This window comes from Lactuca saligna, chromosome 5 (genome assembly GCF_052625555.1).
Source record: "Lactuca saligna cultivar CGN05327 chromosome 5, ASM5262555v1, whole genome shotgun sequence".
Classification (NCBI taxonomy): Eukaryota; Viridiplantae; Streptophyta; class Magnoliopsida; order Asterales; family Asteraceae; genus Lactuca; species Lactuca saligna.
In genome coordinates, this window is record NC_136421.1 from 168,595,315 (window position 1) to 168,667,403 (window position 72,089).

The following is a 72,089-nucleotide window of genomic DNA, read 5'->3' on the forward strand; positions in this document are numbered from 1 at the left end:
AGCCCAATCTAAAGAATCAAGGATCATAAGTCCACTATATAAGAATGGATGATTTACCAAATCAATCCCCATATATTTAATTAGTCTCTGTTGATCACTAAATTAATTCCAAATTAATTCTTGATCAATAATAATTAACTAATTTGATTTCATATTAATACTTTAGAGCTTATAATATATTAACAAACCATAAGTGTCATTTTTCTCATTTTGTCTATCCGATTGTTATGATGCCATTCAACCCAAATGGACCATGCTAAATCAGGTCAAGTACATACCAAATATAGTTATGGACTTAGCACCTTATCCAACAGTCTCATGTCTAAATTATATCTTACAGAATGGAGGATTATATGATCACTTATCTTAGGACACGTAAGTGACTGGCTCAGAGTTTGACATCGGCTTTTGGAAGCTACAACTTGTTGAATGATTCGTAAGTTATACTGGTAATCATAGTTATAGACTTATCCAAGTGGGAGATTATTGGATTAGGTGTCTAAGCCCATAACTATAATTGGTATAAACTTGACTTTATAATAGCATAGTCCTTTTGGGATGCCCTCAAATCTAACAGTTGGACATGATAATTTTTGGAGAGAGAGGTTGATTTATTATTTGATTAATAAATTGAAATAAATAATTTATTAATATATTATGAGAATAATATATTAATTAGAAATAGTAAATTTTAATTCACAATTAATCAAAAATTAATTGTAATTAGTTTCGGGATTAACGGAATTAATTAAAAGTGTAGGGTCTAAAGTGCAATTGTTCAATAGTTGAACAAAAGGCTCCAGATGTAACGCTTTTTTTCTGGTCTAATTTTTTTTTTCTCAAAAATATTGGAATTTTGTGGGATCTCGACAAGTTGGGGAGCTCCAACTCATGGTGTTGAGAATTTTGTGGCCGCGGGTTTTATTGGCCCAACTCAACGAGTTGGCGGCTGAAGATGAAACCCTAATTTTAGGATGTTGTACCTTATATAAAGGACTTAAACCCTTGGATGGCCTCCTTAAGAGCCTCCTTTTTTCCAGAAACCCTAAGTTCGTTTATCCTTTGTAGATTGAGTGTGTGAGAGCATTGAGAGTTGATTTTGGTGGTTCTTTGGAAGGAGCTTGGAAGTTGGATACATCTAGCTTAGAAGGAGTATATTGTTGGAATAGTGTCTAAGACTATAACTATATTCGGTGGTGCATGGTCCTTTTGGGTTGCCTTCACCATAGAAACTTGAAGGATGATTTGTTAAGAGAGAGTGAATATTATAAGAAATAATATTTAGCTATTTGATTAATATAAGTCATAAATTAATTGGTATTAATTTGGTGACTTAAAGGGATTAATTAAATAAGAGGGTATAAACTGTCAATTGTTTGATAGTTAGACTTTAGACTAGAAATCCATTAGGATACACCTTGTACGGATTCTAAGAGCTTTAGGATAGCTCAAAATCGTCCATAGGGTTATCTATGGAATGGATTTGGATAGCCTTAAGAGAAGATTATCCAATTAGGGTTTAGGGTGAAGCCCTTAATGAGTCTAAAGGTATAAATAGGCCCTTGGGATGGGGAATTCGTGTAAAACATGGTACAACCTTGTAGAACCTGAAGAAAGGAACCTCTGGTCGAATTCCATCCCCTCTCCTCTCTCCTAAATCATCTTGCTTGCTATTGGTGTTTGTAAGCCATTAGAGGAGTGACAATTGTGACTCTAGAAGCTCCAAGACAAACAAGATCAACAAGGGATTCAAAGGTATGATTCTAGATCTGTTTTAATATTGTTGTTTAACCTAATTAGCCATTAGAAGTCTTGGATTCAAAAGCATGTTTATTAGAAAGCCTAGATCCAAGCAATAGGGTTTTGCATGCGCACATAGGAAAGTTCTTATGGCTAAAACCCAACAGTGGTATCAGAGCCTAGATTGGTTTTCTTTAAATTGTTGCTTAATTAACTGAAACAAACCTGCAAGATTCGATTTTTTGGGTTTTGAGTCACTGACTCGTCGAGTTCCAAGGTGGACTCGTCGAGTAGGCCTGACTCGGCGAGTCCCCTTGTGCACTCGGCGAGTCTAGGCGTCAGGAATGGCCAGATTCAGGATTTCTTTGTGTTTATCTTATCCAAACTTTCCATAAACTAATTAGATGAATATAAATCCAATTTTTTGATAAATATAAGTGTTATCTTGATCTAGTTAAAGGTAATTATCAACTAATTAAATATTTAATTTCCTTATATGATAATTAATTAATTATTTTGATTATTTTGGTAATTATCTTCAAAGAAATCAAAGATAAATCAAATAAAGATAATTAAGATATTAATTGTTAATTGAAATTATTTGTTATTTGATCCTCCATGTTTTAAATGTTTAAAACCTACCCTAAGGTTTTGAAATTTATATTTGTGATTAAAAGTTTTAATTTAGACAACTTAAATTTCAATCCCTAGATTTTAAAAGGTTTAAAATACAACCCTATACTAATATGATATTAATAGTATAATATATATATATGTATAACTAAATGCTAGTCTTACCGTTAGTAGGCCTCATTCACGAAGCCAATCTATAAGGTGGGTATAAGGTTGCGGCCTATAAAATGGCGCTTAATGGGTGTACACTCACACCCACTGCTTGCTTGATTGGTGGAGGGTCGTTAGCCGAACGGGTAGGATAGGGCAACCTCATCCTCTCATTAAAAGTATAATAAGAAATACGAAGTAACTAAACATTTTTTAAAATTTCCCAATCTTAGTTACTTTAGGAAAAGTGAATTGATGCAATCCCATGAAATTACACTTTGCACCTTGCTAAGATGTTAGTGGAGCGTGTGTGGTTTACCGGCACACTAATTGGTTCTAAGCGAAGGTGGCAAAGGGTGATTCATTGTTTATCGTAGTTCAATGGAGCGTGTGTGGTTTACCGGCACATCGAATAGGTGATCGTTACAATGAAGGCACCATGTGAATTTGCATGGTAATTCACACCCGCTTTGTGATCCTCGGCATCCCAGTCACAAACAAGAGGGGCATATCGAGATTTAAACATGTCATTGAATAGTTCAATGAATCTCATCCGAACCTAGGAATTCTCAAAAACACTTAGGACTAAAAGTTTAAGTTTTGTGATGGAGAATTAGTGAATCGTCATTCACTTACCTTCAATTTATTTGCATAATAGATTACGGCATCCCTTTTCTAGTATGTAAATGTTATTGTTGGATCCTAGCGCTAATTTTTCTTATTGGGTCATAATTAGGGATTCTTATTCTAATCTATCTTTGTCCTTTCTATAGATGTCAAACGCAAACAACGCTGCTGCTAGTTCTTTCACGTTGATGAGCCTTTGCCAAAAGGTCACCTTCGATGGAACGAACTTTGGCGAATGGATAAGATACATTCGCACCATTGCTCGCTATGAGGATAAAGAGTATGTCCTCGACGAGAAGCTCGAGAAAATCAACCCCAAAGTTGCTACTCCCGCTGAAATCACCGCCTTTGAAACTCATGAGCGAGATGCAACGAAAGTACATTGCATCATGATCGCCACCATGAACTCCGAATTCCAAATGTCCTACGAGGACATGTATCAAGACTTGTTGGAGAGGTACCACCAAAACGCGAGACAAGAGCGTTACGAGATCTTCACTAACATGATTTCCGCCAAGATGGGTCATGGAGAATCTCTTACCGTGCACTTGCAAAAGATGCAAAGGTATGTCGACCGCCTTCGCAAGTTAAATGTTGACTTCGGCGAAGACTTGGCGATCGACATGGTGCTTCACTCTTTGCCTCCGATGTATAATCAATTTAGGATGACCTACCACATGAACAAAGAGGAGGTCACTCTAAGTAAACTCCAAGGTCTCTTGAGGGTTGCTGAGAGTAATTTCAAGGACAAGTCTGTTGCACCAACTCCCAATCCATCCGCTGCTCCTGTCTTGGCTATTGGTCAAGGGAAGGGAAAGAAGAGGAAAGCTTCTTCAAATAACTATCGAAAGGTGAAAGCCCGAGATGGTTCCTCTTCTAGTGGGACCAAAGTTGATCCCTCTAAGCCCTGCTCTAACCCGAAGGAGGCAGAGTGCCACCACTGCCACAAGATAGGACATTGGAAGAGAAGCTGCCCGGATTACCTGCAAGCCATCAAGGAAGGAAAGATCAAGCCATCTTTCGCAGGTATATATGCAATCAAATCTAACGATTCTAATCATGCTATTTCTTGGGTTCTTGACACCGGTTGTGGTTATCACATTTGTTCTAATGTGCAGGGACTAAGAAGAAGTAGGGATGTGGAGCAAGGAAGGATCAATCTAATCATGGGGAACAGAAGATCGTCGCCTGTGACCAAGATTGGAGTGTATTCTTTAGTGCTTAAGAATAGTTTAGTTTTAGATTTGAACAATTGTTGCTATTCGCCAGAAATGACTAGAAACATCATTTCATTTCATGGTTTATATAGACAAGGATTTAGATTTTCTTTTAATAATGAGAATGGTTCTATTTTGGCTTATCTAAATGGTGTCTTTTACTTTGAAGCTATACCATGTAATGGAATATATGAAACTGTTATGATTGTTGATAACTTAGGAAATGATGTTTTGAATATTGATTCTTCCACTAGTATGGATAAAGCATCCTTGTGGCATTGTCGTCTTGGACATGTCAACAAGAAACGCATAGCCCAACTCCAAAAGGATGGAGTGTTGGAGTCATTCGACCTTAGGGAAGATGACACATGCGAGTCTTGTTTACTTGGAAAGATGACTAAGTCACCCTTCACGAGTACTTGTGAAAGGGGTGAGGGACTATTAGACCTAATACATACCGATGTATGTGGACCTTTTAGATCAACCACGAAGGATGGGAACCGCTTCTATGTGACTTTTACCGATGATTATAGTAGATATGGGTATATCTATTTAATCAAGCAAAAGTCAGAAACCTTTGAAAATTTCAAAGAGTTCAAGAATGAAGTGGAGAATCAATTGGGCAGGAAAATCAAGATGCTTCGATCCGATCGAGGAGGAGAGTACCTAAGTCTTGAATTCCACGATTATCTCAAGGAGTGTGGAATAGTTTCGCAATTGACGCCTCCTAGGACACCGCAGTTAAATGGTGTGGCAGAAAGGCGTAATCAAACCTTATTGGATATGGTTCGCTCTATGATGAGTCGTGCTTCACTACCTATCTTCTTTTGGGGGTATGCCTTAGAGACTGCCGCCCATATCCTTAACCGAGTCCCTACTAAGAAGGTTGCCAAAACACCTCACGAGATGTGGACGGGGAAAGCTCCCTCGTTGGCACATATCAAGGTTTGGGGTTGCGAGGCTTTCGTAAGACGAGATACTCACGACAAGCTTGAACCTTGAAGTGAGCGATGTATTTTCATCGGCTACCCGCAAACTTCCTTTGGATATCTCTTCTATAGACCAAAAGATAATGTTATCTTTGTTGCGAGGAGAGGAGTTTTCCGAGAGCGAGAACTCATAAGCCAAGGAGACAGTGGGAGGCAAATCGAACTTGAAGAGATTCAAGAATCGATAGATGAAGGAACCTCTACCGCTGGCATTCAACCCGAGGAGGAAACTCCGGTTGAACCGATTGACGAATCCTTACCTCTTAGACGTTCTGATAGAGTTAGAGTTCATCCCCAGTTTTATGGTTTTCATATTACTACCGAAGGGGACACATATATTAGTGATGGTACACTAGTAAATCTTGATGAACCTAATAGCTATGAGGAAGCCATGGCAGGCCCGGAGTCTGTGAAATGGAAAGAGGCGATGGATAGCGAGATCCAATCCATGTACAATAACCAAGTTTGGAATTTGGTTGATTACGTGCCCGAACGTAAGACCGTAGGGTGCAAGTGGATCTTCAAGAAGAAGACCGACGTGGATGGGAACGTACACACATATAAGGCGCGATTGGTTGCGAAGGGCTTTACTCAAACTCCCGGAGTTGACTATGATGAGACCTTCTCACTAGTTGCGAAGATTAAATCTATTAGAGTGATGCTAGCAATTGCCGCATTTCATGATTATGAGATTTGGCAAATGGATGTCAAGACCGCTTTCCTTAACGGAAAGTTGGCTGAGGATGTTTACATGGCTCAGCCAGAGGGGTTTGTGGATCCGAAGCATCCGAATAGAGTGTGTAAGCTTGAGAAGTCCATTTATGGACTTAAGCAAGCGTCTCGCAGATGGAATCTTTGCTTCGATGAGAAAGTCAAAGAGTTTGGATTTGTACGAAGCGAAGACGAATCTTGTGTATATGTCAAAGCCAGTGGGAGTATAGTAAGCTTCCTCGTTCTATATGTCGATGACATATTACTCATAGGAAACGACATCCCGACTCTGCAGGAGGTTAAGTCCTATCTCGGGAAGTGCTTCGCTATGAAGGACCTCGGAGAGGCTTCTTACATTTTGGGAATAAGGATAGTAAGAGAAAGAAGTAAGAGACTAATTGGACTTAGTCAGAATACTTACTTGGAGAAGGTACTAAAACGTTTTAGTATGGAAAACTCAAAGAAGGGAGAACTACCGATACAAGGAAATGCCAAGTTGAGTAAGACTCAACGTCCGAGTACCGAAGCTGAGATAGCAGAAATGAGCGGAGTACCATACGCTTCCGCAGTTGGCTCAATCATGTACGCTATGACTTGTACTCGCCCTGATATAGCCTTCGCTTTGAGCATGGTTAGCAGATATCAAGGGAACCCTGGCAAAGCACATCGGATTGCGGTGAAGAACATCCTTAAGTACCTTCGGAGGACGAAAGAATGGTTCTTAGTCCTTGGAGGGAGAGATGACTTGAAGGTGCGAGGGTATAGTGACGCCAGCTTTCAGACCGACAGGGACAACTATCGTTCGCAGTCGGGCTGGGTTTTTACCCTAAATGGAGGAATAGTGACATGGAAAGTTCCAAGCAAGAAACCGTAGCTGATTCAACGTGCGAATCAGAGTACATCGCAGCGAGTGAAGCGTCGAAGGAGGCAATATGACTGAAGAACTTCATCGGTGATCTTGGAGTTGTGCCGGCCATAAAGGAGCCCATGGAGATTTTCTGTGATAACGAAGGTGCGGTTGCCTTGACCAAGGAACCGAGGGATCATGGTAGATCTCGACATATCGACAGAAAATATCACTTCATTAGACATCGTGTAGAAGAAGGACAACTCGTAGTGAAGAGGATATCATCAGAAGATAACCCAGCAGATCCGCTTACGAAGGGACTGAGTAGGGTTAAGCACTTGCAGCATGCTAGGAGTATTGGGCTGAAGGATGATATTAGTATAGATTAGATAGTATTAGAAATGTATAATAGATAAATGTAATTAACATTTGATGATTAAATAAAGGAGTTTTATTTATGAGTAAAGTTACTGTCACATGTTAGTTGTTTAACTATTGTTTCACTTTGCATGTTTTGAGTTCTAGAATAATTGAGTTTATTAGGAATAATCGAATTATTCAAATGGTCCACAATCGTTCATATGTTAGGAGTAGATATGAATGAAGATTGTCATGAATTGGTGTGTAGAATGTCTAAATGGTGTTAGACATGGCAAGGGTTGCTGCAACGTTCATGAGTGCTTATGAACTGGTTTTGAGCATTGGAATAAACCCGCGCTTGCTGGAATCACCTTATGGAATAGGATATAAAAGGTGATCGCAAGACGATAATATCATATGTTCTTAAAACCTAGATATATGGTTTATTATTTGTTAATTGATTGTGCATTGATAATGCGAAAACGCATCAGTAACTTGATGTTATAAAACGCATTGTTGTGTATAGTTGGTTAATGAATAAGTAAATGCATATAAGTCGAAGTTTATCTGTAAATTTTATCCTAAGAGGATAGAAGAGATATCTTGGCCACTCGATAATTTGATTTGACTTATTTGCCGGGCCCTGTCAGAACTGAATTGATGTGTTCGATTAAGTTCTATGTCAAATGAATCGAAGATCGAGAAATCTAAATGCTAGACTAACCATTCCATAGGATTGTCAGCATGATATCTAACAGAGGACTGTATGATCCCTTATCTAAAGGACAAGATTGATTAGATCAGAGTTGACAGCGTCTTTGAGAGCTACGATTGCAAACCGTATTGTACTTGTATAGTTACTAGACTTATCCAAGTGGGAGACTGTTGGAATAGTGTCTAAGGCTATAACTATATTCGGTGGTGCATGGTCCTTTTGGGTTGCCTTCACCATAGCAACTTGAAGGATGATTTGTTAAGAGAGAGTGAATATTATAAGGAATAATATTTAGCTATTTGATTAATATAAGTCATAAATTAATTGGTATTAATTTGGTGACTTAAAGGGATTAATTAAATAAGAGGGTATAAACTGTCAATTGTTTGATAGTTAGACTTTAGACTAGAAATCCATTAGGATACACCTTGGACGGATTCTAAGAGCTTTAGGATAGCTCAAAATCGTCCATAGGGTTATCTATGGAATGGATTTGGATAGCCTTAAGAGAAGATTATCCAATTAGGGTTTAGGGTGAAGCCCTTAATGAGTCTAAAGGTATAAATAGGCCCTTGGGATGGGGAATTCGTGTAAAACCTGGTACAACCTTGTAGAACCTGAAGAAAGGAACCTCTGGTCGAATTCCATCCCCTCTCCTCTCTCCTAAATCATCTTGCTTGCTATTGGTGTTTGTAAGCCATTAGAGGAGTGACAATTGTGACTCTAGAAGCTCCAAGACAAACAAGATCAACAAGGGATTCAAAGGTATGATTCTAGATCTGTTTTAATATTGTTGTTTAACCTAATTAGCCATTAGAAGTCTTGGATTCAAAAGCATGTTTATTAGAAAGCCTAGATCCAAGCAATAGGGTTTTGCATGCGCACATAGGAAAGTTCTTATGGCTAAAACCCAACATATATATCCATAAATTCTTCATCAATAGCAGTCTTCTTGAGGTATAAAGTCGACATCTTGCTTTGTTATCATCCAGATGTCGTTAATGGAAGTTTTACCATGATTTTGGATGTGGGTCGGGCCAGCCAAGATATTGAAGGTTCCAGGGGTTGTTATGCTAGATCTAACCCCTTCATGACCTTTCATGGCTGAAAGTTGCAAACTTTATTAGTTCCAAGCTCCATTCATGAAATAAGTCCCTTAATAAGTCCTTATTAAGCTATAGAGTGTATTTTTAGCTTGCATGGACGTAAATTTGGAAACTTTATGTGATTAACCGATCTTTGGAGTCTAGATCTGTGTTTTGGGACTACATTGGGAGAGTTCAAGGTATTAATCGATTAAGACTCACTCAAAAGAGCCTAGGTTTTGGGTTTACTTATTATTGGATGGTTCTTAAGGGTAACGTCAAAAACTTTATCCTTCTGATATCATTTTGGAAGAGATTTGAGTTCTGGAGTTCCCGGTTTAGATGGATTCAGATTAATGCATTAAGAGGTTGGTTTTCTGGATAACTTGACGAGTTCAATAGTGAACTCTATGAGTTGATGGGATTTTTCACGAATTGTGCGGGTAATAGAGGAACTCGAGGAGTTGAGGGAAACTCGGCGAGTTAGGTCAACTATGGATGTTGACTTTGACCTTTGACCATAGTCTTTAACCAAGTTTGACCTTTGAGGGGTTTTGGGGAATATTGAGTTGTATTTAAGAAATTTTTTCTATTATAGGGTTATGTAGAGCGGATATTGGAGTCCCAACCTAGTCAGCTTCCGTGCAATATTGAGGTGAATCTTCTCACCACACTCATGGGTCGAAGGCACCAAGGTCGGCCCATTAATTGATATGTGATTATTAGTATTGGAATGTGTAATGGTTTATTCTTTGATTTATGTATGGTCTTATGTAAAGACCATGAGAGGAGCCCATGGAATTTGGCAAGACCATGGGGGGAGCCCATGGCATGAGGATTTAAGACCATGGGGGTAGCCCATCACATTCCATTGAAGACCATGGAGGGAATCCATGGAAACCATGTATGTATATGTATGAGCATGACATTATGTGATTATATTATTTCTGTAATTGGGAAACTCACTAAGCTTGTCCTTACAATTTTATTGGATGTTACAGGTAGTTATGTTGATAAGGGCAAGGGCCCGACTTGATGACGTGATGTGCATTATCTAGTGTTTTCACAATTAGCTTTTTGCACTCTGAATTCAAAAATAATATGGATATGTATTGGGATTTTTGTACTTCTTATGGATGATGTTTGTGAAACTAAAAGTTTAAATTTTTTCAAAAAATTTGGACATTACACCAGAACCTTCCACACTTAGGGTGAATGGTTTCTAGAGGCCTTTAGGGTGTCTAGAATTATCCTTAGACGATAATTAGAAAGCTAGATGATTACCAATTCAAGGTAATATTATTATATCGGTTTTGGGATTATCTAAGGTTTCCAAGTAACACTATATAAGGAGCCTTACCCCTAGCATTTTCGGTCACTCTATTATTCCAAGGAATACCCGAAATTTTGCTCTCTCCTGCCTCCTATCTCTTCTCTCCATAATATCCTTCTTGCTAGGTTGGGTGTGAACCACTAGAGGCGCGAAATTTGTAGTGCTTGCTTCCAAAGCTTCTACAAGTCAAGGATTAATTATTATTTGCTACAATAACAATAAGTTATAAGTTAAAGTGATTGAAGACCGACATTAGAGAAGACTGTTAAATTGCAGTAAGGACCAATGGCTAATCCTAGACCAACACAGGTGACCAGAGACGGTAGGATCACCTAAGAAAGAAATAAAGGGCTGAAGATTCGTATCAAGACCGGTGTAGAAACTCGAAAGTTTTGCAAGAAATGACAGGAAATGCAGTTGCATCAACTATCCGTGTGCAATGGAGTGTCTCACTCCAGTGTCCTAAATTAATGGAAACAAACTACACTTCATGGTCAATCTTGGTTGAAACTATGTTGAGAACACATTGCCTTTGGAAGACGGTACTCGGAGAAGATGAGGATGAGAAACAAAATTATTCTACAAAAGCTATAATTTATCCCACTCTTCTAGAAGATGTTCTTTTGTAGGTTACTGAATACAAGGATGCACAAGATGTTTGGGACTCCATTAAGATTCAGTACTTAGATAATGAACTGGTGAAAAAGGTAAGGTTGCAAACATTAAGGGGTGAGTTAGAGTAGCTAAAGATGAAGGATGACGAGAGAATCAATGTCTTTTCGGGAATGATAAGTGGTATAGTTGAGAAGTTTTAAAGTCTTGGTCCATGTCTTGATGAAGAAATGATTGTTAGAAAGTTTCTAAATTATGTTCCATAGCAGTATTTGCCCATTGTATCCTCCATTGAGCAATACTCTGACCTTGAAAGTATTCCATTGGAAGGATAAAAGCCTATGAAAATAAACTCAAAATCGACGATGAAAAAGAAGAAGGGATAGATCAACTCTTGATAGCAAGCGAACAAAGGCATGGTGAAAGTAGTGGACGCGGAAGAGGTCATGGAAGGAACCATGAGAGAGGTGGAAGATGCTGAGGAAGAGGAAAAAGTCGAGGTGACAAAAGTTGAATTCGGTGTTATGATTGTAGAGATCTTGGGCACTTAGCTATGAGTGCACAAAGTGTTAAGAAAAAGACACAAAGAAGCAAACTTGATCCAAGAAGAAGAACCGACTTTGCTATGATAAATAAATGGTTCAAAATCATCAAGGTGATTACAGGGGTGAATGTTGGGTAATTTTGTTGACTAAATTGGTTCATGTAATCATTTACTTGAGGCGAGCCTTCTCACCACACTCATGGGTCCACGACACGATGACCGACCTATTAATTGGTATGAGATGATTAGTATTGGAATGAGTAATGATTTATTATTTGAGTTCTGTATGGGTTTATGTGAAGACCATGGGAGGATCCCATGGCATTTGAAAGACCATGGGGGAGCCCATGACATGAGGATTTAAGACCATGGGGGTACCCATGGCATCCTATTAAAGATCATGGAGGGAGTCGATGGCAACCTTGTATGTATATGTATGAGCTTCACATTATTGAATTATATTATTTGTGTAATTGGGAAACTCACTAAGCTAGTGCTTACAGTTTTATTGGATGCTTAGGTACTTCTGTTGATAAGGGAAAGGGTCCGACTTAATGACATGGCGTGTATTCTCTTGTGTTTTTACAATTAGCTTTTTGTACTCTGAATTTAAAAATATTATGGATATGTATTGGGATCTTTGTACTTCCTATGGATGATGTTTATGAAATTAAAAGTTTAAAAAATTTCAAAAAATTGAGACGTTACACCATAACCTTCCACACATATGGTGGACGGTTTCTAAAGGCCTTTAGGGTGTCTAGAATTATCCTGAAAGGATAATTAGGAAGCTAGATAATTACCAATTCAGGATTATATTATTATATTGGTTTTGGTCTTATCTAAGGTTTTCAAGTTGCACTATATAAGGAGCCTTACCCCTAGCATTTTTGGCCACACAATTATTCCAAGGAATAGCTGAAATTTTGCTCTCCTCTCTCCTCTCTCCATAATCTCCTTCTTGCTAGGTTGGGTATGAACCACTAGAGGCATGATATTTGTAGTTCTTGCTTCCAAATCTTCTACAAGTCAAGGATTAATTATAATTTACTACAATAACAATAAGTTATTCGTACAATAGGGAAAACATAGATCTTGTTTTAGTTTGAAAGAACACTTAAGAGTTTAAGTTTGTTTTGTTATGCCTCAAACCCATCAAAATGAACACGAAAGCCTCTTCCATAAGCCAACGATTCTGAAAGTCACGACGCTCGGTGTTTCTGCCACCAGGCTGACGGTGTGATAAGATAACCCATAAAAATTCTTATTTGTTCCACTATTTTCTTTCCTGAAAAATCACACACCAAGTATTGTTTTACACTGTTTGTTGTTGCAGTATAGTGTGTAAACTTGACGGTCTGTTCCAACATTTGGTATTAATACTCCCAGGTTGGGGCTCGGGTGGAAGAGAAAAAGGTATCATGTGAGTCATATCAAGAGAAACAAAGACCGAAGAGACCGACCAGAAGTGAAATGTCGGTGTAAAGAGATCGAAGATCGACATAAGAGAAGATTGTTAAGTTGCAGTAAGGACCAACGATTAATGCTAGACCAAGATAGGTGACCAGAGACAGTAGGATCACCTAAGAAAGAAAGAAAGGACCGAAGATTCCTAGCAAGACCGGCGTAGAAAGTTGAAAGTTTTGCAATAAATGACAGGAAATGCAGGTGCGTCAACGGTTCGTGTGCAAAGGAGTATCACACTTTAGTGTCCTAAATTAACGGAAACAAACTACACTTCATGGTCAATCTTGGTTACAACTGTGTTGAGATCACATTGCCTTTGAAAGACGGTACTCGAATGTGACAACCCGGTATTTCAACTCTTTGTAATGACCTAAAAATTCAAGTATTGTAGCTACTTTTGAAGTAATGAAATTAAATTCGAAGATGAAATATGTAAGAATCTTTATAAGAATATCTATTATGTTAGACATTGTGTCAAGGTTTACATAAATACTAAGAACACTAAAATCCGAGTTACAACGAAGAAATTATGACCATTCTAAGATTTCCGACAAAACCGACAATACCGATTAAACGAAAAACGCGAAGTTTCAATGCAATATCATTTAGCCTTAGGTATCTAAATGAAAGTTATAGATAACATTAAACCGTGAGCGTACACAAAAGAACGTCCAAATCTGACTTCGTATGAGGAAGTTATGATTTTTCCAAGATCCGAATATAGCAGTAGACAGCTAAAAACTCGAAATAGAGCTCGAGAGACTTTTAACCAAAACAACTTAAATGATAATCGAAGGTCTCAACATTAGTAGTGCAACAGCGAAAAGTCTGACGAAAACGAACATCGAATGAAGAAGTTATGGATTTTATACGGACTTTTCGTGTCCCGGCCCGTTAAAAATAAATAATTAAAAATAAAAGTCAAAATTTTCCGATGAAGTCTAAACGAAAGTTGTAGATCATATTTTCAGCTACGCGTGCATATAAAGAACGTCGAAAATGGAGCTCGTACGCGAAAGTTATGGATTTTACAAGTTCGGGGTCCAAAATCCGAGGCTGTCAGGCCTCTACACAACGTGGCACTGTTTTGCCGCGACCCGGAAAGTGACTGAGGGCGTCCAATCAATGGAAGAGGATAGAATTGCTCCCCACGATGTGGCCAACCCTAGCCACGACGTGGCACTCAAAAATACCCCCTATAAATAAAACTCTTGGGGTGCCGGGTTTAGGTGATCCATTCTTCTCTTTCTCGCGCCGAAACTCTGCGTTTAAGCCCCCGAGACCCTCCCAAAGCCCCGGTTTTTCACCTTCAAGTCCCGAAGGAAGGTTTTGTGTTCCCGAGATTCCCGAGATTCCCGAGATTTTCCCGCGTTTTCAACTCTTCCTGTCAAAGTTTTGCTCGATTCTTCTCTCGACTACTTCAAATCGACCACCTCAATCAAGTGAGTTCATACCCCTTTATTCAACCTTTGAAATGCTTTTAAATGTTTTAAATACTTTATGGGGGGGGGGGGGGAAATACAAGTTAAACACTTACAGTTATTACATCAATCACATGTGATTGATTTAATCACATGTGATTAATAACTAGGAAACCAATGATTTTATCACTGTTCAAACTATTTTACTTCAAAATATTTTACAAACTCTTTTACTTATCAAATGCTTTTATTTAAACTTTGTTTTACTACTTATAAATTGCATGCCCATACATGTATAGATATAGAAGTAAGGTTTAAAGGGCTTAGGAAGGCCATCCGCCCTATTTCCTTTTCGCGCACTGAGATGTGGTTTGGTGGGATTTCGGGTGACCATCCGAGGGTCGTTTCAATATTAGTTATATATCATATATACATGTATAGACATAAAAGTACTTCCATATTCATACTTATCAATACATCAATAGCTAGTTACCATCGGGGTAACACAGAACATATGCAACTATACTAGAAACAGTACGTATACAACTATACTAGAAACAGAACATATACAACTATACTAGAAACAGAACATATACAACTATACTAGAAACAGGACATATACAACTATACTAGAACGATAAACATTACAAATACATGAACACGTGAACAATTGTGATCCACTGTATCGGAGCATGCCTTAAATGTCGTGGCCCGAGTTGTAGCCATAATTCTTTTGGAGGGAGAGCGTTGAGTTTGCGTATAGATCTATACTGGATTGAATATCCTACACCTTGCTGCTAGCTACAGCCGGACTTGCAGGTCTGCGGGTGCCAAACGTCATTTCGTTATTACGACCGTTCTTTATGTTGTTGTTATCAGTCGATAGTATGGTGCAATTATCACATTATACCTTAATATAAATCCGGTTTAAGGTAGTTAGTACAGCAGTAGTTCCTATAAAACAAAACTACAATACTACAATGATTTACCCATTACATTTTAGTGATAACCTCACTTAAACTTTAATGTACAAACTATATTTTGCTAAATGATAGTTACACTTGGGAAATTACACACTTTTACAACAAACGAGCATACAAAACAGTTAAGCCTTGGTAGAAGGCTACTTTAATAGAAAATATAGGTTTTTCTGAGAGATTCAAACTTTTACAAACATTTACATACGGTTTACAACTTATACTTATGACAGGTTCAAACGTTTTGATAACGAACATCGACACTAAAATACTTATGAACTCACCAGCTTAATGCTGACAAACTCTTTCAAAATAACTTGTATTCTCAGGTCATCAGTAGACAGGTACTGACGCCAGCTTTTGAGAAGATAGAGCGCATTCAAGACTCATCATATTATTTTGATTTACATTATATTTTGGTGTCTAAAACTGTACAGAACACGCTTGTATTAAAATTATATATTTAATGCAATGGATGATGTTGTTTTCTTATTTACATTTTCTGTGTTGTGATACTTCACATAACGTCCTCTGCCCCAGAACGTTTCCGCCATTCTTTGTTTTGGGGTGTGACAGATTGGTATCAGAGCATTGTTTATAGTGAAGCAAGTATATCAACCCATAAAAGATATACTAAACTATAAACCCTTTTGGGATTAAAACACTCTGACCAAGAGTCTATACTTTAACTACTAAAGTAGTTAATTAAGTATACTAGTCTGCATTCGTACTAAAACCAGTGTCACAACGACAAGAACAAAAGTATTACGATTGTTAAATATCATAGGTAAGCTTGGGGATGTATGGTCAGTCATGGGAATGACATAGCCTGATCAACTATGCTGGTCCGAGGAGTGATTAGCATATGCCCTAGAATGGTTGTGATGTGTTAACAAGTCTAAAAACTTACCAGCAATACCACAAAAAGATCAGTAGAACTTAAACTTTAAATACTATAGGTGTATTTTGTACTACTAGTTACACGTATACAATATTCTTATACATCTCATCTCGCGTAGATCTAAATGGCTGGATTCCAACACGACGACCCGTACTTTCCAAATGAAGGAAATGCCGGGTGGATCGATGAAGAGCCCGAAGTTGAGCATCCAATCCCTTTGGATGATCACCTCGCAGAAGGCTTTTCTAATGGATCCGACTCCGAGCCTGAAGTCAACAACCTACCGCTCGTAGGTCAAGCCCCGAACAACAACCCTCGACCAGATTTTCCAGGTCCTACTCGCTTGTGGGCAAACAACTTGAATCGTTGGAGTGATGAACAGGGTCAACCCTTACCATACTTTGGGAACCGAAGCTTTTACAACGTCAGCGATGGTGGCTCTGCTGACCGAGCTCTGCCTGTCATTATCCGCAGAGTAGCTTGTAATGTCGAGCAAGGTCGAGCAGCCATCGACCGGGTCATGGAGATTGATGCCAACTCAGGTGTCAACACATTCCGCATCTGCCGTCTTGAAGAAGACATGGAACGGACCCGGAGAACCAATGAAACCCTACAACAACGTCTGGTTGCCTCTCAAACAGAAGTCATGGAACTCCGAGCTCGTCAAAGGGCTCATGAGCGACACCTTCAAGAGGTGGTCCGTCAAATGAGAGACCTTAGGGTTCTCCCGAGGAATATTCATCACCGTTAGATGATGTCTAGTACATCATTATCTTTTGGGTTAAGGATTAGCCTTTAAAATCTGTGCTCTAAGTAGCACTTATCTGTAAAATATTCCTAACTTTTAGTACTCTAATTAGGAATCTAAGAACTGTCAAACTTTTCTATATGGTATGATGTAAGACCTATTGTTAGGTCGATTTTCCTTGAACTTATTATATCAGTAATGCCTGTATTATTGAAATCTATCTAATCTGTGGGAAAAATCTATACACTTGTGCTTTCCTACTAATATTTCTTATTGTGATTTCAAACACTCATTCAACTGTTGGGCTATGGTTAGTTAGTCCATGTGTCACTCTCACGTTGCTTACAAATTGACTCTTACCATTTTTCTTATCTTTATAAACTTATAGCTGAAAGATTCCTCCTCGCAAATCTCCCAGGAATAATCCTGCACCACCACCTCCTCCACCTCCGGTCATCGATACAGCAGCCCTAAATGCTGTCGTAGCTGCAGCAGTGGCAACTGCCATGGCTCAGTATCACTCTTCTGATGCCAGCAGAGGTGGAACCCCTGTGGAATCAATCCCGGTTGAAACCCCTGTGCGCTCGAGAGAGTGATCTTACAAGGATTTCACCAACTGCAAGCCGAAGTCCTTCCATGGGACCGGCGGAGTCATTGCCCTCTCGCAATGGTTCGAGAAGACTGAAGCGGTCTTCGAAATTTGTTCATGCCCTGCTGCGAGCAAAGTGAAATATGCCACATGAACCTTTGAAGGAAAGGCCCTGACGTGGTGGAACGACCACGTTAAATCTCTAACTCTCATCGTAGCCAACGACATAGGCTGGGAAACGATGAAAGACCTCATGATTGAGGAATACTGCCCGAGGGGCGAGATCCAGAAACTAGAGCAGGAGCTGTGGAGCCTGACCATGAAGGGCACCAATATTGTTGCTTATACCACCAGATTCAGCGAACTGGTGGCCCTCTGCCCTAATATGGTTCCCACTGAAGGGAAAATGATCGAAAGGTACATATAGGGGCTAGTGCCTCCGTATTAGGGGAATGTTCTAGCATCAAACCCCGCTACCTTCGACAGTGCCAAACGATTGGCGCAACGACTCATTGACCATGGAGTCAAAACCCCTGCAACTGCAACCACCCTAGCCATCCCGGAACCCTCCAAACCCGCTGATACTAAGCGGAAATTCTGGGATGAAAAGAAGAAGCAACAGGCTGCCAAAAAGCAACAAATTGTGGCAATACATGCTGCAATAACCCCTGCTACTGCTACTACTGCTCCAGTGGGTGGGTATGCTGGAAGTTCACCCAAGTGCAACAAATGCAACTACCACCACAACGGCCCCTGCCTTGAAATGCAGTGCTCTAACTGCAACAGGAAAGGACACACCGTCCGTTTCTGTAAGTTCCCAGCACGACCTATCAACCAAGTCCCTGGCTCTGGCGCGAGCTCGACCTGCTATGGATGTGGCGAAGCAGGCCACTATAAGAGGGACTGCCCCAAAGCAAAGAATGCTGGTGGAGTAGGGAGGGTACTAGCTATAGGCCACGGGGAAGCAATCGCTGACCCGACAGTGGTGACTGGTACGTTCCTCCTTGATAACTCCTATGCATGCATTCTATTCGATAGTGGAGCGGAGCGAAGCTTCGTAAACCATAAATTTGCTCGCATGCTTAATCAACCACCGCACGCACTCAAAGAACTATTCACAGTAGAAATGGCTAATGGAAAAACTGAAAGTACGAGTAGCATATACTTAGGTTGTACCCTAACTCTAGATAACCATTCATTCCCAATCGACCTCATGCCAGTCTCAATAAACAGTTTCGACGTTATCATTGGCATGGATTGGTTAAGCCTTCATCGCACCGACATCATGTGCTACGAGAAACCAGTCCGTCTAAAACTTCCGTCTAACGAAACTCTTATAGTCTACGGCGACAAACCCGGTGCAAGTCTTCGCATCATATCAAGTATTCAAGCACATAAGTATCTGCGTAAGGAATACCATGCATTCCTTGCTCACGTCATCGAAACGAGCCTCGAAACGAAAGAACTAAAGAACATCCCTGTAGTGAGCGACTTCCCCGACATTTTCCCAGAAGAACTACCCGGGTTACCTCCGCAACGTCAGGTCGAGTTCAGAATCGACTTAGTCCCAGGAGCTACCCCAGTAGCCAAGTCGCCCTACCGCGTAGCACTGGCTGAGATGCAGGAACTCTCTGGTCAACTTAACGAACTGCTCAGCAAGGGCTTTATAAGACCGAGTTTCTCACCTTGGGGAGCACCAATCTTGTTCGTTAAGAAGAAAGATGGATCATTCCGTATGTGTATTGACTACAGAGAACTCAACAAACTAATGGTCAAGAATCGTTACCCACTGCCCCGCATAGATGATCTATTCGACCAACTGCAAGGGGCGAACTATTTTTCTAAGATTGATCTGAGATCCGGATATCACCAGTTACGGGTACTAGAGGAAGATGTTCCAAAGACAGCCTTCCGAACTCGTTACGGACACTACGAGTTTGTCGTGATGCCATTCGGATTGACCAATGCGCCAGCAGTCTTCATGGATCTGATGAATAGAGTATGCCGGCCTTATTTGGATCAGTTCGTCATCGTTTTCATTGACGACATCCTGATCTACTCCCGAAGTAAGAAAGAGCATGGCGATCACCTGCGACAAGTTCTAGAGACATTACGAAAAGAGAAGCTTTATGCGAAGTTCTCGAAATGTGAATTTTGGATCCGGAGAGTCAAATTCTTAGGACACGTGGTAAGCGAAGAGGGAATCCACATGGACCCATCGAAAATTAAAGCCATTGAGAACTGGTCAGCACCTAAGATGCCTATAGAAATTCGCCAATTTCTAGGTCTCGCTGGCTACTACCGCAGATTCATTCAGAACTTTTCTCGAATAGCGAAACCTCTTACAACCCTAACCCAGAAAGGCGTGGCCTTTAACTGGGAAGAGAAACAAGAAAGAGCGTTCTAAACACTCAAACGAGCCTTGTGCACCTCACCAATACTATCCCTTCCTGAAGGAATAGAAGACTTCGTAGTCTATTGCGATTCATCGAACCAAGCGCTCGGGTGTGTTCTGATGCAGCGAGGTAAGGTCATCGCCTATGCCTCGAGACAGTTGAAGACACACGAGGTTAACTACACGACCCACGATCTTGAACTAGGAGCAGTGGTGTTTGCTCTGAAGATCTGGAGACATTACTTGTATGGAACGAAGAGCACTATCTTTACCGACCACTAGAGTTTACAAACATTTTCGATCAAAAGGAGCTCAACATGAGACAACGACGGTGGGTCGAACTACTCAGTGACTACGAATGTGATATTCGTTATCATCCGGGTAAAGCCAACGTAGTAGCAGACGCCCTAAGTCAGAAGGAATATTCTGGTCGCAAAATCAAGTCATTGTCAATAACCATCCATTCACACTTGTCTAATCAAATTCAGGTGGCCCAACTTGAAGCCATGAAACCTGAAAATGTGACGAGTGAATCCCTCAAAGGAATGGACAAGAATTTAGAAGCCAAGGGTGATGGAGCCTTATATTTCATGGATCGGATCTGGACACCAAAACACGGTGGTTTCCGAGACGTGGTCATGACCGAGGCGCACAACACTCGGTATTCCGTCCACCCAGGTTCAGATAAGATGTATCTGGATCTTAAAAAGCTATATTGGTGGCCTAATATGAAAGCAGAGATTGCTACCTTCGTGAGTAAATGCCTTACTTGCGCAAAGGTTAAGGTCGAGTACCAGAAGCCCTCTGGTTTATTGCAACAACCAGAAATCCCGGAATGGAAGTGGGAGCGGATCACTATGGATTTCATAACCAATTTTCCCAAGACAACGGGTGGACTTGACACCATATGGGTCATCGTTGATAGATTGACCAAGTCTGCACACTTCCTGCCTGTCAAAGAAACCAACAAGATGGAGAAACTTATGAGAACATACATTAGGGAAATCGTACGGCTACATGGTGTACCTATGTCCATTATCTCCGATAGAGATAGTAGGTTCACCTCAAGATTTTGGCAATCACTACAACATTCCCTAGGAACAAGGCTGGACATGAGCACAGCCTACCATCCTCAAACCGACGGACAGAGTGAGAGGACGATCCAGACTTTAGAAGATATGTTGCGTGCTTGTGTAATTGACTTTGGAAAAGCGTAGGATACCCATTTACCCCTCGTCGAATTTTCCTACAACAACAGTTATCACACGAGCATAAAGGCAGCACCATTTGAAGCCCTCTACGGCCGAAAGTGCAGATCCCCTCTGTGCTGGGCTGAGGTGGGTGATACCCAACTAGCAAGGGGCAAGCTTCCGACAGTACTCTTACCGGTCCGGAAATCATTCGGGAAACGACAGAGAAGATCGTTCAGATCCGTGAACGATTGAAAGCCTCTAGATACCGACAGAAGAGCTACGCTGATAAACGAAGAAAACCTTTGGAATTTCAGGTGGGAGACCGAGTCCTTCTCAAAGTCTCACCCTGGAAGGGCTTGATACGCTTCGGTAAGCGTGGGAAGCTTAATCCTAGGTACATAGGGCCTTTTGAGATTCTTGCAAGAGTCGGCCCCGTAGCTTACAAACTCGACCTACCAGGTGCACTTCGTAACGTACATTCTACATTCCACGTATCTAACTTGAAAAAGTGTCTATCCGACGAGACTTTTGTAATCCCACTCGACGAGATCGAGATAAACGAGAGCCTCAACTTTGTGGAAGAACCAGTAGAAATCATGGACCGAGGGGTGAAACAAACCAAGCAAAGTCGCATCCCTATCGTGAAGGTCCGCTGGAATGCAAAGCGAGGACCTGAATTCACATGGGAACGCAAAGATCAGATGCAACGCAAGTACCCACATCTGTTTCCCTAATCCACAAGTGTTTTCTTACTTTAAATTTCAGGATGAAATTCCCTCTAACCGGGGGATGATGTGACAACCCGATATTTCAACTCTTTGTAATGACTTAAAAAGTCAAGTATTGTAGCTACTTTTGAAATAATGAAATTAACTTCGAAGATGAAATATGTAAGAATCTTTATAAGAATATCTATTATGTTAGACATTGTGTCAGGGTTTACATAAATACTAAGAACACTAAAATCCGAGTTACAACGAAGAAATTATGACCATTCTAAGATTTCCGACAAAACCGACAACACCGATTAAACGAAAAACGCGAAGTTTCAATGCAATAGCATTTAGCCTTAGGTATCTAAATGAAAGTTATAGATAACATTAAACCGTGAGCGTACACAAAAAGAACGTCCAAATCTGACTTCGTATGAGGAAGTTATGATTTTTCCAAGATCCGAATATAGCAATAGACAACTAAAAACTCGAAATAGAGCTCGAGAGACTTTTGACCAAAACAACCTAAATGAGAATCGAAGGTCTCAACATTAGTAGCACAACAGCGAAGAGTCTGACAAAAACGGACATCGGATGAAGAAGTTATGGATTTTATACGGACTTTTCGTGTCCCGGCCCGTTAAAAATAAATAATTAAAAATAAAGTCAAATTTGCCGATGAAGTCTAAACAAAAGTTGTAGATCATATTTTCAGCTACGCGTGCATATAAAGAACGTCGAAAAGGGAGCACGTACACGAAAGTTATGGATTTTACAAGTTCGGGGTCCAAAATCCGAGGCTGTCAGGCCTCTCCACGATGTGGCACTGTTTTGCCGAGACCCGGTAAGTGACTGAGGGCGTCCAATCAATGGAAGAGGATAGAATTTCTCCCCACGACGTGGCCAACCCTATCCACGATGTGGCACTCAAAAATACCCCCTATAAATAGAACTCTTGGGGTGCTGGGTTTAGGTCCTCCATTCTTCTCTTTCTCGCGCTGAAACTCTGCGTTTAAGCCCCCAAGACCCTCCCAAAGCCCCGGTTTTTCACCTTCAAGTCTCGAAGGAAGGTTTTGTGTTCCCGAGATTCCCGAGAATCCCGATATTTTCCCGCGTTTTCAACTCTTCCTGTCGAAGTTTTGCTCGATTCTTCTCTCGACTACTTCAAATCGACCACCTCAATAAAATGAGTTCATACCCCTTTATTCAACCTTTGAAATGCTTTTAAATGTTTTAAATACTTTATGGGGGGGGGGGGGGAATACAAGTTAAACACTTACAGTTATTACATCAATCACATGTGATTGATTTAATCACATGTGATTAATAACTAGGAAACCAATGATTTTATCACTATTCAAACTGTTTTACTTCAAAATATTTTACAAACTCTTTTACTTATCAAATGCTTTTATTTAAACTTTGTTTTACTACTTATAAATTGCATGCCCATATATGTATAGATATATAAGTAATGTTTAAAGGGCTTAGGAAGGCCATCCGCCCTATTTCCTTTTCGCGCACTGAGATGTGGTCTGGTGGGATTTCGGGTGACCATCCGAGGGTCGTTTCAATATTAGTTATATATCATATATACATGTATAGACATAAAAGTACTTCCATATTCATACTTATCAATACATCAATAGCTAGTTACCATCGGGGTAACACATAACATATACAACTATACTAGAAACAGTACGTATACAACTATACTAGAAACAGAACATATACAACTATACTAGAAACAGAACATATACAACTATACTAGAAACAGGACATATACAACTATACTAGAACGAGAAACATTACAAATACATGAACACGTGAACAATTGTGATCCACTGTATCGGAGCATGCCTTAAATGTCATGGCCCGAGTTGTAGCCAAAATTCTCTTGGAGGGAGAGCGTTGAGTTTGTGTATAGATCTATATTGGATTGACTATCCTACACCTTGCTGCTAGCTACAGCCGGACCTGCAGGTCTGTGGGTGCCAAACGTCATTTCGTTATTACGACTGTTCTTTATGTCGTTGTTATCAGTCGATAGTATGGTGAAATTATCACATTATACCTTAATATAAATCCGGTTTAAGGTAGTTAGTACAACAGTAGTTCCTATAAAAGAAAACTACAGTACTACAATGGTTTACCCATTACATTTTAGTGATAACCTCACTTAAACTTTAATGTACAAACTATATTTTGCTAAATGATAGTTACACTTGGGAAATTACACACTTTTACAACAAACGAGCATACAAAACAGTTAAGCCTTGGTAGAAGGCTACTTTAATAGAATATATAGGTTTTTCTGAGAGATTCAAACTTTTACAAACATTTACATATGGTTTACAACTTATACTTACGATACGTTCAAACGTTTTGATAACGAACATCGATACTAAAATACTTATGAACTCACCAGCTTAATGCTGACAAACTCTTTCAAAATAACTTGTATTCTCAGGTCATCAGTAGACATGTACCGATGCCAGCTTTTGAGAAGATAGAGCGCATTCAAGACTCATCATATTATTTTGATTTACATTATATTTTGGTGTCTAAAACTGTACATAACACGCTTGTATTAAAATTATATATTTAATGCAATGGATGATGTTGTTTGCTTATTTACATTTACTGTGTTGTGATACTTTACATGACGTCCTCCGACCCAGAATGTCTCCGCCATTCTTGGTTTTGGGGTGTGACATCGGAGAAGATCAGGACGAGAAAAGGAACTATACTACAAAAGCTATAGTTTATCCCACTCTCCCAGAAGATGTTATTTTGCAGGTTATTAAATACAAGGATGTGCAAGATGTTTAGGACTACATTAAGATTTGATACTTAGGTATTGAACTGGTGAAAAAGGCAAGGTTACAAACATTAAGGGGTGAGTTGGAGTGGCTATAGATGAAGGGTGACGAGAGAATCAATGTCTTTTCGGGAAAGATAAGTGATATATTTGAGAAGTTTTATATCTTGGTCCATGTCTTGATGAAGAAATGATTGTTAGAAAGTTTCTAAATTCCGATCCAAAGCAGTATTTGCCAATTGTAGCCTCTATTGAGAAATACTCTGACCTTGAAAGTATTGCATTGGAAGGATAAAATCCTATGAAGATAAACTCAAAGTTGATGATGAAAAAGAAGAAAAGAGATATCAACTCTTGGTAGCTAGTGAACAAAGGCATGGTGAAAGTAGTTGACACAAAAGAGGTCATGGAACGAACTATAAAAGAAGTACAAGACGCCGAGGAAGAGGAAAAAGTATAGGTGACAAAAATGGAATTCAGTGTTATGATTGTAGAGATTGTGGTCACTTTAGCTATGAGTGCACAAAGTGTTAAAAAAAGACACAATGAACCAAACTTGATCCAAGAAGAAGAACTGGCTTTGCTATGATAAGTAAATAGGTCAAGATCATTAAGATGATTACGGGGGTGAATGTTGGGTAATTTTTATGATTAAATGGGTTATGGGTATGGGTTTTTTTAGTTTATTTACTCATTTACTTGAGGTTAGTCTTCTCACCACACTCATGGGTCAAAGGCGCCATGGCCGGGCCATTTATTGATATGAGATTATTAGTATTGGAATGTGTAATGGTTTATTATTTGAGTTATGTATGGGTTTATGTGAAGACCATTGGAAGACCCCATGGCATGAGGATTTAAAGACCATATGGGTAGCCCATGGCATCGCATTGAAGACAATGGAGGGAGTCCATGGCAACCTTATATGTATATATATGAGCATGACAGTATCTGATTATATGATTTGCGTAATTAGGAAACTCACTAAGCTTGTGCTTACAATTTTATTAGATGTTTCAGGTACTTCTGTTTATAAGGGCAAGGGGCCGGCTTGATGATGTGGCGTGCATTCTCTAGTGTTTTCACAATTAACATTTTGTACTCTGAATTCAAAAATAATATGGAAATGTATTGTGATTTTTGTACTTCCTATGGATGGTGTTTATGAATTTAGAAGTTTAAAATTTTTCTAAAAATTAGGACGTTACAAGTTGGTATCAGAGCCTTGGTTTGAAAGATTTGGGCATACTTCTCGGGTGTGTCAGAACTCAAACTGAAGAAATGGTAACAATTGCTTTTGAAAAAGAAACCAAAGTTACATTTCTTGATTACATTTCTTGGATCGTTGTCACCATGAGAAATAAAGTACCTTGCCAAAATGAGATGAAGAGTTCTTACTGTCATGGCAAATACAAGTTTTGTTGCTAAAATAAGTATAAAACTTTTGTTGCTAAAATAAGTATACAAGTTTCATTGCTAAAATAAGTATATAAGTTTCATTTCTAAATGTGACAATTAGCAAATTTTGAGTCGAGCAAAGTCTAAAGTGTATCATGTATAACTGAATCCACATCATAACTTTGTTGCAATAGATCCTTGAAAGCCAAAGGACATCCTTTGTATAAGTAAATACATACACTTTCAAAAAAACCATATTTGAAACGAACCTTTGAAAGTCAACAAGTTATAACATAAATTACGAAATAACCCTTGCCCTAAGAGTTTCCGGCCTAGGACTCAAAACCATTCTGATTTCGGTTAAGGTTGGACCTAAATCACATGTGATTTCAGTTGGACCACGACCAAAATCACCTTTGTGATCTCTGTTAAGCCATTGCCGAAATCACATGTGATTTCGGTGGTAGTTAGGGATTTCAGTGGGAAATGAAAATAAGGAGCTTGACTTCTTGACTTGATGTTTCATCAGTTTCCCATTAGAATTAATACCCAACACATATCAAAGCAAATACCCATCAGATATCAAAGTAAATATCCAATAACCCTTTCCCTCTTTATTTGGGCTGAAATGACCCCAAACTACCTACCATTTCCATTACTTCATACTTTTAACTCCATTTTTCCTCTAAAAGAATAAAGTCCAGATCTTCCAAGTTCAAAATCTCCACGTTTATTCTTAGGATTTTGGTAGGGTTTTCTTGTTAATCTAGTGTTTTTATACACTTTCATGTGAGTTTCATCCTATTTACACACATTATTCTGTGTTAAAACAATTAGGATAACATCATTTCAAAGGAAGTTCATCAACCCCATTTAAGTGTTTAGGCTTGGAAATCTTCACATCATCTCTTGAAACAACCCACAACCACTCTCAAGGTAAGTTCACACCCCCACATTTTTGAGTTCTTCATGTTTTATGGGTGGAATACAAGTAAAGTTTCGTTATTACACAAATACTTGCATATTTCATCTCTATGATAAATATAAAACAATATTTGCATGGAATACGGTTACCACTAGTTTGTAGACAATTATTTGTATTCTATTAGTTTTGAAATGCAAAACTAACAAAAAAAACATAAATTTTTGTTATCTAATCATAAGGAAAGTTATGATTTCGAAAATACAAGGATTTTCGGGACTTTTTAGCAACATATAGCTTTTCTAACAAAAAAGGGTTACAATCTATATATTTCACCATTTTTTGGGTTACAACCCAAAACATGATGTTTTGACATATATTTTGAAACCAAAAAAGATAACTACTACATTTTTATGTAAATCATTATATAAATAGTTTCAACAAACAAACAAGATAAACTATAATTGGTATAGTTTGAGATTCACAAACACTACACTATCATTTCGGAAGAAACATATAACTATTTAAAGGAATAATTATTTTAACACTATTTAACCACTACAGAAGAGTAATACTCTCATTTACAAGAAAAATGATTTGTTTTCTGTATGCTACACATATATCGAATGATACTAGTTGTGAGACATTTGGCTTCATCGTACCTACCAGAGTACACATTAAAGTCCTAAATTATAACCAAAGTCTCTTGTAGGGAGAGCGTGATACTTGTGTATATATCTATACGAGATTCACAACCCCGTACCTAAATTGTTAGCTATAGTTAGACCGACTGGTCTGGGGTGACAAATGTCGTAATAATTCTGATGCCTGAAGCATGTCGTTCAGGCCACTAGTCGCATTAGTATGGTTATAATAAATCACATAGGGTATTAACAAAACATTTAATTTATGGGTTAACATATATTCAAGTAGTTTACATATAAATAAAACTTCATAACACCATTTTTCAGTACAACATTACTTCCATTTTAGTCTTGGGATTTAAGACTTACAACTCATTTTAAAGAAAATATTGGATTTACTGGAAGTATACACTATCATTTTACACGAAACAGTTACAAAATCCTTCTCATATAAAATGCTTATGAACTTACCCACTTAACTGTTGACACTTTTCAAAATCACTTGTATTCTCAGGAAATCAGTAAACAGGTAACCAAAAAGTTTTTGGAGGATGGGGCGTCGTGACATCACGTTATTTATTTTTGTCATATGCATTTGATATCATGAAAACAATGTTTTGAGCACAATGTAAACTTATTAAATATTCAATACAATGGTTGTAATGCTTTGATCTCTATTATTCAATTGTTATGATACTGTACATGAAGTCATCCGACCCCAAACATTTTTGTCGTTCTGGTTTGGGGGTGTGACAATAAAAGTTTCCCAAACTTTGTGCCCCACTGATATGAAACACACACACATATATATATATATATATATATATATATATATATATATATATATATATATATATATTCTAGGAAAAATAATCAAATGTATTTTCAAATAGTTTAACATGATTTTTCTTATTTTTGTGAATTTATTCAATCAAAATAGAGATAAATAGAAAAAAAGTGTCAAAAATTCCCTCAACTTTTTTTCTACTTTTATTACATATATAAAACTTGTGAAAAATATAAAAGTCGGTTTCCAAATAGTTTAGATATTTTCCTTGTTTTATTCATTTAAATAAACATTAATTCATGAATAATTATTAATCAGTTAAAGGAAGATTACAAAACTTTTTGCAAACTTCACAAAACTTTTTGCAAACTTCATACACAGTTTAACCCGTATTTTATTATTTTTGTGAATTTATTGTAACAAAAATGGAGATAAATACAAAACAGTTTCGAAAATTCTCCAAACTTTTTGTACCAGTGTTATTAAACATATAGAAGATGTGAAAAATATAAAAGATATTATTAAATCAGTTTGGCTATTTTTCTTTGCTTTATTCACTTAAATAATCATTAATTCGTGATTAATTATAAAAAAATTAAGGTAAAATACCAAAAAAATTTTAAACTTCATATACAGTATACATAATCTGTTAACAATACCAAAGGTTAATTTTATATATTGGAGTCCGATTATATGGATATAAGTGTATTTAATCATATGAAAATAGAAGAAAAATAGATTGCAGAAGAAAAAAAATGTATAACTTTTTATGTGGAATCCTAATACATTATAAAGTATTCCGGTAAATTTTCATGAATTTTGGATAAGCAAAACTATTTTTCCCATTTTTAGTCCATTATAAACACAAAAATCATGCAAAAATAGATATGAATTATGAAAAATTCCCAAAATTATTTTTTGAGTATTACATATGGGGTAGGAGCTGTGAAAAACCATAAATAATCTTTTCACATTCCCTAAAGTGGTTTTAGGATTCATTGGAACTAAACAAAAAGAAAATTAAAAACTATACTAAAGTATAACAAAAATCGATGAAGCTTAATAGAATGTCGTTATTTACTTTAGGGGCCATCCATGAATTTATCTAGGATTCATAGACCTCAGAAAGTATTTTAAATGATTTATGACCTTGTTTCCCTGTAACAATTATAATAAACCAAAAAAATGAAAACAACTCTTGGGATTTTTCATATCCTCTTATTATCTTCTTGGGATTCTGAGAAAATTTTGTTTTGAACAAAAAATGATATTTAGATTTTTTGTGAAGAAAATCCTTTATGTGCACTACTAACAATGTACTTTGATCATCAAGCTCTTTAACTTGATGTTCATCACATTCATCACGGTTTGAAGACCATACATGGACATATTTTGTTCATAGTTAGAAATAATGTTTGTAATTTATTTTTATCGGTCAATTGGCAGTCTATGTAGTGTTTCCGAGATTCAAGTGAAATTGAGGAACCAAGTGTACTAGTCATAACTTTCAATTTAGACTTAATTTCCTACGACCTTCTGACCTAATTTCTACTACTAGGTCAAGTGCATGATGTGTGTATATGATTCATGAAAAGGTGTTCGAATCAAAGGATGAGCTGAATATGGATAGTCATCACTACAGTTAAAGTAATTGTACAATTCACATATCAATGTGAAATTTAATTACACTATCCTTTGATTCTACTTGTTTCCAAGTTTCTAGTACGTTATAACTTAGCTTCTAGTTATAAAGTCTAGAATGTGTTGTGCTTATATGTGCAACTAAGTTTATTAAATCTAGAACTGTCTCATATTTTAACGGTTATCATAGTCTACCCTGGTTGAAAGAATTTCATCCCAAAATTCAATTCATGATGCATTCTATTAGAACTCAGCCGAATACAATTTTATAATTGTAGATATGGTGACTTGAAGAGCTCTTTAATTATTTTGGGTTAATTCCTCAAGGGAAGAGCCCAACTTTTTAGATATAATCAAATTAGTGTTTCCCTAATTCAAGTTATGTAGTCTAGATTGTGGGAAATTTGGTTAATGGAATCATGATCTAACCATGGTGACCTAGATAAAAAAGATGATCTAATTAGATATTATCTAAATTAAAAGAGCACTATAGGTTTTGTTGAAGCACCAACTACATTGAACGTTAAGTTCGCATTGATCCTTAAGTCGCGTTCTAAATCAACACTAAGTGTAAATTTGCCACCTGATAAAGAAGAGATTAGGAAAAATTTGTTCAATTCCGGGTTAGCTACTAAATCTGGAAAAGATATATTCTGAAATAAGAAAGGTTAGCACGAATGAAAGAGAAGCGATCAAGGGTAAGTTCCTAAAGATACATACTAAGGGCTGGCAATGAAGTTTTGGTACATCTCAAATCTAAAGACTATTTAATTGTCGTATACCAAAGAACTTACGAAATGATCAAGGATTTCTGAAGCTATAGTTTCTACTACGGGTACTCTTACTATAATAAAACTATAACTGAAGAATATTGTCAGAGAGTCGTTGTTTCTAAGGAATATAATGAAATTTTATGATAAATTAAAGCACATTGTCCAGATAGCATTTCTACCGTTTAGAAATGATAAGTAATCTCATTGTCATTAAAATGTGTGATAATTCCAATAGAATGAATATACATGTGTAGCGATCAAACAAAGTAGTAACATAAAATAGATATTATTTAAGGTTAAAGCTTTAAGTCATCAATAAGGGAATTTATACATAAATATTTTGATTACTCTTTTGAAAAATTCTCTAATTATCTAAGTCAAGACAAATACAAGTTTAAGAGGAGTCAAAGTATTTATGAAAACAAGTTTGAGAGTTTAGGAACTCACTGAAAATTGCGAAGTAGAATGCTATTTTAAGAAAGGTGTAAAAATGGCGATCTTTGAAAATAGGGCATTCTTAATTCATTGATTACACCAAAGAAAATCATTTGAAGGACAGATAATCGTAATATTTAAAACCTTTTATGTTTTTAAGAAGAAACATAAGAAAATATATCCTTCACATATACTTTCCGGTCTTAGAAAAATGACAAGCACAAGGGTATTTATCTTGTGTATTACTTGTAAGGAAAATAAGGTATGTTTTGAAATACAAGCATTAGAGATGTGTTATAAACATGTTTGAAGTAGAAATTTGCATAAATATCATGTTGGGTTTCGAGAAAATACATTAAAGTAAATTAAAATGTCTGAATGAGAAAGCGGTTAAAAGTGTCAAAACAAAAGCAATTTGGAAGATCCAATGAAGCTTTTACATATAATATAACTTCAATGTCATATGTTTAAGTTTTATAGCATAGACTTTAAACACTTTATAAAAGAAAATGTCTCTAAGTTTTTCAAAAACGTGCCAAAATGGTAGGCAAGGTCTAAAATGGTTTATATGCCCTTAAAAGCACATCTATCCATTGAAATTGATTTGAAATGAAATTGAAATAGCAAGTTTAAAACCAATATTTGTTAAATTGAGTTTTGAAGAAAAGTTTTTAGTTAAAGCAAGTTGTCAAAAGTAAAGTTGGTTGCTTTTAGCGAGAAATATGGCTTACATTGTTAGGAAAGGTCTAGTAAGTTGTATGAAGTGGTTATAAAGTATTTTACCGATGATAAATAAAACCGATGAAGCCAAATAATTTTTTGATGGAAGATTAAGAAGTATGGAATAAGTAGATTAGTGTAGCTGATCGTTCCTAAATACTAAGGCGAGTATCGATGTCTTTTCCCTAAGATAAAGGACAAGAAAAATTGTTTGTAAAACGTTTTACGGTGTCAATGCAGTTTCACCGCCTTTTATAAAGGTCAAAGGGATATCCTACGTTAAGTTTTAAGCTCAATATGGAAACAACATAGAGCTAAATCGTAGCGTAGAAAGAAGGTCTCACATATTACTAATAATGGGTTAAACCTCTGTGTCTCCTCATGAGTCGAATCCGGAATGCTCACCAATGCTATCCAAGTGATTACTTAGTGGTGACTCATGTACCTCTTTACGTGATGCTCCAATTCTCATCCGTGTTGGTATTGGAATGTTTTTCCTATTTATAGCTCTAGTACGAAGACGATGAAGATGTAATGAGGTATAATTGGTATTGGTTTCGACATAAGATTATTACTAGTGTCTATCTAATTGCTAACCTTACGTCAAAAGTCAATAGCTACCGAGGAATACTCGTTCTCATTACTAAGTGGATTGTTCCTATAGTGGCTAGTGATATAACCTATCTGGTTACCCTAGCACTTGATAAGAGATAAACATATTTCTAAATAAAGCCATTGTGATAAAGTGAACTTAGTTTCTAAGTGTACCTAGATGAATGCCTATAATATGCAATGCCCATGCGCACACCAATTTTTTTTTTCAAAATTTTAATTTGAAAATCATTTTGAACAAAATTCTTCTATAACCATTTCCAGCCTTACATTCATTTTGCTTAATTAATCATCATTTGTTAGACTATACTTAATTAAAGTCCAATGGTACGTGAATTAGTTATACCAGTAATATGTTCAATATTTTAAAAAGTTTTGAAATTTTTTTGGCTAAAGTTGTGGTTCTCCAAAGGAAAACCAGTATTCTCTATAATCTTCGGCTCTGATACCATTTCTGTCACACTCTGCTAAAGAGGAAACACGGTGTGTGACAGTACAAAGGGTCTCATAGCAAAAGTTAAGAGACAACACCAACCATAGTATTAAAAACTTTACAAATTACAATAAGTTTGAACAAATTTTAAGAGTAATTACAATAGATTAATATAGAACAACACATGCAAATGCTCTTACAAGTGTTGTGTCTCAACGTGCCTCATAGTAGGTGATACTTGAAAAAGCATGTAAAACGAGCGTCAATTATAAAAATAGTTGGTGAGTTCACAGGTTCACAAAAATACTGGTTTCATGAATCGCAATAAAAGTTTTGATAGAAGTTTCCATAAATAAAATTATATGGATAAAATGAGTAAATAAGTTTGCATAAACTAAGTTTATTGTCATCATGAGAAATAAAGTACATTGCCAAATGAGATGCAAAGTTCATATTCTCATGGAAAATACAAGTTTCATTGCTAAAATAAGTATAAATGTTTCGTTGCTAAAATAAATATACAAGTGTCATTGCTAAAATACGTATACAAGTGTTGTTGCTAACATGAGTATATAAGTTTCTTTGCTAAAATAAGTATATAAGTTTTTTTTGCTAAAATTAGTATACAAGTGTTGTTGCTAACATGAGTATACAAGTTTCATTGCTAAAATGAGTACACAAGCTTCATTTGTAACAGCCCGGATTTCCAGGTATTATTTATTCTTGTAATTTTTGGTGGTTTGTGAGGAGACTCGGCGAGTTGGAGCTCAAACTCATCGAGTAGGATCGTGGTTTGGACGCGGGTTCGCGTCTGGACTCGGCGAGTCCAAAAGGTGGACTTGGCGAGTCCAAGCTGTTTAATGAAACACTAATTTCCGGGGTATGAGACCTATTTAAGAGGGCTTATGGCCGTCATTTGCGGCCACCAACCCCAGAGAGAACCCTAAAGAGTCCTTGAGCGATTTGTGAGAGAGAGGAGAAAGCTCTTTGGCTAATTGTGGGTGTTTTTGCTCCTAGAAGAGGATCAAGGAAAGAGGAGACCAAAGGAGGTGCTAATCTAGTGATTTCTGAGCTCAGAGACTTCATTTGAGGTAACCATTCGTTCCTATCTCAGTCCTTGGTGTAAATATAGAGTTAGGGTTTCTTTGTGGAAAGATCCATAGAGTAATTGGCCTCTTTTTGGTGTTGGAACTTTAGATCTAGACCCAAAGAGGTCCAGAGACCCCTTTTCCCTCGAGCTTTATGGGTGTTAATGGAGGCCATGAGCCTAGAATGGCATCCTAGGGACCACATCATCAAATAAGGCCTTTGGACCTTTGCATGAGCACCAAGATTGAAAGTTTACGTGGTATATGTGCTTGGAAGGACTGGATCTATGGGTTTTTGGAGCGGATCTGACCTCAGGAGTGAGTTTGAGTTCATGCATGGTGTAGACTCGCCGAGTCCGAAGAACAGACTCGGCAAGTAGCATGAAGATTGTCATTAACCACTCTACGAGTGGTCTTACCGAGTTAAGGGTTGACTCAGTGAGTCAGGGAGAGTCGGAGAGGGTTGAATAGTGGACTGAGTCAAACTGGAACTCGCCGAGTTGTTCTTGAGACTCGGCGAGTTGAGTCGTGGTGGCCCCGCAATTCATGCCAGGTGGAACTCGTCGAGTTAGGGAAATACTCGATGTGCCTGGAGAGGATCTGAGGGAGTCAGTGAACGCGTATAGACTCGCTGAGTCGCTTTGGTGCACTCGTCGAGTCCGGTCAAAGTTGACCGTTGACCAGCATTGACCAATGTTGACTTGATAGGGGAAGTAACCTTAGTTGTGAAAGTGTTAATTATATATATATATATATATATATATATATATATATATATATATATATATATATATATATATATATATATATATATATATATATTGTGTTATAGGAGGATTATAGCTCGAGGGATCGAGCACGAGTGATTTCTGGGATTTGCAAGTTAGCGAGACACACGAGGTGAGTCTTCTCACTATACTTTACCTTGAGTAGGTAATCAGAGTTATGTGATACAGTGTTTGTATGCTATACATGTGTTATGTGTTGCACTGCATTATTTTATGTGATTTATGTTGTGCATGTTTACAGAGTTAGAACCTGAGGGTTCACAGAGTTTTGGTGAACAGACCCACAGAGTTATAGCCTCGAGTGGCTAATATGTGTTATATGTGGTATTTTGGGGAACTCACTAAGCTTTGTGCTTACAGTGTTTGGTGTTAATTGTTTCAGGTACTAGTGACGACCGTGGGAAGGCGCCGGCTTGATCAGTACACACGAATGGGATTTTACGATTATGTGATCTTGAGATTTTTGTATAACTTGGATTGAATTTTAAAGATGATGGGTGTTTTTATGAGTATTAAGGGAACTATGCTTTATAAAATTTGAAAAATTTGTTTTGAAATTTACGGTGTTACAAGTTGGTATCAGAGCCTTGGTTTGAGGGATTCAGGTACACCTTCGGGGGTATTTGAACTCAAGCTGAGGATTTGGAAAATATTTTCAAAAAAGAACCAAATTTTATAAAAGAAGTAAAAGATTTTTAGAGAAACTCAGAGCAGAAACGTGTGTACGATCAGTCAGCGCCCGAACGGTGATTTCCCAAAATACCCTTATATTATATGTTTATGAGATTGATATGATGTATTCTCTTGCTAGTGCAGGCTAGGTATTCCTATTAGGACTAGAGTGCCCTGATTTATGATGCCTTAGCCTTGGGGAAGGTGAGCTGCTATGAGATGCTTGAGAGTGAATAGGTAGCAACGAGGAGCTTATGAGAGATCTGTTAGAGAGTGATAGAGTACTTGGGACTTGGAGTCCGAAGCGGATGATTTAGTGTATATACTGAAACGGTGCGGACAGTAGTATTGGGCCCGTACTACTGAAAACACCGAAGCGGTGTACAGTTCAGATAAGAACCTTCGGAATGCCAAGGATCAAGGAGGGAAGAGTTGTCGAGTGTGAGTATGCTCGAATGGATTCTAATTTATCATATGTTGTATCTCAGAGGTTGATCATGGTGAGGACACGTCATATGCCAGAGAGCAGTGGGGCTAGTGATGAGGAGATCCGTCAGATCATCCACAAGGAGGTGGCTGCGGCCATCAGGGCAGAGATACCAGAGATGTTCGGGTCTATTAAGACCATGCTGATTGAGACTTTCGACGAGCGTTATGCTGCTCTTTCTGAGGCTGCTGTTGCGGCAACCACCGTAGCTGTTGTTGCTGCAAGGCCGCAGGGTGGTGATGCGTTGCTGTTCCGAGAGTTTAGCAACACAAAACCACCAGAGTTTGATGGGACCCAGGACCTGGTGGCAGCTATGAGATGGATTTATGATATAGAAGGGTGTTTCTTCACTTGCTCATCTCCTGAGCATTTGAGAGTTTGGTTCACGCTGAACCAGCTTCGCATGGGAGCGAAGGACTGGTGGAAGTTTGTGACGGCGCACTATACGCCTGCTGAGCTTGCGACAGTGACCTGGGAGAGGTTCACTGCCATGTTCCGAGACGAGTACGTTCCCTAGGTTGAGAGGGAGCGTTTGGCCCAGGAGTTTCTGACCCTCAAGCAGGGTACTAAGTCTGTTATGGTGATTACCAGGATGTTCCATGAGAGGGCGATGTTCTGCCCTGAGCACGTGTCTACGGAGCAGGCACGTCTGAGCCGATATCTGAGTATCTTGAGGCGAGACATTAGGGAGTTCGTGGCGAACTCCTCGTACTGGAAATTTGCTGAGCTTCAGGCAAATGCCCGGAAGAGGGAGATTGAGCTAGAGACTCAAGCCAGGGAGGAGGTTGAGTCTCAGGGGAGGGATCAGCGGCCGGCACAGTCCCAGCCGGCAGCCAAGCGAGCCAAGCCCGCTAATCCCAAATCTGGGAGCCAGAAGGGCCACACTTGTGGAAAGTGCGGCAAGGGTCATGATGGAGTTTGTAGAGCTGGGTCTATCTAGAAGTGTGTCAAGGAGGGGCATATGGCCAAGGACTGCCCTAAGGGGTTTGCAGTGTGTTTTCACTGCAATCAGACCGGACACCGGAAGGCGTAGTGTCCACAGTTGCGGGGATCAGCTCAGGGAGCACCTCAGGGATCTACCCCTGCCGCCATCAAAGCTATCGAGGTTCGGCCAGTGAAGGCCGTGGCACCGAGGGCACGAGGGAGAGCCTTTCAGTTGACCGCGGAGGAGGTCCGTGCAGCTCCCGATGTCGTGGCTGGTATGTATTCTTTTGTGTATTTATTTTGATGTTGATATATTATGTTTATATTATGTTATACGTAGGTAGTTTTCTTGTGAATTCTGTACTTGCCTTGGTCTTATTTGACTCGGGTGCGAGTCGGTCTTTTGTATCTTTGGCTTTTAGTCAGCATATCAGTGCTAGTCGCGAGGCACTAAGTCAGCCTCTGAGGGTTTCCATAGCTGACGAGAGGGTGATATATGCCACGGAGGTGATCCGTGGGTGCATATTCGATATTTTCGGTGTTGAGTTCCCGATTGATTTGGTTCCTATTGCGATGGGTGATGTCTGTGTCATTGTGGGCATGGACTAGTTGAGCATATTTGATGTGGCTATCGACTGTGAGCGACAGCTGGTGACCATACGAGACCCTAGTGGGGGAGTTCTTACGGTGTACGGTGAGGGTACCCGTTCTGGATCAGCGTTTTGATCGGCCGCTAGGGTGAGGCAGTGTCTACAGCAGGGCTGTAAGGGTTTTGTGGCGTACGTGTTAGATATGCGGGTTGATTCCGAGAGGCCGAGGTTAGTGGAGGAGGTTCCGATAGTGCGTGAGTTCCCGGATGTCTTTCCAGAGGAGTTGTTGGGTGTGCCTCCCGTGAGGCAAGTAGAGTTCAGTATCGATTTGGTTCCGGGGGCCGCGCCTATCGCCTAGGTGCCTTATCATCTTGCACCTCCAGAGATGCAAGAATTATGCTCGCAGCTTCAGGAGCTGCTGGGGAAGGGATTTATTCGGCCGAGCAGCTCGCCGTGGGGAGCGCCTATCCTGTTTGTCAAGAAGAAGGATGGTTCACACCGGATGTGTATTGATTACCGGGAGTTGAAGAAGTTGACGGTCAAGAACCGTTACCCGTTGCCAAGGATCGACGATTTGTTCGATCAGTTGTAGGGAGCATCTTGGTTCTCCAAGATCGTTTTGAGGTCTGGATTGTTGGATAAGGTGTCTAAGTCCATAACTATTTCTGGTATGTACTTGACCCGACCCGGCATGGTCCATTTGGGTTGCATGGCACTGTGCAATTGGATAGACTAAATGAGAGAAATAACACTTGGAGATTATTAATATATTATAAGTTCTAATATATTAATAATATTATTTGATTAGTTTGATCAAGAATTAATTTAGAATTAATTATGTGATCAAAAGATAACTAATTAAATATATGGGTTGATTATGTAAATCATCCATATCTTGTATAGTGGGCTAAGAGGCTCCATGGATTATCAAGTTGGGTTCCACCCATAGGATGCTCCATGGATGCTCCATGGGAGTTACAAACCCATGGGTCATGGAAATGAAGAGTTATGACACATTAGGGTTTAACCCTAGATGTGTCAACACTATATAAGAAACATGTTCTCCACCTAAAATCGGTTACACTAAGAAACAAGAGGGATTGGCCAATTTTTGAGAAGTGTGTGTTCTCTCATAAGTTCTTCCAAGAGCATTTGGTGTTGTGTGAAGCATTTGAGGCATCACACTTGGGGTGCTAGGCTCACAAGGTTTCAAGGAACACAAACAACAACAAGGTAAGTTATTATATCTATACTTTAAGTTAAAATTGTTCCCCGTGTATGCTAGATAGGAATATAACCTTGGAATTCAACTTTGCATGATAATTAGACAAACATAGATCCAAGGTTATTAGGGTTGCATGTACACTTAGGAAGTGTTAGAATGCTCAAAACCCATCAGTGGTATTAGAGCCTAGGCTTGTTTGCTTTTTATTTGTGCTTAAAAGTTGAAAAAAAAGTCGAAAATCTTGCTGTCTACGAGTGGACTCGTCGAGTCTATAGGGGGGACTCGGCGAGTTCACGTGTATCTTCAACCAACTCGGCGAGTAAATTCATGCACTCGGCGATTAGGATCGACTGATTGCAGAATTTCGATTTTAGTTGCTGGAAATGGACTAGAAACATTACCCTAAACTGTTTTGGTACTTGAAAACTTGTTTTGATGGTGTAATGTTCTTTCTAATTCATTCACAACAACTAGTTATCAAAATTACAAAGTTTTAAATGTAATTTTTTGATTGTGTTCATATTCATGTTCTTGTTCTTATGATGTTTTAGATGATCATAGGAATTATTTGTAACCTATGTGGTAGAGTAATTCTTGATCATAATGTGTTTTAATGGAGTCCATAACTTGTCCTCAAGTTATGGAAAACCAAGAGTCACACTTGAATTAAATACATTAAAACAAACACAAGAGTTAGAAAAATGAAGAGTCTTCATTTTATTACTCTATTAAACTCATAAGTTACAAGAAATGAAAACTTTTGAAAGTTACAAAACTTCCCATCAAGTTTTGGAACAAGTAAAGTTAAGTTAAAACTTTAAGTTCCAACCCCTAGAATTTTAAAAGTTAAAACTCAACCCTTATACTTATATTATGATGATTTAATAATTATATATATGTATAAGAATAAAGTCGTCTTACCGCTAGTACGCCTCATTCACGAAGCCGGTCTATAAGGTGGGTATAAGGTTGTTGCCTATAAAATGGTGACTTAATGGGTGTCTACTCTCACCCACCGCTTGCTTGACTGGTGGAGGGTCGTCAGCCGAACGGGTAAGACAAGGACTTATAAACTCTCATTCAAAGTATGATGAATATTATAAAGTAACTAAATGTTTTATTAAATTCCCAATCTTAGTTACTTTAGGAAAATGTGAATAAGGTGCTAATCCATGAAATTACACTTTACACTTTGTCTAAGTCGTTGGTGGAGCGTGTGTGACAACCCGAAATTTTCATTTGTACGAACATCATCTATTCAATAGAAGCTAGTCCAATTTCTGTAAATTTCAGACTTATCCGAACAAGTTTGTGTACATTAGGGTTTACGTTTCTGGACATATCTGGAGAATGAATGCTCCTATGATCGTGAAACTTGAACACTGAAAGTTTCACAATATTATAGTCCGACTCCCGGAATAAAAATATTTTCTGTCAAAATATTCCAGGACTATAAATAGTTTTCAGAACTAAATTAGTTCATTATTTACAATTCCAACTAGAGAAAAGCCAATTCTCTCTGACGGATCTTCGGGTTTTCATCCCGGATTGTGAGTCTGCTTTCCTAAACATGTTTTAATGCTTCCTATATGCCTTATAACATCATTTAATGTCCAAAATCAACAAGATTAGAGGAGTTTACGGCCAAAGAACACCTAGGCCGTAAACCCCTTTCAAATGGGCAAACAAGCCCTATCTTGCCTCCTTGAGCTTTGAGACTTTAACCACTAGTTCTTGTGCTTGTTTTGGACATAAAAACACTTCCAAATGAAAGAGTTTTAGGAGTTTACAGCCAAGGAAAGGATCTTGGGCCGTAAACCCCCTTTTCTTGTGTAAAAATCATTCCAAGCACACCTAAGGCCTTAAGACAAATTACCTTGCATACTTGGGACTAGAATGGAGAGTAGAACACATCAAAACAACTCCTTGAAAAGAGTTTACGGCCAATGAACATATCTTGGGCCGTAAACTCCAAGTGATGCCCTAAATGTGTGCATCTTGTCCCCATAAGCCTTAGATAAATTCATGGAAGCCATCCTTGATGTTTAAAAGCCTCAAATCAATTTAATTCCAAGAGTTTATGGCCGTAAACTCTAGGGTGAATGCCTTTAGGCCGTAAACTCCCATATGGAGTGTTCTAGAGCCTTAAACTACTTCATGTGTTATTCCAACAAAGCTAGGAGTGAGCTAGGACCAAGATAGCACCATAAAACACCCAAAACCAACCTTTGAGGAGTTCACGGCCATAAACCCATGAGTTTACGGCTGTAAACTCCAAGATGTGGGGTTTGTTGGGTGGTAAACTCCTATACAAGGCCATTTGATGTTTCAAACCCTTTTGCCTTGTCCCGTAACAACTTAGATGCAACCATTTGAACCTTAAACACTCATAAGAGTGCTTACATGTTCCTAATTGTATTAACTTACTTTGTTAAGTTATTATGTGGCTAATTAGTTATATATATGCTTATTATATGATAACTAGGCTCGTACGTGTGAACAAGTCTCCGTTTGACACTTAGCACGGTACCCGATACCTAAATTCAAGCGACTCACCACATGTGAGTACATACCCCTTGAATCAACCTTTGAAATGATTTTAAATGTTTTAAACACTTTATGGGGGGGGGGATACAAGTCAAATACTTATAGTTATTGCTTCAATCACATGTGATTGCCTTTAATCACATGTGATTAATATCTAGGAAAACAACGATTTTTACCAATGTTCAAACTGTTTATCAAACTGTTTCACTTCAAACGTTTTACAAACTCTTTTTACTTACCAAATGCTTTTATTAAACTTTGTTCTACTTCTTATAAATTGCATGCCCATATACATATAGATGTATAAATAATGTTTAAAAGGCTTAGGAAAGCCACCTATCCTATTTCCTTTTCCTCGATTTGGATGTGGCCTGGTGGAGCTTCGGGTGACCATCCGAAAGTCGTTTCAACATTAGTTATATATAATATATACATGTATAGACATAAAAGTACTTCCATACTCATATTTATCAGTACATCAATAGTTAGTTACCATCGGGGTAACACAGTACAATACATATACATATACTAGAAACAATACATATACAATGATACTAGAAACAATACATATACAATGATACTAGAAACAATACATATACAATGATACTAGAAACAATACATATACAATGATACTAGAAACAATACATATACATATACTAGAAACAATACATATACAATGATGCTAGAAACAATACATATACATATACTAGAACGAGAAACAGTACGTATACATGAATACTTTATTATGGTGATTTAAATCGGAGCATGACTTAACTGTCATGGCTCGAGTTGTAGCAAGAATTCTCTTGAAGGGAGAGCGTTGAGTTTTCGTATAGATCTATACTGGATTGACAATCCTACACCTTGCTGCTAGCTACAGCCGGACCTGCAGGTCTGCGGGTGCCAAACGTCATTCCGTTATTACGACCATTCATTTGTCATTGTTACTAGTCGATAGTATGGTGCAATTTATCACGTAATGCCTTAATATAAATTCGGTTTAAGGTAGTTAGTACCGCAGTAGTTCTTAAAACACAAAGGCTACAGTACTACATTAATTTACCCATTACATAATTTAGTGATAACCTCACTTACACGTTTATGTACAAACTATATTTTGATAAATGATAGTTACATTTGGGAAATTACACACTTTTACATCAAGCGAACATACAAAACAGTTAAACCTTGGTAGAAGGCTTCTTTAATAGAAAATATACGTTTTTCTGAGAGATTCAAACTTTTACAAACGATTGCAAACTTTTACATACATTTTACAAACTTATACTTGATACAGATTCAAACATTTTTGAAGAACAACTTCTGACACTAAAATACTTATGAACTCACCAGCTTAATGCTGATAAACTCTTTCAAAATGACTTGTATTCTCAGGTCGTCAGTAGACAGGTACCGAGACCAGCTTTTGAGAAGATGGAGCGCATGCAAGACTCATCTTATTATTTTGATATACGTTATTTTTGGTGTCTATAATGTACAGAACACGCTTGTATTAAAATTATATATATTTAATGCAATGGATGATGTTGTTTGCTTATTTACATTTACTGTGTTGTGATACTTACATGACGTCCTCCGCCCCAGAACGTTTCCGCCGTTATTGGTTTTGGGGTGTGACAGCGTGTGTGGTTAACCGGCACACTAACTTGGACTTAACAAGGTAGGTAAAGGGTGACTTAAGGTTTATTATAGTATCGGTGGAGCGTGTGTGGTTTACCGGCACATCGATTGAGTGATAAACTTTAAGGGTACCAAGTGATTTGCATGGTTACTTCACACCTCGTTTTGTGGTCCTCGGTATCCCAGTCACAAAACTTGGAGGGCACTCTCGAGATTGAAACATGCCTTTGAAAAATTCATTGAATCTCAAAGAATCTAGGAATTTCTAAAGACCAATAAAACTTAATATCTAATATTTCGGTTTTCGTGGTGGAAATTGGTGAATCGTCATTTAGGTGTTTTCAAATATGGTATAGCTTAGATTACGACATACCTCTTCTAAGTTATATTATATTGTGATTGGATCCTAGCCTTAATATTACATTTAGGTGTTTTATTAAGGACTCTCTTAAATCTATACTAAACTTGTTCTCCTCTTTCAGATGTCTTCAAATAATGCTTCTGGCTCAAATCCTAATGGCTCCTTTACTCTTATGAGTTTGTGTGGGAAAGTCATCTTTGATGGATCCAACTTCAATGAATGGATCAGAAACATCAGGATGATTACCCGATACGAGGACAAAGAATATGTCCTTGACAAGGAGCTTAAGGAGATTGATGAGACCACTACAACTCCTCAGGAGATCGCTGACTTTCAGGCACATGAAAGGGATGCTACGAAAGTAGCATGCATCATGATGGCCACAATGACAGCAGAACTCCAAAAGTCCTATGAGGATTTCTACCCTTATGAAATGCACCAAGATTTGATGGAAAGATACCATCAAAGTGCATGACAAGAGAGGTACGAAATCATCTGCTCCATGATAACAACCATGATGAAGGACGGGGATTCCGTCACGAGCCACATGCAGAAAATGCAAAGGTATGTGGATCGATTGCTGAAACTTAATGTGAACCTCCCTGAGGAGCTAGCAATAGATATAATTTTACGCTCCCTACCATCGTGCTATGATCAATTCCGCATGACATATCACATGAATAAGGAAGAGGTCACTCTCAGCAAACTTCAGGGACTTCTCAAGACTGAAGAAACAGGTCTTAAGGGGAAGTCGGTTGCTATCACTCCTACTCCAAACTCAACTCCGGTTTTGGCAATCGGGAAAAGTCGAAGGAGGAAGAGAAAGAGATCTTCGAAGGGTACCAAGGCTCGGACCCTTGATGGCTCTTCTTCAAGTGGAACCAAGAAAGGTTTCATTACTCCTTCTTCTGACCCAAAAGAGATTGAATGCTTCTATTGTCATGAAAAAGCTCATTGGAAGCGGAACTGCCCAAAGTACCAGCAGGATGTGAACGATGGGAAAGTCAAACCCAACCATGCAGGTATTTACACTATCATTTCTAATAACTCACCCCATTCGATATCTTGGGTCCTTGATACCGGTCTTTGTATTCATATTTGTTGTGACTTGCAGGGACTAAGAAGAAATGAGGATGTGGAGCAAGGAAGAATAAACTTGATCATGGGGAACAGAAAAGCTTCACCTGTCACCAAGATTGGAGTTTATACTTTATCGCTAAGTAGTGGGTTTAGTTTAGATTTGAATAAGTGTTGTTACTCGCCAGGAATGGCAAGAAATATTATTTCCTTTCATGCTTTGTACAAACAAGGGTTTACCTTTTCGTTTAATAATGAAGTTGGTTCTATTGATGCTTTCTTTAATAATGTTCTTTATTTTAAAGCATTACCTTGTGATGGTGTGTATGAAGCTGTGTCTATTGTAGATAACTCAGGAAATAATGTTTTGTGTATTGATTCTACTAATAATATTAACTTGGATAAAGCATCATTATGGCATTGTCGTCTTGGACATATAAGCAAGAAACGCATAGGCCAACTCCAAAAGGATGGAGTCTTGGAGTCGTTTGACCTAAAGTCAAATGATAGTTGCGAATCATGCTTACTTGGAAAAATGACAAAGTCACCCTTCACAGGCTCGTGTGAAAGGGGTGAAGGTTTGTTGGACCTTATACACACGGATGTGTGTGGACCATTCAAACATGCCACAAGGGATGCTAATCGTTATTATTTGACTTTTACTGATGATTACAGTAGATATGGATATGTCTACTTAACCAAGCATAAGTCAGAGACTTTCGAGAAGTTTAAGGAATTTAAACAGGAAGCCGAGAATCAATTGGGCAGGAACATTAAGATGCTTCGATTCGATCGGGGTGGTGAGTATCTTAGTTCAGAGTTCCTCGACTATCTAAGGGAATGTGGGATTGTCTCACAATTGACACCTCCCAGGACACCGCAGTTGAATGGTGTGGCTAAGAGGCGTAATCGAACCTTGTTAGACATGGTTCGTTCCATGATGAGTCGAGCTTCGCTACCAATCTCATTCTGGGGGTATGCCTTAGAGACTGCCGCCCATATCCTTAATCTAGTCCCTACAAAGAAAGTTGCCAAAACTCCTCACGAGATGTGGACTGGTAAAGTACCTAAACTAGACCACATCAAGATTTGGGGTTGCGAGGCTTTCGTGAGATGCGAGACTCATGATAAGCTCGAACCCCGAAGCGAGAGGTGTATTTTCATCGGCTACCCACAACAATCCTTTGGTTACCTCTTCTACAGACCTAGTGACAATGTGGTCTTTGTAGCAAGAAGATGAGTCTTTCGAGAAAGAGAGTTTATAAGCCAAGGAGACAGTGGGAGGAAAATTGATCTTGAAGAAATTCAAGAGTCAACTGGTGATGGAACTTCAAAATCTAGCCCTCAACTTGAGGAGGAAACTCCTGTTGAGCCAATTGACGAATCTGTACCTCTGAGGTGTTCCACGAGAGTTAGGAGAGCACCTGAGGATTACTATGGATTCCATATTACTGCAGAAGGTGAGACACTTATTAGTGATGGGACACTAGTAAGTCAAGATGACCCTAACAGCTACGAGGAAGCCATGGCAGGCCCCGAGTCTGCTAAATGGAAAGAGGCTATGGATAGCGAGATACAATCCATGTATGACAATGAAGTTTGGAACTTGGATGAGAATGTACCAGGTCGAAAGACTGTAGGGTGCAAATTGGTCTTCAAGAAGAAGACCGACATGGATGGTGAAGTACACACTTATAAGGCTAGACTGGTTGCAAAGGGCTTCTCTCAAATTCCTGGAGTGGGTTATGATGAGACCTTTTCTCCGGTAGCCAAGATTAAGTCTATTCGGGTTCTGTTAGCCATAGCCGCATTTCATGACTATGAAATTTGGCAAATGGATGTCAAAACCGCTTTCCTTAATGGGAAGTTGGCTGAAGATGTTTACATGAGTCAGCCAGAGGGTTTTGTCAGCAACGAGTACCCTAATGGAGTGTGTAAGCTTAAGAAGTCCATTTATGGATTAAAGCAAGCACCTCGCAGATGGAATCTTTGCTTTGATGAAAAGGTCAAGGAATTTGGCTTTTCTAGGAGTGAAGATGAATCTTTTGTGTATGTCAAGGCTAGTGGGAGTATAGTTAGCTTTTTGATATTGTATGTGGATGACATACTACTCATAGGAAACAACATTCCAACCCTGCAGGAAGTAAAGTCCTGGCTTGGAAAGTGTTTCGCTATGTAGGACCTTGGTAAAGCTGCCTATATTTTAGGGATAAGGATCTTGAGAGATCGGAGTAAAAGACTAATTGGACTTAGTCAAAGTACCTACTTGGATAAGGTGCTGAAGAGATTCAGCATGCAAGACTCCAAGAAAGGAGAGTTGCCCATCCAGAGTAACGCCAAACTGAGTAAGACACAAAGCCCTAGCACTGAGGCTGAGATAGCACAAATGAGTCGAGTACCTTATGCTTCGGCTGTAGGATTGATCATGTATGCTATGACGTGTAATCGACCTGATGTAGCTTTTTCCCTGAGCATGGTTAGCACGTTTCAGGGGAACCTTGGCAAGGCACACTGGACTGCGGTAAAGAATATTCTCAAGTACCTACGAAGGACTAAGGACTGGGTCCTTACCCTCGGTGGGAGTGATGACTTGAGAGTTGTAGGGTATAGTGATGCTAGCTTCCAGACTGATAGGGATAACTTCCGCTCTCAGTCGGGCTGGGTCTTTACCCTAAATGGAGGAGCAATTTTTTGGAAGAGTTCCAAGCAAGAGACAGTGGCAGATTCTACTTGTGAATCAGAGTATATTGCAGCTAGCGAGGCGGCAAAGGAGGCGTTATGGCTGAGGAACTTCATTGGAGACCTTGGAGTTGTACCAGCTATTAAAGAGCCAATGGAAATTTTCTGTGATAGTGAAAGTGCTGTTACCTTAGCAAAGGAACCAAGGGATCACGGGAGATCCAGACACATCGACAGAAAATACCATTTCATTAGACATCGGATCGAAGAAGGACTCCTCGTGGCAAAGAGGGTATCATCAGATGAGAATCTGGCAGATCCCCTCACGAAGGGAATGACTCGGGTTAAGCATCTCCAGCATGCTCGGAGCATAGGGCTTAAGGATGATATTAGATTTAGTAGTTAGATAACCTCGAAATTTGTAAAGTGTAATTGACATCTGATGATGAATAAAAGTGTTTTATTTATGAGTAAAGTGTTGCTATCTCTTGTCGATCGTTTACTATATTTCTTTTGCATGTTTTGACTTCCAGAATAATCTTTTGTTTGGTATAACATATTATTCAAACCTCCACAGTCGGTCATATGTCGGAAGTAGATATGAATCAAGACTGTCATGTTTGGTTGTAGAGGTCTTGGACAAGGCTACAGCAATCATGAGTGCTCAAAAGTTCTGAGCATTGGACTCAACCCACGCTCACTGGAATCACTTCATGGAATTTTATCTCAAGTGATCGTGAGACGGTAATATCGTATAAGTCTTCAAACCTAGAGATATGATTTGTTACTTACAAGTTGGTTATGCATTGATTGTACGAAAAACGCATTGGTAACTCGATGTTATAAATCGTGCTCTTGTGTGTAATTCAATGAGTGGTAGAACAAACATATGAGTCGAAGTTTATCTGTTCCTTCTTGGATTAGAAGCTGATATCTGGGCCCCTCGATGATTTTGTTTTGACCTATGTACCGGCCCCGGTCAGAACTAAGTTGATGTGTTCAATTAAGTTCTTTGTCGAACAAATCGGAAATCGGGAAACAAACTGTTGGACAATAAGTAAGACATTGTTCCGTGTATTTGTCCGACTGATATCTAGAACAGAGGATTATATGATCACTTATCTTAAATGGCGTACCATCATCTTCTCAGTTCCGAGAAACCTTGTAAAGAGCTACGATTGCCGATCGGTTCCTGAAGTCATACTTGCAGTAATAGTTATTAGACTTATCCAAGTGGGAGACTGTTGGATAAGGTGTCTAAGTCCATAACTATTTCTGGTATGTACTTGACCCGACCCGGCATGGTCCATTTGGGTTGCATGGCACCGTGCAATTGGATAGACTAAATGAGAGAAATAACACTTGGAGATTATTAATATATTATAAGTTCTAATATATTAATAATATTATTTGATTAGTTTGATCAAGAATTAATTTAGAATTAATTATGTGATCAAAAGATAACTAATTAAATATATGGGTTGATTATGTAAATCATCCATATCTTGTATAGTGGGCTAAGAGGCTCCATTGATTATCAAGTTGGGTTCCACCCATAGGATGCTCCATGGATGCTCCATGGGAGTTACAAACCCATGGGTCATGGAAATGAAGAGTCATGACACATTAGGGTTTAACCCTAGATGTGTCAACACTATATAAGAAACATGTTCTCTACCTAAAATCGGTTACACTAAGAAACAAGAGGGCTTGGCCGATTTTTGAGAAGTGTGTGTTCTCTCATAAGTTCTTCCAAGAGCATTTGGTGTTGTGTGAAGCATTTGAGGCATCACACTTGGGGTGCTAGGCTCACAAGGTTTCAAGGAACACAAACAACAACAAGGTAAGTTATTCTATCTATACTTTAAGTTAAAATTGTTCCCCATGTATGCTAGATAGGAATATAACCTTGGAATTCAACTTTGCATGATAATTAGACAAACATAGATCCAAGGTTATTAGGGTTGCATGTACACTTAGGAAGTGTTAGAATGCTCAAAACCCATCATGGATATCATCAGGTGAGGGTACGAGATGAGGTCATCCAAAAGACTGCGTTCAGGACGCGTTATGGGCATTATGAGTTTGTGGTGATGCCCTTTGGGCTCACCAATGCCCCCGGCAGTGTTCATGGATCTCATGAACCGAGTGTGTAGGCCGATGTTGGATCGGTCAGTGATTGTATTTATCGACGACATCTTGGTATATTCGAGATCTAGAGAGCAGCATGAGGAGCATTTGAGGGAGATCCTTGGAGTTTTGAGATCGGAGAGGCTTTATGCCAAATTCTCCAAGTGTGATTTCTGGTTGCGAGAGGTCCAGTTTGTGGGACATCTTGTTAACCAGGAAGGGATATTGGTCGACCCGGCCAAAGTTGAGGCAGTGATGAGTTGGGAGGTACCGAGGTCACCCTCCGAGATCAGGAGTTTTCTAGGGTTGGCCGGTTATTATCGGAGATTTATCAAGGATTTCTCTAAGATCGCAGTGCCACTCACCAGGTTGACCCGGAAGGGTGTCACTTTTTCATGGGGCCCCGAGCAGTAGGCCTCGTTTGAGACGCTTCGCTAAAGGTTATGCGAGGCCCCAGTGTTAGCCCTCCCGGAGGGAATGGCAGACTTTGTGGTATACTATGATGCATCGATCTTGGGGTTGGGAGCAGTGCTGATGTAGAGAGGGCATGTGATAGCATACGCATCGAGGCTGCTGAAGCCTCATGAGACGAGATATCCCACCCATGATCTAGAGTTGGGGGCTGTGGTGTTCGCTCTCAAGATTTGGTGTCACTACATGTATGAGGTTCGGTGTACGATATACACGGACCATAGGAGTTTGAAGTATTTGATGGATCAGCCCAACCTAAATATGCATCATAGAAGGTGGTTGGATGTGGTCAAGGATTATAATTGTGAGATCCTGTACCACCCAGTCTAGGCTAATGTGGTAGCCGATGCACTGAGCCGCAGGGCGGAGAGCACCCCGCTGCGGGATGTATGTTTGATATTGACCGTGATAGCTCCAGTGTTGGAGGCCATTCAAGGGGCACAGGCCGAGGCTGTGCAACCCGATATGCAGAAGAAAGATCAAGTTGTTGGATTGATTTCAGAGTTCGTTACCGATGGTCGGGAGCTTATGACATTCCAGGGGCGTATCTGGGTGCCGTTTGTGGGAGGAACGCGTACCATTTTGATGGAGGAGGCTCATTGGTCGAAATTTTCGATCCATCCGGGGGCCACTAAAATGTATTTGGACATGAGGAAAGAGTATTGGTGGCCCTGTATGAAGAGGGATGTTGCGTGGTTTGTTGAGAGGTGCTTGACCTGTCGTAGGGTTAACGCCGAGCACCAGAGACCGCATGGGAAGTTGCAGCCGTTGGAGGTTCCCGAATGGAAGTGGGAACTGATCACCATGGATTTTATCACCAAATTGCCAAGGACTGCTAGGGGAGTTGATGCAATTTGGGTGATTGTGGATAGATTGACGAAGAGCGCTCACTTCCTTGCTATCAGCGAGAGTTCTTCTGCAGAGAAGTTAGCAGAGATGTACGTGAGGGAAGTGGTATCTCGGCATGGGGTGCCGATCTCGATTGTCTCAGACCGGGATGTACGTTTCACTTCCAGATTCTGGAAGAAGTTTCATGAGGAGTTGGGTACTAGGCTGCACTTTAGTACCGCCTATCACCCCCAGTCGGATGGGTAGAGTGAGCGGACGATTCAGACGCTCGAGAACATGCTTCGGGCATGTGTGTTGGATATCGGGGGAAGTTGGGATACGTACTTTCCCTTGGCAGAGTTTTCCTACAACAACATCCATCATTCGGGCATTGGTATGTAGCCCTTTGAGTTGTTGTATGGGAAGAGGTGCAGGACCCCCATTTGTTGGGGAGAGGTTGGTCAGCGCGTGATGGGTAGTATAGAGATAGTGCTTCAGACGACAGAGCAGATCCAACAGGTCAGGCAGAGGTTGTTGACCGCTCAGGGTCATCAGAAGAGTTATGCGGACAGACGCTGGTCCGAGCTTGAGTTTCAGGTCGGCGACTTTGTGCTCCTGAAGGTCTCTCCTTGGAAAGGAGTGATTCGATTCAGGAAGAGGGGCAAGTTGGGGCCCCGATTTATTGGTCCATTCTAAGTGATCGCGAGGGTAGGCCGGGTAGCTTATCGTTTGGAGTTGCCAGCAGAGTTGGCGCAGATTCACAACACTTTCCATGTGTCGCAGCTGCGGAAGTGTATAGCTGATGAGTCGGCAGTGGTTCCGTTGGAGGATATTCAGGTGGATGCGAGCCTGAATTATGCCGAGAGACCTGTGGCAATCAAAGATTGAAAAGTCAAGGTTTTAAGGAACAAGGAGGTACCCTTGGTTTTGGTTTAGTGGCATCATTGGAAGGGGTCCGAGATGACCAGGGAGCCGGAGCATGAGATGCGTGAGCAGCAGCCGGAGTTATTTGCAGAGCGAGACTTCGAGGGAGAAGTCTAGTTCTAGTGGGGGAGAATTGTAACAGCCCAGATTTCCAGGTATTATTTATTCTTGTAATTTTTGGTGAATTGTGAGGGGACTCGGCGAGTTGGAGCTCAAACTCGCCGAGTAGGATCGCGGTTTGGATGCGGGTTCGCGTCTGGACTCGACGAGTCCAAAACGTGGACTCAGCGAGTCCACGCTATTTAATGAAACCCTAATTTCCAGGAAACGAGACCTATTTAAGAGGGCTTATGGCCGTCATTTTCGGTCACCAACCCCAGAAGAACCCTAAAGAGTCCTTGAGCGATTTGTGAGAGAGAGGAGAAAGATCTTTGGCTAATTGTGGGTTTTTTTGCTCCTAGAAGAGGATCAAGGCAAGAGGAGACCAAAGGAGGTGTTAATCTAGTGATTTCTGAGCTCATAGACTTCATTTGAGGTAACCATTCGTTCCTGTCTCAGTCCTTGGTGTAAATCATAGAGTTAGGATTTCTTTGTGGAAAGATCCATGGAGTAATTGGCCTCTTTTTGGTGTTGGAACTTTAGATCTGGACCCAAAGAGGTCGAGAGACCCCTTTTCCCTCAAGCTTTATGGGTGTTAATGGAGGCCATGAGCCTAGAATGGAATCCTAGGGACCACATCATCAAATAAGGCCTTTGGACCTTTGCATGAGCACCAAGATTGAAACTTTACGTGGTATATGTGCTTGGAAGGACTGGATCTATGGGTTTTTGGAGCGGATCTGGCCTCAGGAGTGAGTTTGAGTTCATGCATGGTGTAGATTCGCCGAGTCCGAAGAACAGACTCGGCGAGTAGCATGAAGATTGTCCTTAACCACTCTGCGAGTGGTCATACCGAGTTAAGGGTTGACTCAGTGAGTCAGGGAGAGTCGGAGAGGGTTGACTAGTGGACTGAGTCAAGCTGGAACTCGTCGAGTTGTTCTTGAGACTCGGCAAGTTGAGTCGTGGTGGCCCCGCGATTCATACCTGGTGGAACTCGTCGAGTCGGGAAGGTACTCGACGTGCCAGGAGAGGATCCGAGGGAGTCAGTGAACGCGTCTAGAGTCGCCGAGTCGCTTCGGTGCACTCGCCGAGTCCGGTCAAAGTTGACCGTTGATCAGCGTTGACCAATGTTGACTTGATAGGGAAGTCAGCCTTAGTTGTGAAAGTGTTAATTAGAGATATATATATATTGTGTTATAGGAGGATTACAGCTCGAGGGATCGAGCACGAGTGATTTCCGGGATTTGCGAGTTAGCGAGATACACGAGGTGAGTCTTCTCACTATACTTTACCTTGAGTAGGTAATCAGAGTTATGTGATACATTGTTTGTATGCAATATATGTGTTATGTGTTGCACTGCATTATTCTATGTGATTTATGTTGTGCATGTTTACAGAGTTAGAACCTGAGGGTTCACAGAGTTCGGGTGCACGGACCCACAGAGTTATAGCCTCAAGTGGCTAATATGTGTTATATGTGGTATTTTGGGGAACTCACTAAGCTTTGTGCTTACAATGTTTGGTGTTAATTGTTTCAGGTACTAGTGACGACCGTGGGAAGGCACCGGCTTGATTAGTACACGCACATGGGATTTTACGATTATGTGATCTTGGGATTTTTGTATAACTTGGATTAAATTTTAAACATGATGGGTGTTTTTATGAGTTTTAAAAGAATTATGCTTTATAAAATTTGAATTTTTTTTTTGAAATTTACGGTGTTACATCATTGCTAAATGAGTATACAAGTTTCGTTGCTAAAATGCGATGTAAGTTTCGTATGTGCATGAAGATTCCATTCATGAGTTCACAACCCCAACCTAATGACCGAATCGTTCCCTATTGACTATTATATGTATCACAAACATGGAGAATAAAATGGTAAAATGCACTCAAGTGAATCGTGTGAGTGAGGAGTTGTCTACCTCCTGATAGCGCTATCCATAATGATCATGGGCTCAAAAGAGTTAATTAGTTGTGTCAAATGTTTCCAGGGACTTAACTGCGATACAATCCTCATGAACTAAAGTAACATACACATACATGCAAAATATAGCAACCAAGTTTATACAAGTCAAAATAAATATATAACGAACATAAATAGTTTAGGACATGCTTTTCCACCCCCAAACATTTGAAAACCCAAAATAGGGGGTGTCGTGAATACTCACAATGCATTGAGATGATGCAAATGGTGCCTTGAACTAAGTTCCACTTGTACGACTACCGATTTCTACAAAAGTGGTATACGCTAGTGAGTCTATATTCGAAATCTAACACTAGTATACTTACTAGCACAATAGAATAATGCCAATATAGTGTCACAATGTTAATATTCTTAAATTACAAATATTTTTCAATGATATTAGATTTCTATGAATCAATATGTTGTATGACATATTCAATTGGAATTTCTCATTATTGAAATGTTAAATTTTAACATTTTAGGAGGTGTTTCTACAATTAATTATTCAAAAACTAAATCAATTTAGTTCCAAAATTTTCCAAACTTTGTATTTTAATTCTAACTGAAGTCAAAGATCCCAATATAAAAATGAATACAAAAAAATTGGAACCGAACCCGAGCGTTCGGTTTATTTCGGTTGTGAAAAATTTGGAACCGAACCCGACTGTTCGGTCTATTTCGGGTGAGAAAAATTTTGGAACCGAACCCGAACGTTCGGTTTATTTCGGTTGCCAAAGAAAATACGTTTGAAAAAGAGAATAACTTTGACAATAAGATAAATGCATTTGGAAAAAGTATACACAAGATCTACAACCAAGAAACTACCTTTGAGTGATGAGCAAAAAGCAGATTATGCAATCGAACCCGAGCGTTCGGTTCATTTCGGTACATTAGCACAAGACCCGAACCCGAACGTTCGGTCTATTTCGCTTCTTACTTTTGATCTTGAGAGGTAATTTTTGGTACTGACTCCGATTCCATCATACCTAGCCCTTGTAGAATTTATTTGAACGATGCTTCAAGAAGAGCTTTGGTGAAGATGTCGGCCAGTTGATCAGTGGTTCGAACAAAATGAATTTTGACGTTCCCATCTTCCACATGATCCTTAATGAAGTGATACCTCAGTGCTATGTGCTTAGTCTTGGAGTGTTGCACTGGGTTATGACAGATCCTAATTGCACTTTCAGAGTCGCAATATAGTGGGATCTTTTTCAAATTGAGTCCATAATCCCGGAGCTAGCTTTGGATCCAAATCACTTGAGATGTACAGGAGGCAGCTGCGATGTATTCTGCTTCAGCGGTAGACAAAGATACACAAGTCTGTTTCTTTGATTTCCAGCTAACCAACTTCCTGTCAAGGAATTGGTAGCCTCACGTGGTGCTTTTCCTATCTAGTCCACAACCTCCAAGGTCTGCATCGGAGTAGGCTTGAACAAAGAACCCTGAGTTGGATGGATACCATAAGCCTAGAGAGGTAGTTCGCTTGAGATACCGGAGTATGTTCTTCACTGAAGCATATGAGGTTCACGAGGATTCGCTTGAAATCTAGCACAGTAACAAACAGAGAACATTATATCAGGCCTGCTAGCAGTAAGGTACGTCAGAGAACCGATCATCTGGCGATATAGCATAATATCAACTACTGGCTTATCCAAGGATGGAGTAAGCTTGGTGCCGAACGCCATTGGAACTTTAACCTTTGAGTCTCCCATCATGTCAAACTTCGCAAGGAGAGTCTTGGTGTAGGCTTCCTGGTTAATAAAGATGCCTTCGGGTCCCTGTCTAATGTTTAAACCAAGAAAAAAATTTAATCGAACCCATTGAGCTCATTTCAAATTTAGTCTCCATCAGCTTTCTGAATTCAGCTGTTAAGCTAGGATTCGTTGAGCCAAAGATGATGCCATCGACATAGATTTGAACAATCATAAGGTGGTTACCTTCCTTCTTACGAAAGAAGGTCGGGTCAACCGAACCTTGTTTGAATTTGGACATCTTTAAAAACTTGGTTAGCGTTTCATACCAGGCCCTCGGAGATTGTTTCAGCCCATATACCGCTTTGTCCAAAATATAGCAGTGATTGGGGTACCTTTCACTGACGAATCCAGGAGGTTGCTCCACGTACACTGTTTCTTCAAGTTCTCCATTTAGAAATGCGCACTTGATAAGTTATAAATCAAACTTGAAGATCGATTAGATCTTTATAACAGGTATTGCAATGAATACGAAAACAGTAAATAACACAATTATGGATCAAGATGTGTCGAATGATTAGATCAAACAGTCCTCAGCAGATCTCGACTAAGAACTTCCGTTGTAGAGGATTTTAGGGTTACAAGAACGATAACAATAAACTTGCTGAATAATTCTCTGATCGTTCTATTCTATCGTTAGTTTCTAAGATGCATGCAAGCACCTATATTTATACTAAACCCTACTAAACTCACGGATGGACAGGCCCATACAGGAGATACATAATGGACTAGCTAATGAGCCCAATAGACGCAACACTTAGTACAAAACACGACCCAACAATCTCCCCCTTTGCGTCAAATTGGAGCGAGACTACTTCTTCTTCTTGTTTGGGCCAGCAGCGGGAACTTTCTTTGTAGTATCAAACAGACGTGAGATTAGCGCCAGGATAGTCTGTCTGAACCGAATGTACCATTGAATCATGTCATCAAAGTACTTGACATCATCCGCTGTGTTCTGCTTGCAACGATGGATGATCCCCAAAACGTGCTCTAAACAGGCAGTGGTGTATAGATGTTTATCAGCCAAGGCGAAAAGTCATTTCTGTCCTTCGTTCCTGGTAAACATGACCGAGTTCCTCTTCGGGTCAATCTTACCCATCTGCATCAGGTTGAGATCACTGGCAGAGCCAACAACAGATATTGTAGGTTTCTTCTTAAATACGCTCGCAATCTCCTGATCCATCAATGCAACTTCCATGATGTAGCACACGAGCATCCTCTTGAAGTGGTCGATGATCGGACCGTATTCAACTTCGTTGGTGAGAAGGATGTTGTGCAAGATAATCCAATCATGGGGATTAAGGTTGGGAAGATCTGCAAGGGAAATAGCATGTTCGGCTTTGGCAGATCCCCGAAGTACCTTGAACCGAACGTTGATGAAGTTACCTTCACTGTACGGCTTCAAGACCGGAATGTTGACAATTTTCTGAGCGCTCCAAGTCTGATATTGGGGTTGAGCAGGCTTCAGATAGAAATCAATTAAGTCCCGATCAACCTGTGGATGAGGATGAGGGAACTCTGCAGCGTTGGAGAAGGCATGAAAGATAAACGCCTTTCGGGTCAGTGGCATGTCGAACTGTGAGTCGACAGTGTTGGAACGATCTAAAGAGATCACAGGTTCCAACCTCAAGATACTTGGTGTGTCGATGGCTTCTTTAATCATCCTCTCGAGAGTCCAAGAAAGAAAAAGAGTTTTCTTTTGTTTACGTTCGGCTTCTTCAGCCTCTCTTGCCACACGAGCACTGATATCAGCCTCTTTGTCTCGACCTTGACGCTTCAATAGGTCGGTGATAGTCTCTTTATCTTCATCTTAACTCTCCTTAGAAATCTTTTTGCCTTTGTCTTTCACACTAGAACCGGAGGCTTGGCCTACTGGATGAGGTTTGGTTGTGTGAGTTGCTGTTGAGGTAGGAGGTGGTTGAGACATTGTTTCCTTCTCTCCCCCTTGTTTCGAAATGGACACGAAATGAAGGAGCCCTTCGATTTTGCTAAGTAAGGCAAGGGCTGGAGCGAGCTTTTCTGCAAGGGTACGCTTGACAGAGTAGTTGAGAATTGGATCATGTGCTTCTAGGATGTTTGAGATAGCAGAGTGGACATCCGAAACACACGATTGTATTACCTCTCTTTCAGATCGAAGAGATTCAATCTCCTGTTGAGAGTGAGAAAGTTGAATGTTCTTGACCTTTAGAGCGGTAGTCTTCCTCGCGAGAGCATCCATGAGAGTGTTCTTGGCAGCCAAATCTTCTTGAAGCTTGGAGAGACGCTCTTCGATGGTTGTGTGGAAAGCTAAGTTGTCATCAGAAATGGTTTGACGAAGAGAAGTGAAGGACTTCAACTCAGTTGCGACTGATGTTGCCAGCTGGTGGACAATAGGTTCCAGCGTAGTCTTGGCGGCGTCGGCACTCTCCTGTAAAGACTTCAACAGGGAAGAGGCATCAGTAAATAGTTTATCGACTTTTTCGGTCGCAGTCTGACAGGCTTTTGTGGAGGCATCGATGGCGGTGGTGGCAGAAGCAAGAGAAGCTTGCTGAGCTTTGGAGACAGCATCAACAATTTTCTGAACTGCAGCTTCAGATAAGGAGGACTGAGACGTAGAAGAGGAGGCGATGAGCGAATCAATTTTGTCATGTAGCTCCTTGAGATGCCTCTTTGTGACAGGAGCTTCATCATCATTGTCACTTTGAACCTGAAACGGACTGAAATAGACCGAGTCGAAGGTCATATCCTCCCCGCCAAGAAGAGGTTCTTCACCTTCTGATGCATGACCAGGAGAAGATGGTGGTGGTGAAGCTGGTGGTTCGGTAGTATGGGTAGGTTCAGGTTGGGTTGTTTGTTCGGGTGTATGTGTGGGTTCGGGTGTTGGGGTAGTTTCGGGTGCGGGGGTGGATTTTGGTGGGTCAGTATGAACCCCCGTATCAGATACGTTGGTTCGCACGTCGGCAGTGGTAGTTGTGGTTGCTTCAGTAAATATGGGTGGTACTGGGATGGAAGTGGTTGGAATTTGTGTAGTGGAGGTTATAGGGGGAATGGAAGTAGGAATGGTTTTAGGTGGAGAGGAAATGAGAGAAATTGAGACATGAACTTCAGGGGTTGGAGATCGTGGTGGAGTGTTACCACGTTGAGAGCCTTCAGAATCAGAGCTCTCATCCTCATACTCGCTTGAGGAGGAGGCGATAACCAGCTTTCGCCTTGGTTGGGTTTTTCTCCTCTTTTGCTGTGGAGACTGAGCAGCCTTGGTGGGTTTCCTCTTCTTTGGAGATGGACCTTTTGGCCCTTTGACCACCTGTTTTCCTTTATCAGCCTTCTTGCCTCTTGGAGCAGGCTTGTCGGTGTCATGAATTGATTTCAGCATCTCCGGAGTAAGCTCTGTCGGACTAGAATGCTTGAACCCCTTGTACGTCTTGATAATCTGGCTATCAGCAGGAACATCCCCATACATGGTTTCCGGGATAGACCCGTTGAAGGGAAACTTGGAAGCATCTGACACAATGATCTTCGTGGTATGGAAGGTACCAATCGAAGACATTGGAGCACCAGCGACAATGGGGACGCGATACTTGTCCATCACCCATTTCGTGATAATAGTCCAAAACCTGGCATAAGAGATCTCCGAGTGACGGGAAGTTGAGGAAAGACTCTGAATGAGTTGTTGCCACAGAACCGACCCATAGTCCATGTTGATGCTATCGTAGATCCCATACATGATGGAGAGAAATAAACGACTGGCTCCATCAGACCCGACACTTCGCTCAGATAAACCCTTGAACAAAACAGTGAACATCCCATTCCACTGTGGAGGTAGGCACGACTTCTTGAATTTCGTTACCGTAGTAAGCACCTCCATGTAGCCCATGTTGTAGAACATGTTGAATAAGTGACCCATCGGAATCGTTTCAGGGTTAACCCTCGAAGAATCAGGTTCAACCCCTAACAACGTGCAGAACCGCTGCTTTGAAATCGACGCCTTGTGCTGAGAGACATCGAAGAAGATTCTATCGACGACCTTGTCGTAGTGAGCGGTGGCAAAGATTTGTGACAGGAACTCCATTGGAACAGTTTCAACCCTGGAAAGAGCAGGAGCGATTGGAGAAAACTTCAGGCACTCCATGATGGGGAACATGAACGCGTCATACGAGTGTGGGGTTAAATCGATGATCAAGCTTTGCTGTGGGCGAATGGGCAGGATGTGGGATGTTGCGTGAACTGAAGAAGAATCTACCATTGCATTGAAGAAAGTGGAGAAGATGATGAACAGTGAAGGGTGAAGAATTTCTGGCTCTCTGGAAATATAGGCACGGTAAAGAGGTAAATGGTGATTTACACTGCCTTTTATAGTGAGGGTAAAGGAGAGAGAAAAATCTTTCCAAATCTTCAATCGAAAAACGAAGGGTTTTTCGGAGTTGACTGACGCGTGACAGGTGGGGTAGCCGATGATCACGCATGAGAGAGAGTGTCAGGCCCTAATTACACGCCTTCCCATCAGGCGCCGTTTGGAGATGAAATGGTTCCGAATCGCACGCTTTCCCTCTTGCGCCGTTTGAAATCAAATCGATTGGACTCCCGCCTGATTCATCATGTCGTCATCTTATCCCTTTAAATTGTAATGGCATCTTTTTAAAAATTCGTCCACGTGGATTAAAATTCACCACAATCTTTTATAACAACCAAGCCAGTTAAAACCCCTTGAAATTAATGAAACTAGAATTTTGGAAAATCAAAAAGATTTTCGTGCTGGGTGTGTAAAAGATAAGAAGAAATAAAACAACACTTTTTGAGGGATTATGTGATATCAATTAAGACACGAAACAGTGGATCCCGGGCACGAATCTATTCCTTCAAAGTCAAGAGAGACCTTAAAGTGTTTGTGTGGTTTCCTGTTGAATAACGATCAGACACTTGTTAAGAAGTGTTGAAAGGCTTCTTTTAATTAGGCTTTTGAGGGTGGCTTTCGCTTCGAGTCAGAATTCCTAATCTTGAAATAAGACAGAAATCGAACGAAGTACTTGTGAGACCGGTGTAGTCTGTTGAACAAGTAGGTTTGACATAATTTAATTTGGCTAGGAAATATATAAAATCTCAACAAAAATTAAAATTGGATCCCAAGGGAAGAAATGTTATTGGGTTTAACAATTTTATAGGAATCACACAAAAGAAAATTTTGAGATTTCATGGAGGTACATCCGTCAATTCATTAGTGAAAACTAGAGAAAATTAATTGTTCATCGTCAATTCGTAGTGGGTATTTGAATTTTGGGTTTCACTTAGCTCGTAGTGGCACGAAACTAAGATCATAAACACAGAAATTGTGTAACCATAAACCTTAGTGGTAATGTCTGAGAGTCTCAAGGGTTACGTTGGTGAAACGAATGAGATGGAGAAATGTAATGTAGATGTTGTAAAGAAACCAAAGTACCTCTGCTGTGAAAAGAAGGACCAAGTAGAAAACTCTTATCTCATGTGGAAAGAGAGTTAGGTAGCTCATGATTAGAATAAATATGAGAGCCTAATTGGGAAGACAAGGTTTGTTTATACCGAGTCAGTAAGGCTATTATTCAGAATCAGGTGAGGCTTTGGACACATACAACAACATGCTTCTAGGGACACTTAGCTAATTAAACGAATTCCCCATAAACGAACACAAAAAAAAATTAGAGCAAAAAAAAAAAGAAAATAAATAACAAAATATTTTTGGAGTTTTTGAATTTATGATAAAAAGGAAAAAAAATATTTTTGGAATTTTTGAGAATAAAAATAAAATAAAAAAAATTAACACATAAAAAAATGAATACAAAAAATTGGAACTGAACCCGAGTGTTCGGTCTATTTCGGGTGAGAAAAATTTTGGAACCGAACCCGAACGTTCGGTTTATTTCGATTGCCAAAGAAAATACGTTTGAAAAAGAGAATAACTTTGACAATAAGATAAATGCATTTGGAAAAATTATACATAAGATCTACAAACAAGGAAACTACCTTTGAGTGATGAGCGAAAAGCTGATTATGCAACCGAACCCGAGCGTTCGGTTCATTTCGGTACATTAGCACAAGACCCGAACCCGAATGTTCGGTCTATTTCGCTTCTTACTTTTGACCTTGAGAGGTAATTTTTGGTACTGACTCCGATTCCATCATACCTAGCCCTTGTAGAATTTTGTTGAACGATGCTTCATGAAGAGCTTTGGTGAAGATGCCGGCCAGTTGATCAGTGGTTCGAACAAAATGAATTTCGACGTTCTCATCTTCCACATGATCCTTAATGAAGTGATACCTCAATGCTATGTGCTTAGTCTTGGAGTGTTGCACTGGGTTATGACAGATCCTAATTGCACTTTCAGAGTCGCAATGTAGTGGGATCTTTTTCATATTGAGTCCATAGTCCCAGAGCTGGCTTTGGATCCAAATCACTTGAGATGTACAGGAGGCAGCTGCGATGTATTCTGCTTCAGCGGTAGACAAAGATACACAAGTCTGTTTGTTTGATTGCCAGCTAACCAACTTCCCGTCAAGGAATTAGCAGCCTCTCGTGGTGCTTTTCCTTTCCAGTCCACAACCTCCAAGCTCTGCGTCGGAGTAGGCTTGAACAAAGAATCCTGAGTTGGATGGATACCATAAGCCTAGAGAGGTAGTTCGCTTGAGATACCAGAGTATGTTCTTCACTGCAAGCATATGAGGTTCACGAGGATTCACCTGAAATCTAGCACAGTAACAAATAGAGAACATTATATCAGGCCTGCTAGCAGTAAGGTACATCAGAGAACCGATCATCTGGCGATATAGCATAATATCAACTGCTGGCTTATCCCAGGATGGAGTAAGCTTGGTGTCGAACGCCATTGGAACTTTAACCTTTGAGTCTCCCATCATGCCGAACTTCGCAAGGAGAGTCTTGGTGTAGGCTTCCTGGTTAAATAAAGATGCCTTCGGGTCCCTGTCTAATGTTTAAACCAAGAAAAAAGTTAATCGGACCCATTGAGCTCATTTCAAATTTAGTCTCCATCAGCTTTCTGAATTCAGTTGTTAAGGTAGGATTCGTTGAGCCAACGATGATGTCATCAACATAGATTTGAACAATCATAAGGTGGTTACCTTCCTTCTTACGAAAGAAGGTTGGCTCAACCGAACCTTGTTTGAATTTGGACATCTTTAAAAACTTGCTTAGCATTTCATACCAGGCCCTCGGAGCTTGTTTCAACCCATATACCACTTTGTCCAAAATATAGCAGTGATTGGGGTACCTTTCATTGATGAATCCAGGAGGTTGCTCCATGTACACTGTTTATTCAAGTTCTCCATTTAGAAATGCGCACTTGACATCCATTTGGTATACCTCAAAGTTCTTGTGTGCAGCATAGGCAAGAAATATTCTAACGGATTCCAGCCTAGCTACAGGACCAAAAGTTTCTTCATAGTCGATTCCTTCTTCCTGGCAGTATCCTTTCACCACTAGACGAGCTTTGTTTCTTATCACATTGCCTTCCTTGTCCATCTTATTTCTGAAGACCCACTTGAGACCAACAACCGAGGCATCTTGAGGAGTTGGAATGAGGCACCAAACTTTATTTCTTTCGAATTCATTAAGTTCGTCTTGCATAGCTTGAACCCAATCGGAGTGATCAAGAGCAGTGTTAACTGTCTTTGGTTCAACTTTTGAGACGAAGGAGTTAAACATACAGAACTCTACTTTTGAAAATAAGGAAGTTTGCTTTGCCTTTAGTTGAGATCGGGTCAGGACCTTTTCAGAGACATTACCGACAACCTGTGAAACATGATGATCTCTGGTCCATTTGAGAAGAGGAGGGTAATTTGGATCATAATATGGATCCAATTCAGCATTTACCAGCTCTTCTAGTTCAGATTGACTATCATCGTCATAAAACACATCGACATTCTCCCCCTCGACAGATAATATTTTAGGTGTATCTTGAGTTTCCGGAGCTACAGGAGTTTCGGGTGGTGTCGAGCTTTCGGGTGTTGTAGGACTTTTGGGCGCAGATTGGCTTTCGGGTACAGCTGGGCTTTTGGGTACAGTTGGGCTTTCGGGAGCAAATGGAGAACAATTCTCCCCCTCAAAATGTGAACCCGACTGTGATGAAGAAGATGGATCCTCCCCCTCAACTGAAGCACTATGCTGTGGAGGTTCGTTTGGACTAGATTCTCCTTCATTCATTTGCTTGGCAGCATCTTCAAGATGATCTACTTTGTTATCTGTTGCACTAGCTTCCGAGAGAGTAGCCTTCTCTGGTTCATCGAATAACTCAACAAACTTCTCAAACAGATTTGCGATAGAGGCTGTGACTTGGCCCGTTTGAGAAAAAAATTCTCCAACTGTGTCTTCAGTGGCCTTCAGCTTTTTAACATAGCTATCATCAAAAGTCACATAATAAGTTTCTTCTATCTTCCTCGAACGCTTGTTTAATACCCGATAGGCTTTCGAAGTGAGAGAATATCCCAGGAAAATCCCTTCATCGGCTTTGAGGTCGAACTTGTTACGATGTTCTTTAGAGTTGAAGATGAAACACTGTGAGCCGAATACATGGAAGAATTTGATGTTTGGCTTCCTGTTGTTGATGATTTCATAAGGAGTGAGAGTAAAGCGCTTATTGAGATATGACCTGTTTTGCGTAAAACATGTTGCAGCAATAGCATCAGCCCAAAAATATAAAGGTAAAGAAGCAAAACTTAGCATGGTTCGGGCCGCCTCACACAAAGATCGGTTTCGTCTTTCGACAATCCCGTTTTGTTGAGGGGTGTAGGGAGCTGAGAAGTTGTAACTAGTTCCTTTTTCGGTCAAGAAATCTTCGAATTCTTTATTTTTGAACTCCAGCCCATTATCTCTTCTGATGTTGCGAACGACTTTCCTCAGCTGCACTTCAACCTGGTTGATAAACATCTTTAGCTTGAGAGTTGCTTCAGATTTGTGCTTCCGAAAGAACACCCATGAAAAACGTGAAAAGTCATCAACAATGACAAGAATATACTTGATACCGCCGATACTTTTGATAGATGATAGACCACACAAGTCAATGTGAATTAACTCTAGTGGTTCAACAACTTTAGTGTTTACAATCGATGGGTGACTTTGACGACTCTGCTTCCCCATTTCACACGCAGCACATAAATGTTCTCGATCGTATTTGAGCAATGGAAGACCTCGAACATGACCTCCGGTGACAAGTTTGTTGATATCCTTGAAATTGAGATGAGAGAGCCTTCGGTGCCACAGCCAGCTTTCGTCAGATTGTGCTTTGGATAAGAGGCAGATAGCTAGATTTCCTTTGATGGGTTTGAGATCCAGGGGAAACATTTCGCCTTTGCGCTGTGATTTGAGAATAACTCTTTTCGTTTTCTTCTCTATTATTTCTGAACCCTCATCGTTGAATGAGACCTTGAGACCGGTACCTCCAACAAGCTGAGATACACTGATGAGGTTGTGTTGTAGTCCTTCAACGTATGCAACCTTCCTAATCGTGAAGTCTCCATTTGTTATCATTCCATAACCTTTTATTGTGCCGAATGAGTTGTTCCCGAACTTGACATTTCCACCATTTGAAAGAGATCGAAATTCCCTCAGCTCTTCCTTCCTTCCTCAGCAGAGCTCGACTAAGAACTTCCGCTGTAGAGGATTTTAGGGTTACAAGAACGATAACAATAAACTTGCTGAATAATTCTCTGATCGTTCTATTCTATCGTTAGTTTCTAAGATGCATGCAAGCAACTATATTTATACTAAACCCTACTAAACTCACGGATGGACAGGCCCATACCGGAGATACATAATGGACTAGCTAACGAGCCCAATAGACGCAACACTTAGTACAAAACACGACCCAACACTTGAATTTTCGAATTGTCTAACTAATTTTCACCATTTTAATTTCTTAAATAATGATAAAATCATGAACAAAATACTAAACAATTAATAAAAATTATCAAACTTCGGATTTTGGTTATAAAAGTATTAAAGGGTTCCCAGATAAGTTTTCATAGATTTTAGATATTCATAACCATTTTTCCAATATTTAATTCTCTAGATAGATATAAATTTATGAAAAATATCAATCAGATAAGAAAATTTCGCAAACTTTGTGCACCAATGATATGAAACATATATAATTTGGGAAAACTAATAAAATGTATTTTCAAACAGTTTAACATGATTGTTCTCATTTTTGTGTATTTATTCTATCAAAATAAAGATAAATTGAAAACAGTTTCAAAAACTCCCCAAATGTTTTTTTCTACTGTTATTGCATATATAAAATCTAGGAAAAATATAAAAATTGTTTTCAAATAGTTTAAATATTTTCTTTGTTTTATTCATTTAAATAAGAATTAATTCGTTAATGATTATTAGTCAGTTAAGGAAAATTACAAAACTTTTTGTAAACTTCATACACATTGTAGATAAGTTGAGAAAAATATGAAAATGGATTTCTAAATAGTTTAACCAAATTTTATGATTTTTGTGCATTTATTCTAAAAAAAATAAAGATAAACAGAAAACAGTTTCCAAAATTCTCCAAAATTTTTATTCCAGTGTTATTAAACATATAGAAGCTAAGAAAAATATAACAGGTATTTTTAAATAAGTTTGACTATTTTTCTTTATTTTATTCACTTAAATAATGATTAATTCGTGATTAATTATTAAATTGTTAAGGTAAATTACCAAACTTTTTGTAAACTTCCTATATAGTGTATATAATCTGGGAAAAATACCAAAAGTGAATTTTATATAATGGAGTCCGATTTTGTGGATTTTAGTGTATTTAATCTTAGGAAAATAGAAGAAAAATAGCTTACAGAAGAGAAAAATTTTACAACTTTGTTTATGGCATCCTAATATATTATAAATTGTTCTAGTAAATTTTCGTGAATTTTGGATAAGTAAAACTATTTTTAACGTTTTTAATCCATTATAAAAACAAAAATCGTGGACAAATAGATATGAATTATGAAAAATTCCCAAAATATTTTTCTGAGTATTCCACATGGTGTAGGAGCATCGAAATATCATAAATAATCTTTTCACATTCCCTAAAGTGGTTTTATGACTTATTGGAACTAAATAAAAAGAAAATTAAAAAGCATACTAAACTGTAACAAAAATCGATGAAACTTAATGAGAGACCATTATTTCTTTTAGGAGTCATCCACGAATTGATCTGGGATTTATAGACCTCAGAAATTATTTAAAATGATTTATGGGCTTGTTTTATTGTAACAATGATGATAAATCAAAGAAATGAAAACAACTCTTGGGATTTTTCATATCCTCTGATTATTTTACTGGGATTCTAAGAAAATTTTGTTTTGTATAGAAAATGATATTATATTTTTTATGAATAAAATCCTTTACATGCACTATTAACAATGTACTTTGATCATCTAGCTCTTTAACTTGATGTTCATCACATTCATCACGGTTTGAAGACCATGCATTGACATATTTTGTTCATAGTGATGTTTTCAAAGGAAGAGCTTGGATGCATAAGGTGGATGAACCTTTAAAACTTGTAAAAATCCGTATTTTAGGGTTTGACATAGGTTTTAGTCCTTGGATTTCACCATTAAACAACATGCATGTTGTTCTTATGTGAAATCCTACCACCATCATCATCAAACTCGACATTCATGGCTATGCTCATGAATGTTCATAAAGAATGGTGTAGAAGAAGAAGAAAGTGTAAAAAACTTGTAAAACTTTAAAGAAAAGTGAAGGAGAATGACGGAGAGATTGAGGTATTTACCTAGACTCTGATTTTGAGCTTCAAGAACACCTATGGATCTTCAAAATTTCGAGATTAAAGGCTGTTAATAACTAATTTTAGAGAGAGAGAGAGAGAGAGAGGGAGAGAGAAAGAGAGTCTTCTTGGAAGGTGAATAGTGGTGGAGTGAAGTGTAAAAGAAAATGTGTGAATATGTGGGTGTCCAAGTAAGAGAGAGAGAGAGAGAGAGAGAGAGAGAGAGAGAGAGAGAGAAAGGGAAAGAGATGGACGGATTTCTTGGAGGGAGAGAGGGTTTTAATAGGCTTTGAAAGCTTTAATTTGAATAAATGTAGCCTCTTAATCATTTTTATAAAATCATCTTTAGTTTTTATAAAAATTCTTAGTGCATTTACAAGGTTTAATTGTATTTTTGTCTTAAAATTGGTAATGACCTAAAATTTTATTTTCTTTGATTATATTTCTCTGAATTTAATTATTTAAAATTGTATTGTAAGGTTCATAATTATTTTCATAAAATTTTTGAGGTTAAGGTTTATAAAATTAGGTATTTAGGGTTTTTCGGATTTTGCTAAACTTTGAATATCGAAATAAATTGAACCTTTGAGACTTCAAACTATTTTTATGTTTCCTAACTCTTATTCAAGTTAAAAATAATGTTTGTAATTTATTTTTATTGTTCTATTGTAGGGATGAGATTTAGAACCGGAAAACCGAACTTCAACCGGAATTGGACCGGAACCGGAATATGTAGAACCAGGTCCGTTTTCGGGTTTAAGAATTGGCTTTATCCGGGTTCCGGGTAATCTAGGTTTGGGTCCGGGTAAACCGGGTCTAAAAACCGGAACCGATTTTTGGAACCGGAAGCACTTTTAGGGTCGGAACCGGTTTTTGTGAAACGTTTAAAAGATGCATATCTTATTCGTTTCAACTCCAATTGACATACAATTTTTTTCAACATGTTGTTTAGAGTTTGTACACGACTTTAGACTATAAATTTGTCATTTTTAGTTTTATATTCATTGAGTTACAGTCCTCCAAAGTCGAGATATGAAAGCTGGAAATTTTTAGTTTTTCAGTTTTTTTGTATTCGATGAAAGTTTTAAAATATGCATATCTAATTCGTTAGAAGTCGGATTGACATGTGGTTTTTTCCAACTTCTAGTTTACAGTTTTTACATGAGTTTAGACTATAATTTTGTCATTTTTTGTTTAACATTCATTAATTTACAGTCCTCCGAAGTCGGGATATCAAAACTGAAAATTTTCAACTTTTCTGGTATTTGTTTTTGTACTTTGTATTATGTGAAAATATTAACACAAGCATATCTCATTCGTTTAAAGTTGGATTGACTTGCGAGTTTTTCCAAAGTGTATTTTAGAGTCTGTACATGATTTTAGACTATAATTTTGCTAATTTTCGTTTAGTTGTCAATGAGTTATAGTTTCCCAAAGTCGGGATATCAATATGAAAATTTTGAAAGTTCAACCCACTAAGTAGTAAGTAATTACCAAAAAATTCTGGTTTTTTCGGGTTTTCCGGTTCTAAAACCACTTTATCCGGTTCCAACCTACCCACTTTGATGTTTCTGGGTTTTCCGGTTCTAGACCTACTTTACCCGGAATCGAACCTGAATCGGTTCCTATATACCGGTCCGGTTTCTGATTCTATAAAATCCCGTTAACCGGTTCCGGGTTTTCCGGGTCCGGGTCCATCCGGTACGGGTTTGGACCCACTTTCATCCTTAGTCTATTAGCATTTTATGTAGTGTTTTCGAGATTCAAGTGAAATTGAGGAACCAAGTATACTAGTCATAGTTTTCAGCTTAGACTTAAGTTCCTACGAGCTTCTGACCTAATTTCTACTACTAGGTCAAGTGAATGATGTGTGTATATAATTCATGAAAAAGTGTTCGGGTGAAAGAGTGACTCGAATATATATAGTCACTACAATTAAAGTAATTGTAGAATTCACATATCAATGTAAGATTAATTACACTATCCTTTGATTCTACTTGTTTCCAAATTTCAAGTAGGTTATAACTTAGCTTCTAGTTACAAAGTCTAGAATATGCCGTGCCTATACATGCAACTAAGTTTATCAAATCTGGAACTGTCTCAAATTTTGACGATTGTCACAGAGGCGGTACGTTAAATTCTCAAAGTATGATTTTTTTGATTACGGGAGGTGCAGTTTTTGGGGCACATCATTAATAAGGAGGGATTATAAGGACTTTGGAAACATTTCCTGTGGATGAGAGAATCAATGGTTAACGATGGAGACGAAGGATAGAAAGTTCATATGAAAGCGACATGAATAAAGGACACAAAGTTACAGTGGTGATTGTGGTGATTTTGAAGTCGTGTATGTGTAGTGTTTGTGTGTGTTTATTTTTATACGTATAAGTGATGTCTTATTCAGAGGCGAAGCTATGCTATTGCAAAGGGTGTCCATGGACACCCCTAATTTTAAATTGTATTGTATAGGTTATATATTAGATTTGAGAGGGACACCTATCGGAATAAAAAAAGGACACCCATGGCCACAGAAAATAAACAAAAAAACCAAACCAAAAAATTATAATAGTATACCACTTTGCTAGGAGGCAGTTAACAAAAATAAAACCCATTTATAGAAATTATAATCAATATTAATCGTTCAATCTTACAATATATATATAAAAAAAAGAAGATAGGATATCACACGATAAACAAAACGAAACAAATTATCGAAAACACAGAAGTCCTAAAAAACAAAGTTTATATAATTTTTTTCACCAGTGTCGCCGTCGTGTTCCACCACTCTCTGCCGGTCCATCCCTATTCTTTTGTTGTTGTCGTCGTGCTCATCATTTCTTCTCTGCCTCCGTGCTCAACATCATCTACCACTCTGCGCCCATCTCCACCACTTTCTGTCAATTTCCGATTTCTGGCAACCTATAGGAGATGCTCGAGTCTCCACTACCTCCCATCTCTTTTCTTTTAAAGGTTTTACCCTTTTCTCTTTCTACATGTCTGTTATTCGTATAATGTTTTTGTGTGTGTATGGTAAGAGTATAAACCAATTCCTAATAACCTATCAAGTTACTCTAGCTTACAAGTCAAATCCTATAAACTAGAAAGTTGTGGAGCATACCGGAGCTTTTTGTGGTGTAGTACACTCTAGTTTTTTTAGTTTACCTATAATGCTATCAACTATAGAGCTTGTTATTATATTTTCTATTTTTCAATTTTTTTCAATTATAAAATATTATATAATTAGGATGTTATAATTTACTTATAACATGTCAATGACATTCGAACAATATCACAATAAATTGGCAACTATTTTTTTACAGACTATTTTCATATCCATATAAATTTTTCATGAACAATTGTAACAAACTTATTAGAATTAAATTCAATATTATACATACACTAGGTGTGAAACCCGTGTTTTACACGATTTTATTAAAATAAGTTTTTGGTAACCATAAAGATCATGTTCATAAAAAAAATAAGTAATAATTGAGTTTGTGATATTTTGGTAAACCGCATGGACTATTTATGTAATTTGATCCTAATTAATCTAAACTAATAAAATTAATTAATATGAATTCACAAATGGAATGTATTATCTATATTAATATACGTACATATACATTAATTAATATATTAATAGAAATAGGAATTCAAAAATAGAAAGTTATTATGTATATTAGTTAATATATTTATAAAATTAATTAATATGAGGTGACATTTAATAGGTGAGATTTGGATAAAAAAAGAAAAAAACTATAAAAATGACAAATGGATATTAAATAATTCAAAAAAATCTAGAAAATAACAAGTGTCAAAATGAAGAAGAAGATGACATATGAAAAAATCATTCTTATTTACTAGGGTAGATAAAAATTTAATGCGAATATATAAACATTAAATATTTTATAAAATAATGTATTTCAATAACCAAAATGTAATCTTTTGAAGTATTTATGATAGAAATCAAATCATTTGGAATACTTATGAGAATTTATTATCAAATTAATAGAATTATAACCTTACATATATATATCCATTAGAATTTTTTGGAAATTTATTTTAAGAAAATTGAAATCCTCAAAAAATGACAAATGAAAATAACAATTTTAAAAATCATAAAAAATAACATTTGTTAAAATGAAGGAGAAGATGATAAGTGTCAAAAGTATTTTTATTTATTAGGTAGGATTAGATGATAATATTATTCACAACCCAACCCAATAATCATAAAATATTAACATGTTTAACTTTTTAAATAATTTAAATTGGACATAATCCTAATTCGCCACTGGTCTTATTTATTATTAGTTTATGATTTTATGATTAAACGTTATACACATTCTATATAATATATCTAATTATCAAGGACAACATGCTAATTTTAATATATTGGTCCATTGTGTGCAAGGCCTACATAATAAATCAATTCACGTTCTATCTGGTCCTGATCCAGTTCTGTTCCAAACATATACCAAACATGTACAAAACACACTACTATTGAAAAATTGAAATTGCGTACATAGTGTAAAAAGACCTCGAATGCATCATTTATGAACTCCTCTTTATATATACTGCTTCAGCTCACCTTCGTAAAAAACCCAACTAAAAGAGAAATCAACAAGTTCAATAATGGATATCTTCTATGCTTCTCTCCTTTCTCTATTTGTGGTCGTCTTCTCATGCTCACGTTGCTTTGGTTTCTTTAAATCTAAGTTGGATGTAGATGTAAAACCCCCACCTGGCGGAAGAGGGTGGCCTGTGATTGGTGAAACTATAGAGTTTGTCACCTGCGGTAGGAAGGGCCACCCTGAAAAGTTCATCGTCGATCGCATGACTAAATTCTCGCGTCATGTCTTCAGGACCTCTCTGATGCTAGAGGATGCTGCAGTGTTCTGTGGGCCCGAAGGTAACAAGTTCTTGTTCTCAAATGATAACAAACTT

At 38.8% G+C, this 72,089-nt stretch overlaps 1 protein-coding gene across 1 annotated transcript in view; it reads left to right on the forward strand.

Annotated features, from left to right (window-relative positions):
• Nucleotides 1-71,777: 71,777 nt before the first annotated feature.
• LOC144997250 (beta-amyrin 28-monooxygenase-like) overlaps nt 71,778-72,089 on the forward strand; it is a 2,148-nt gene continuing 1,836 nt past the window's right edge. Inside the window, exon 1 of the mRNA XM_078957111.1 lies at nt 71,778-72,089. This exon is cut by the window's right edge and continues 619 nt beyond it. Within this exon, the coding sequence (XP_078813237.1) occupies nt 71,778-72,089 (312 nt within the window).